This window comes from Schistocerca serialis, chromosome 4 (genome assembly GCF_023864345.2).
Source record: "Schistocerca serialis cubense isolate TAMUIC-IGC-003099 chromosome 4, iqSchSeri2.2, whole genome shotgun sequence".
In the NCBI taxonomy this organism is placed as follows: Eukaryota; Metazoa; Arthropoda; class Insecta; order Orthoptera; family Acrididae; genus Schistocerca; species Schistocerca serialis.
This window is the reverse complement of record NC_064641.1, coordinates 60503051-60575139: the sequence shown is the minus strand read 5'-3', so window position 1 is coordinate 60575139 and position 72089 is coordinate 60503051. Positions and strand designations below refer to the sequence as shown.

At 41.3% G+C, this 72089-nt stretch overlaps 1 long non-coding RNA gene across 1 annotated transcript; it reads left to right on the top strand.

Moving 5' to 3' along the window:
* Window positions 1-23418: 23418 nt before the first annotated feature.
* On the top strand, window positions 23419-40573 carry LOC126473726 (uncharacterized). Its single transcript, XR_007586520.1, has 2 exons — window positions 23419-23593; window positions 40205-40573. It is a non-coding gene; the product is annotated as an uncharacterized LOC126473726 (long non-coding RNA).
* Window positions 40574-72089: the final 31516 nt, after the last annotated feature.

The window sequence follows — 72089 nt, the reverse complement described above, 5'->3', positions numbered from 1 at the left end:
TGGGTGTGCGGGTGGGTGTGTGGGTGGGTATGTGGGTGGGTGTGTGGGTGGTTCTGTGGGTGGTAGTATGGGTGGGTGTGTGGGTAGGTGTGTGGGTGGGTGTTAGGGTAGGTGTGTGGGTGGGTGTGCAGGTGGGTGTGCAGGTGAGAGTGTGGGTGGGTGTGTGGGTGGGTTTGTGGGTGGGTGTGTGGATGGGTGTGTGGATGGGTGTGTGGAGGGGCATTACTTTGCTGAAATGTAAGCCCAGGATTGCTTGCCATGAAGGGCAAGAAATCGGGCGTAGAATATCGTTTACATGCTGTAATGTGCTGTTCCGATGGCGCGTATGACAGTCAAATTAATGTTAGCCCAGCCATCAGTCCTGGTTGTAGGGCGGTGTGCCGGGCGATAATCATGCTGGTACTCCACCAATGACTGAGCCGTCTCCACACACGTCTTCACTGGCCATTGGGATGAGTTCGTAGTGGTACTCGTCACTGAAGAAAATTATACTCCATTCAATGAGTTTAGAGTCCGAAGGTGTGTCGGGAGATCCCCCGGACAACGATGGGGTACCAACCTGATGGTCGCCTGTCGTGCAGCCCAACAACCACCAGCGATGATAGTCTGAGGTGTCATTTCATTTCATACCAGGACACCTTAAGTTATCGTCCGCGGCAGGGATATCCTTCGACGGCGTTCTGCACCGCGTTTTGTTGCTCTTCATGGTACGCGATCCTTCGGTTACATTTCAGCAAGATAATGCCCGCTCACACATGGCGAGAGTCTTTGTTCTTGCCAAATACTACCTTGGCCAGCAAGGTTGCCAGATATCTGCCCAGTTGGGAACGTTTGGAGCATTATCGACATGGCAGTCCAACCATCTTAAGATTTTGACGATCTAACGCAACAATTGGACAGAATTTGGTACGAAATCCCTCAGGAGGACTCCATCAGTATGTGCCAAACCGAATAATTGCTTGCACATGGAACAGAGGTTATTGACTTGCTCAATTTATGAAGCTCTTTTTCTTGAAGAAATCATCATTTTTTGTGAAATTGTAATCATTTATTTATGTGTACATGTACATGAGATCTACCAATTTCTGTCCCATTCCGATAATTCCTTCATAGCCCTTATGCGCGCTGTAGTCTGTCGGTTGTTTTTTCCTTTTTTATTCTTTTTTGTGTTACAATGTATAAAGTCTACTTCATGGTGAAATCAAATTGTTCCATTCCATATAACGTGTGTCCAGCTTTTATTGGTTACAGAGTCCCAGCTACTTACACAGATAAGTTTTCATTTCGCGTGCTGATGCTCCAGTTGCTCTCGGCTTCTATGTCGATGGTCACATTTTGTTTTGAAGTTCTAGTTATCAAGTTATGGTTCAAATGGCTCTGAGCGCTATGGGACTTAACATCTGTGGTCATCGGTCCCCTAGAAGTTAGAACTTCTTAAACCTAACTAACCTAAGGACATCACACACATCCATGCCCGAGGCAGGATTCGAACCTGCGACCGTAGCAGTCGCGCGGTTCCGGACTGAGCGCCTAGAACCGCTAGACCACCGCGGCCGGCTATCAAGTTATGCTTGAGTTTATATAGTTAAATTTCTTGATCAGTTCTTTTGTTCATTTGAACATACCGGTATGGTATCCGTCTACGTGTTTTTAATGGAAACTCTGCTACGGTTTGTAGAGAATACTGTAGCCGGTTTCCTAACTGTAGAATACGAGGTTCACGGTTACTCATGTTTTCTCTAAATTGTAATACACTGGTGCAGTGACCAGCAATCGTTAGAAAGTGCAAATGAGCAGGGAAAGTGCAAATGAACGAAGTGTGGATAAAGTAGAAGACAAAATTCAGTTGATACAGTGTAGTCCTTCAACAAACACACTCAGTATTTCTACATATATCGGTGTTTCATATACAAGAATAAGGTGGAAATTACGTATATACGACCTCAATCAATATAAAAGGTTACACGCCTTCGAAAACATGTAATGATACGTGCGTGCGGCTGGGGCCTGCTGTCTTATATACGGGTCGCCTGGTGCAAGGATTTTTAGTTGAAGCCACCTCCGCGGGCTAGGTAGTGATACTATAATGTGCTCACATGTAGTGTGATTCAACAGATCCCAGTTTTGTCTCTTTTCAAATGATGTAAGACATTAGTGCATCTGCAAAGAAGCATTTAATCCGCAATGTGCGAAGGTGTAGTTCAGAACGGAAGTGGTTCTGTAATGTGGTTGGTTTTCGTATCACGTGGACCAAGTCACTCATGTAACTAATAACACGAACCAGGATGTTTATTTCAACATTCTCCGTGACTAGATATAACCTTCTCTTTTACACCTTCATGCCGAGTATGTTGTGCATATTCTCAAGACGACAGCGGCCGAGTTCACAAGGTGGCACAAATACGTTCCTGATTTGGCGAACACTCAACCACCCTATCGCCGCTATAGTGGTCCACTAAACCATCAGTCTCAGTCCCGAGGAAAATTTCTACGATCATTTGGAACGAGAATAAAATGTAGCAATTAACATCTTCACACTTGGTAGCTGGCGCGACCTCATCAGCAATGAGTAACTTGAGCTGGGTATGGCACACATCAAGAAATTTGTGGACTCGCTTTCTCGCCGAACTGAAGGCATTGTCAAGGCTAGACGTAGTGTCAAACATTATTGGCGTGACGTTTCCTGCGGTGACCAAGTTTTGGTTTTCTGGCCTACAAAACCTTGGTGAGGAGCCCAATAGTTAGTCTGCCACTTGTGTGTTGGTAACTTATCCTGTACTATCGCGACTTACATAGTCGTAGCTTTTTCTTATTTTTGATGCGGCCCGCCGTGAATTCCTCTCCTGTGCCAAACTCTTCATATCAGAGAAGTACTTGCAACATACGGACTCAATTATTTGCTGGATTTATTCCAATCTCTCTCTTCCTCTACAGCTCCCTCCAACATCATGGAAGTAACTCCCTGATGTCTTAACAGATGTCCTACCACCGTCTCAATGTTTTTCATATATTCCTTTCCGAATCGATTCTCCGAAGAATCTCCTCATTCCTTACTTTACGAGCCCATTAAATTTTTAACGTTCTTCTGTAGCACCAATCTCAAACGCTTCGATTCACTTCTGTTCCAGTACTCCTGCAGTCCATGTTTCACTACCACACAATGCTGTGCTCTAAACGTACATTCTCGGAAATATCTTCCTCAAATTAAGACCCATGTTTAATAATAATAGACTTCTTTGGCCAGGAATGCCATTTTTGCGAGTTCTAGTCTACTTCTGATGTCCTCCTTGCTGCGTCTGTCACGGGTTACTTTGCTGCCTAGCTAACACAATTCCTTAACTTCATCCGCTCCGTGATCACCAATCCTGATTTTAAGTATCTCGCTATTTCCATTTATTTTATTTCTCATTATTTTCGTCTTTCTTCGATTAACTCTCTGTCCGTATTCTGTACTCATTCGACTGTTCATTCCATTCAGCAGATCCTATAATAATACTTCAGTTTTACTGAGAATAGCAATGTCATCAGTAAATCTTATCATTGATATCATTTCCCCTTGACTTTTAATCCCACTCTTGAACCTTTCTTTAGCCGGCCTCTGTGGCCGAGCGGTTCTAGGCGCTTCAGTTCGCCTTTGATCATTACTGATTCTTCTGCCTTTGGGAGCAGTTTCACAGCTACGGTCGCAGCTTCGAATCCTGCCTCGCGTATGGATGTGTGTGATGTCCTTAGGTTAGTTAGGTTTAAGTAGTTCTAAGTCTACAGGACTGATGACCTCAAAAGTCCCATAGTGCTTAGAGCCATTTGAACCTTTCTTTCATTTCCATCAATGTTTCTTCGATATATACTCATTAGAATGTTCGTTCCGTTCAGCAGATCCTGTAATACCTCTTCACTTTTACTGAGAATAGCAACGTCATCAGTTAATCTTATCACTGATATCCCTTCACCTTGAGTTTTAATCCCACTCTTGAACCCTTTATTTTACTTCCAACGTTGCTTCCTCGATATATTGATTGAACAGTAGGGGCAGGTGACTCCACCCCTGCCTTATACCCTTTATTGGTCTTCCACTCTTACTATTTCCTCGTGGTTCTTGTACATATTGTATATTACTCATGTCTCCCTACAGTATTATATATTTAGAACGTAAGAAGACTGTCATGCTCTGACTTCCATTGCAGATTGGAATCTCTCCAGTATTCCTCTCCTAATAGGGATCGATGTAAAGAAATTGTTTATAGAATGAAATCCGTAATCATAAAGTCTAAATTTCTCGCATTCCTTACTTTGAACTACCTCTACCGTGGCGGTCGGAGGTGCAATTAACTTTACTGGTGTGGTAGGGCACCTCTCGCTCAGAGTAATCCGATAGATGTCGCATGAAAGGTAAGCGATGTGTGTTGTGAGAGATCTACAAAAGAAACATAAACTTAAAAATCAAAATTATGTGGATGGTAAAACACAGTGAACTGAGCTCTTTAAACAGGAAACTAGGAATCAGAAATGAATATTCAGTTTTAGATTCAAAGCAACAACTATTTCTTATATCAACTATTGAAATTCACCTCCGCATCGACGGGACAAAAATCATGCGGTTTCTTTGCCTGCACACTTTTTTGTTCTTTTGCGAAAGAGACATTATTTCTGTTCCACAATCGCTCTCCACGCTGCTGTTATTCTCGAAGTGTCCAGTTCACATGTAATTTGACTGATACTTATTAATGAATCTTCTCCTGCACAATCCAGTACCATCTCCTCAAATTCTACAGTGCGGTCTCTGTTGTTTGAACGACTCCCTGTCTCACCCTGTTTCACCATACTTAAAACCCATTTCTGCGATGTCCAATTGAGAATAATTTTCCATCTTGGCTAACCAGTAACGAGCTGTAAAGAACTAACATGGTCGTGGACACATACAGACTATTGTGTGTTTTTTCTTTGTTTCAAGTTATCGTCACCAACAGCTGTTCACGGGTTCACAGGCATCGCTCATTAAGGGACTCGTAACGCCTGAAATATTAATTTCTGCCAATTTGTTCTTCATCCTTAAATACCCGTTTTGAATTTTTCACACACCGTGTTTATGACTGCCACTACGCCACAGCGCCCTTGCAGCAGGTGATCTCTGCCTTACAACACGCGGCCTTCTCGCTGGACAGTGCATGAGGGTCAACACATCTGAGTTTTATTATAGACAGACGTCTCAAGAATATAGAGGATAAATTACGTTCCAAGATAATGCACATTAATCATTGAATAGTGCACTCTCGAAAGGTTACCTGTAGATTGCTAACTGACACACTCGTCCTCCGCTGCAGCCGCTGTGTCACCGCCGACACTGGTAATTTATTCTGTTTTCCACGTCGCACATGTTCATTCTCCTTGTGCCTCCAGACATGCACCATGCATCTCTCCGCTCTGCGACAGCATTACTCAACACGAGCTTACGCAACTCTTCTTGGACGATACTAACAGTCTACTATAACATAATGACTGCTCTGTGATTGCGTCTCTTCTCTTGTAAACATAACCCATTGTTTATCAGACCCGTTTCATCGATTTGCAGTCATAGCTGCAGGGGAAGTGTAATAATAACCCACGCAGCTAATGCAAGCGCTCTGGGAGAGCTGACCTTGTTTACTACCTCAGGTCACAGACGCTTTGATGCTCATTGTTCCTCCAGCAGAACAAACCAGTGATTCTGACGAAACAGGAACTGCTCAGCGTGTTTCGATAATCTCTGCTAAACACAACGAACGTGTGCAGTTTCACACTGAATGTCTTCAATTATGTTACCTAACTTGCCACGAAAATAGAATCTGTCTATGAGTTCGCATTATTACTATTCACCAAAGTTTCCTTGGACTTCCGAAAATCGTGGATGCAGCTAATGTTTTCCTTCAGTAACTTGAATATTAAGAGCTGAGCAGCAGTAAAGATGATTTTTAATAGAAATTTGAACTGTCGTAAAGAAAAGGCAAGCCTTTCATATTGGTAAAGTGAATAATCTGACTGCAAGAATTTTGAGCAGTATAAACTGATTGAATAATGAACTTTGACATAAAACCTACGATAATTAGTTTTGCCAAACTGATCCCAGATCCCAGAACTAAAACTGATACACAACACAGAAAAATCTAACTGTCTCTGAATGACGTAAGTTGGCCCTGATTGAATTAAAAAGAACATCAAATTATTTAGTCATTACCTCTGTCTTGTGCGCCGCTAAGCTGAAGCTGCGAATTACTATATCTATTAGTGAGGTGCTATGAGTTCTCTGTTACTTGAAAATCGAAGTATTTGCGGAACACACCTGGTTCCTTTTCCACTTTTGAAAAAACCATTATCAATTAAAATTCTAAGAGAAAGGTAGGGGAATAATGGCGCTGCAATAATAAAAGAATGACTTCATAAGAATTACCTTCTAATTCCTCTTCACCCAAATACAAGATTCCATTACACTTCCTCCTTCTCAGATCAATTATTGTTACATAATAATGTTAATTAAACTCATCGATCAGTTGAGACTTTACATCTGAAAAATAACATTACAACTGCTTCCTCACTTTAACACAGCTAACCACTGTCTGCGACTGCGCCTACGCGCACCCAAAGATGATAACCTAAACTTTTGTAGTCCTGTCTTCCTCAGTTGTGTCTAATATTACGGTATATTGATAATTTTTACTTATGGACCGTCTGACAGCAACTGAATAAAACACAATTTTAGTGCCATACGCGTTTCGACTTTATTTTCTGCAAGGCAGTGGCAGGTTGCGTGGGCAATTTCTTACATATCACGCTCCTGTTGCATTTTTGGTGTTGTTCTTCTTCTTATGAACGCCAATTTGCGGTTTTTTCCACATTCCACAGCACTATGCACTGAACGCTTGTTTTAATGCAATGTTTTGGTTTCTGTTGCCGACTGTCAAAAAAAAAAAAAACAGAAACCAAAACATTGCATTAAAACAAGCGTTTAGTGCATAGTGCTGTGGAATGTGGAAAAAACCGCAAATTGGCGTTCATAAGAAGAAGAACAACACCAAAAATGCAACAGGAGCGTAATATGTAAGAAATTGTCAACACAACCTGCCACTGCTGATGCCTTGCGGAAAATAAAGGCGAAACGCGTATGGCACTAAAACTGTGTTTCATTCAGTTGCTGTCAGACGGTCCATAAGTAAAAATTATCAATATACCGTAATGATAACCTAACCCTGCGATACAGCTTACAACATCGTTGGTCGCTCACATGTAACAGCTCGAGAGCAAAGATATGACGTTATTGTTCAATCGATTAAACAGTAGTAAATATGGCAGCTAGTTATCAGTTTTCTGCAGATGGTATTGTCGTTCCTGTTAGTCTACATGACGTGTCGTAATTCAGTATACCTTATACATATCGCTTCTGCTCCTCAAACGTGAAACTAAACGTTGGTGTCATTCTAAATTTCGAAAAGTACGTGTTCATGTCGGATCAAGGAAAACAATTATGAACTGCGGGGCCGCGCGGGATAAGCCGAGCAGTCTAAGACTGTGGACTGTGCGGCTGGTCCCGGCGGAGGTTCGAGTCCTCCCTCGGGCATGGGTGTGTGTGTTTGTCCTTAGGTTGATTTAGGTTAAGTAGTGTGTAAGCTTAGGGACTGATGACCTTAGCAGTTAAATCCCGTAAGATTTCACACACATTTGAACATTTTTTTTTTTAATGAACTGCGAGGGGGCTCACCGTGAAAGATGGATACGTCGCGACACACCAGATAGTGTAACGAAAACTGTTCGAAAGAGGCATGCCGAGGTGATATGTTGGCATCGGCCCACAAGCTATACCAAACTATACAGCATCTACACTCCATAAGCCACGTTATGGTGTGTGGTGGAGGCGGCTTTGTGGATCACTACCACTTCCCCCTTTCCTATTCCAGTCACTAATGGTCCGTGGGATACTGAAAATGAAATGAAATGAAATGTCGTGTGACGGGGGCCTCCCGTCGGGTAGATCGCTCGTCGGGTGCAAGTCTTTCGATTTGACGCCACTTCGGCGACTTGCGCGTCGAGGGGGATGAAATGATGATGATTAGGACAACACAACACCTAGCCCCTGAGCGGAGAAAATCTCCGACCCAGCCGGGAATCGAACCCGGGCCCTTAGGATTGACAGTCTGTCGCGCTGACCACTCAGCTACCCGGGGCGGACCGTGGGATATTGATAAAACTCTTAATAAAATCAAATCTTTCTAATTTTATCTTTGTGGTCCTTTCGCCAGCTATATGTAGAAAGGAGCAGTCTAATGATTCACTCTTCTAATAACGTAAACCACATAGTAATGCAGAACGCCGTCTCTCTTGTAGCTTCTTCCACTTGAGCTGGCTGAGCATCTCCGACGCTTATGTCGTATCCTTTCGGGGGAGAAAAAGACCTTACTATTCAAAAAGTACCATGGGCGAAAAACCCGCTAAAGTATTGCATCACGTAATAAATTTTCTTTTCGTTATATCCGCGTAAGGACCGCTGAAGAAACAAAAACGTAAATGCCTCTCCAGGCGATATAATCAGTATAATCTTGTTTTCGCAGTTCCTAATGAAGCGTTACGAAGAAGGCGACTGTATATTCCTATAACTCTTACTGATTGCTGAGTCTTGAAACTCTGTAAGATCATGGTCATCTGAAGGGCTTTAGGTTTCCTGCCTCTCCCCTTAAGAAAGTACGCTTTGTGGTTTAATTGGACTGATCTGCCAGTTAATTCCATTCTCGCATTTGGTATTGGCCAGATGAAGTGCATATGACGATGTGAAATTATATACATTACTTAACATTGTAAATAATCAGAACCTTTGGCTTTGCGATAACACTCCCATTTAAATTAGTTTCAAGGCCATCCATTGTAGTTATATAATATACTATAAAATTATGTTGCTAAACCTAACAGTATACAAATTGTCTATTCTGTACCTCAAAAAATAAACTTCTGGCAGTGTGGCTAACGTAAAAAGTAGATGTAATTATAATGACGATATGCCAGTAAATTTTCTAGACTGATATCTGGGTTATCAAATTATTTGTCTATTAAAATTGGACATTGCTGTTACAATATCAGCTTTTATTTGATTTAAATGACTATTTGGGAAAACATAGTTGGTTTGTGTATTTGTGAATAAATAGTAATAAATTGGTGTAATTTATACTATTAAATTTTCTGTATATTAATACTGGACATTATTAGCGGACCAGACATCTTCCTTATGATATAGGCTTTTATTTTATGTAAATGGCTGTTTTCGGCAAAACGTAGTCATGTATTTTCCAACAGAACTGTAATAATTTACACTACTTAATTTTCCTACTCCATATTTTACTAATCAATCTAAATTGCCACATAATCAGGCGAGAACACAAGACAAATCGCCTATTGCTAATTTTTTCTGATATTATAGACTTTACTTTTAATACCTGTTACTAAACATTGAGCAAATATTTTAACCATCTCCTATGGCACTGTGTAGACTTCTTGTAACACAAGTACGTTGTGCTACCCCTGAATTTCGATCAAGTAGTTCCCAGTTTGCAGTGATTTGTGAGTCAGTTGCAGTCACGACAGTACTCATATAATTGGTATGAACATTCCATGACTAAATTGGTGACGTTAACTCTGTAGACAATACTGTCTGTCGTAAACATAAGTAAATAAAAGCACTGTATCACACAGACAACTTTCTTTCTTGCGGTCACACCTTTATTTAAATTCCTGTTTCACAGTATGTGCTTTTGCAACAGTGTAAATAACGACCTCCGGATATGAAGCTCAACGTACACTTGAGAAAGTCAACAGTAAACAAAATATCATTTTTGTAATGGGAAAATTAATGTGAAATGCAGTAAAAGAATCACATTTTTGAATTTATCTCGTAATAAAACACGTATACCTTGAGGATATATTTGGTACTTACTTCGATTTTGAAGCAAGCTTATGCACTCAGGTACCAGTTGTTGAATTGCATTGTATTGAACTGGCGACCTAGAAACGATGGAGAGGCTTACTCCCCGCTGTAGCCGTCAGTGGTTCACAACCCCACAACAGGCCACAGCAGTTCACCCACCCCACCGCCGCCCCACACAGAACCCAGGATTATTGTACAGTTCGGTCCCCAGTTGACCCCTCCGGGAACGTCTCACACCAGATGAGTATAGCCCCAATGTTTGCGTGGTAGAGTAATTATGGCGTACGCGTACGTGGAGACAGTGTTTGCGCAGCAATCGCCGACATAGTGTAACTGAGGCGGAATAAGGGGAACCAGCTCGCATTCACCGAGGCAGATGGAAAAACCATCTTAAAAACCATCCACATATTGGCCGGCACACCGGCTTCGACACTAATCCGCCGGGCGGATTCGTGTGGGGAACCGGCACGCCTTCCCGCCCGGAAAGCAGTGCGTTAGACCTCACGGCTAACCGGCAGGGCCAGGTACCAATTACTATAGAACAACTCTGTATCAGTTTTATGAGTTGTGCAGAGGATAGGAAGCTACAGGCTACGTGTCGCCTACCCTACAATGTTAGTAACTATGTAAATAATAAACAGATACATCACGTTGTACAAATAAATATTCGAAATATCTCGTATTAAACTGATAAAGTTGTACCAGAATACGTGTCACTTCCTACCCTTCGACTCAGTCGTTTCCAGACCCGGGTCCTCTGGTGAAACATCTGCTCCTCTCCATCACTTTGTAAAGTTTCTATCATCATTAAGAAAAGAGCCAGCATGAGTACTATCACAACTTGACGGCATACAATAACACATGTTTTATGTTACAGTGAAATTGCTTCCCATTTGTTTTCCTGCATCTAGGTTTAAGCGGTCAAACTGTGCTACAATGTTCCTATAATACACGTGTTTTCATATTAAGTCGGTAGTTCTAATGCATCGTCATAACTGATCAAATTCCATTGGGTCTTTTCCTGTATTCGCATGTTCTACATTTACTTACGTTAAGGTCAAATGCCTGCTTTCGCACGAAGCGTTAACTATTAAATACCGAACAATTTTCTAGTGACTTCAGTTATATGTACTCAAGACCATCATCTGCAAAAAGTTTTACCGTATAGGTCATTTGCAATTCCTTGACTATTAACGGCTTTAGCACCTATCTTTGAGGTAAACCGGATACTAATACCGCTTCTCGCTACGTTGTCCCCAACAAGAACGAGTTTCAGTGTTCTGTTTGATAGGATGCCTTCGTTTCTTGTCCATAACTGCAGAGTATTTTCATTACATTGATACACTATACGAGTGATAAATCATTTAGGTATTATAGTAGTCAGACTGATGTATATGAATTTGACAGGTGATTGATGCGTAGTATCTACTTGAGCGTGTTGTGACGTTGTGAGGTGTACTGGTGGTAATGTTACGATCTCGAACTCCAATCCCGGTTCGAGATAAGAGAAGTGCTAAAGCCGCATTCGAAGCCAGGTAAGTGATTTATCATTTGTACATCTTCAGACATCTTCCTTTACTGTTGCAATGCACTCGTACTGAATATTTTCTTTATTACTGTCACGAAGTTACTTAACAAACTGAGAACCATTACATCAAAAATTTAAAACTCCTATTTCTATAGTGGCAAGTGATTTATAATACTTACACTGTCTCTATGTTTTTCAAGAAGTAACGAGTTAACAGAGCGTTCGGCTCTGCTTATTTCTAATATTTTTTTGTGTTTGGTTCGGTGTCCACCAATGCACATCGTAAGTGAAGTGCCAAGTCCATTCAGCACTTGGCTTTTCTTTTCATTGCTACCATAGTCGAAGGCCTACTTTCATCCCTGTAATTTGTGGTTAACGTGACAGGTATTCTGAAGAGGTCTTGCAGCACTGATAACTACTACTCACCGACCTTTCGCTAAAATAATACAAGTTTTATAAAAACCTGTTTATGGTGTGCCGCCTTTTCTAGATTCAAGAAATTGTGCTTTCCTTGGAAGTACACTTCCTGAGAATATTCCTTCATTAGCAGAAGCTGGTCTCGGAACCCTGATATTAACTTGTCAGTTTTCCAAATCAGAGAAATAGATGCTATTGAAATTTGTCACTGATGACTAGTGATAAGTGCTACTACTGGATGGACAGCAAAAGAAGTAAACAGGAGTAAAAATCACCTTCATTGTTAGTGGCAAACTAAATAATTCTCAAAATAAAGCTTTTATTGTTCTTGAAACTGAACGTTTACAAAAGTTCGTATTATAGTTTGTACTCAAGACAATGAGACATGGCCTTTTAACACGAAGGCATTTCATAATTTGAGTGTGACTCAGCGACCAGCGGAAAGATGTACGTTGTAAATTACTGGAAGACACAGCAATGCAAATAAATGGTTTAGGGAACAGGTTAGAATGGGAGCTGTGAGTATGGAAGGGTTGAGAAAAAGTGCAGGTGGGCTGGACGGTAGTCGAGCAGATGTATGTAGATTGCCAAGGGAAGTTACAGAAGTAACATAATACTGGTTAGCAAACTAATGGAAAGTAGGCAAATCACAGTAATTAGGAGCAACAGGAATTCGTATCGCTGAAGGACACAGGGACTTAAAACATGCAGAGGAGGTTATTATCCAGTGGCGTACGTTAAATAACTAATCATGATTATCTATTGTATACTGAGTCTTCCGTAATAGTGATAATACAGATTATTTTAAAACGTAATTTAGGAGGTGGCTAATTCATCACTGAATCAATTTTATTTTTACTTTTCCGAAATGTTATTTTTATCCACTGGTTGGGAACCACTGAGTAAGAATGTGGGATATGTACGAAGCCAGTTCGCTCGATCGTCTGACTGTGATTGTCATCACGTTCCATGGAGAATGGAAAGAAGTACACCTCTCTGCATCAGAAACTCATTGCATCATCTTTTTTCAACGACTAAGCAGTCGTGGGGCGGCGGGTGGATTAATTGTTATAAAATGTTCCTATTATTTATTTATTTACTGCTGTTGTTTGCCGTTCTCAACACTGGCTCTCTAACTACAATATTGGCAACCAGAAAGTGATTAGCAAAACGTGAAGCCTGTAATTATAATTCCTAGTGCCCACTTCATCTGAGAAATACATTTATAGCTACAGCTTATAGCTCTGAGGAATTAGGAGATTGTCTGGGATTCATAATCAAAAACCATTTTCTCTAAAATGTTCACTATATTCTGAAAGTCACAAACCAAAAAGATTCCACACAAACCAACTACCAGAGCAGTTCAGAGTCTGAAGCGCTGATGCAACAATAACTGTTCAAATTAAATGTTTAAGTGAATGCTCGCCATAATTTGATGATAATGTTCATCAAACGCCACGCTAAATAATGGTAGAATGTCTGTCCCGCGGCGGCACGTGAAAATATGACATACACAAACTAAAGATAGATCATTAAAGTCATCCCAGAATTAACATTTCGCTCGAAAACGATTTCATGGTTACGCGTATCTCGAGTAACTTATTACGGCATCCGAGGCTGTTTATAGCAATGATACCGACGCGACGCGACACCCGGCACAGGTGGTGCGCTAATCAGCGTCTGGAGGGAACTGGGGCCTTCCTTCTCATGCAGCGTTCTTATATATAAAGCCGCGGTGCGGACGGCTAAGGGAACGTCTGATCAAATCCGCTCTCCCAACTAGCCGCTGGGCTAGTAATGCACCACTTTAAGTTATCGAATAAATCATTGCTTCCTTTGCTGATGGCCGATGAAGCTCTCAATTTAAATGTGCAATCAGCACACAGGTAAGTAATCATAATAAAAGTCTGACGTGGCTAAGTCAAATATTTTGGGCGAGAGAATTAATTTAATTACACTATATGGAGTAGATGAACTCTGAACTTGCTCTTTGGAGATACGCTGTCGCTATAGTTTTATAGTTATTCAGTTGAAACTTCTCACATCTTTATGATTATAGCGGATCTCCCTTCTACTTAAATTTAAACATCCTAGCCTTATTTATTCGCCTACTTAATCTATCTTTCTTCCTTAATTTCTAAGACAAAAACCAGAAAATCCTAATTTCAACTAAAATTTTAATTTGTGAGATCCAAAATACTGTTTCTACTAACTTATTATGAAAAAGGAATCTAAATATAAATTTTTACGTTTCTAGCTCTTTTCTGTTGCGCCAATGATTTTTACAGAAAAACGTCCAAATTTCGAAAATGGTTAAAGTTATTGAACTGATATTCAACACATATTGATTTAGTATTACTCCTGACATGCTAGAAACGTTTCAGGTTATTTACTTGATTTTTAAAGTATTGCGCAATATTTATGACGTCAGAGCTAGTTACAGCGGACTGGCTGGCACACAATGGAAAGACTGATGTGAATTTTTTACGGCGTGAGTAGGCTGCTTCCCTACACAGTGCAATAAGGGCCTTTATCTGCATTACTAAGCGACTAACACAGAACCCATTACCTGTTGCAAATTGCTTCTCTAACAGCTTCCAGGGGCAAGAAAAATTCGCTTTTCAATATTTCGCGTGTTTATTGACCTAATTTAAAAGTCTAAAATGTTGTCATAATATGCTCATTAAGAGCAATAACACTACAAGTATTACAGTTAGAAACCGTGTTTTTGTCTTGAGACAATGTGATTGACAGCGCACAAATACCCTGACTTCATTCAACTGATAACTGAGAATGAGATCACTTTGCAAATTCCAAGGAAGTTTATACACACTTTCAAGTCCTTGCGAAACTTTTCCTCACTGATACGTCACCCCTTTTACTAAACAAAAGTTTGAAAGAAAGCAGGTTATCACTTTCTGCACTTTCTCTGTTCACGCAGTAGAGCTTCAGCATCAGAACTGACGTTTTAACTTACTACTTCGGTCCCACAGTCTATTTGCAACACAGTTCGCATACAGAATCCTCATTTACCACTGAATGTACCAGCAAAATTACACTATGTGATCAAAAGTATCCGGACACCCCAAAAAACATACGCTTTTCATGTTAGGTGCATTGTGCTGCCCCCAGGTATTCCATATCAGCGACCTCAGTAGTCATTACACATCGTGAGAGAGCTGAATAGGGCGTTCCGCGGAACTCACGGACTTCGAATGTGGTCAGGTGATTGGGTGTCACTTGTCTCATACGTCTACCTGCCTGTGGAGTCCCTCTTTCCAGATAATAAGTTGAGAAGACGCCCATTTCACTTACCTCCAGCGAGGGCACTGCTCACTATTACACAAATTGTTACTATACCGAGAGAACTCACCTCCCTTTTCTGTTTCACCTGAGAGACAGGATCGAAGACACAGCAGAGGGTAACACACGGTGAGTGCCACATATCATATTGTAAGGTGATACATCAGCTCCATATCCATGAAAGTGATGATTATAAATTCTGTGTCAAAACTGATACAAAGAAGATTTTGGTAGAAGCTCATTAGAACTAGATCTACTGGATAAAGAACTTAAGTCTTCTGATGAAGAATTATACTGATTTCTAAAGATAAATGACTAGTTGCATATTTAATTTCAATTTTTTGAATGTAATAGTAGCTATTTTGTGCTTTAATTCAGTTACAAATAGGTGATAGTGCACAAGAAGCCTAAAACAAATGCAAAAAACCACTTTACGTTACAAATATAAACTACACTACTGGCCATTAAAATTGCTACACCACGAAGATGACGTGCTACAGACGCAAAATTTGACCGGAAGGAAGAAGATGCTGTGATATGCAGATGATTAGCTTTCCAGAGCATTCACACAAGGTTGGCGCCGGTGGCGACACCTACAACGTGCTGACATGAGGAAAGTTTCCAACCGATTTCTCATACACAAACAGCAGTTGACCGGCGTTGCCTGGTGAAACGTTGTTGTGATGCCTCGTGTAAGGAGGAGAAATGCAAACCATCACGTTTCCGACTTTGATAAAGGTCGGATTGTAGTCTATCGCGATTGCGGTTTATCGTATCGCGACATTGCTGCTCGCGTTGGTCGAGATCCAATTACTGTTAGCAGAATATGGAATCGATGGGTTCATGAGGGTTATACGGAACGCCATGCTGGATCCGAACGGCCTCGTATCACTACCAGTCGGGATGACAGGCATCTTATCCACATGGCTGTAACGGATCGTGCAGCCACGTCTCGATCCCTGAGTCAACAGATGGGGACATTTGCAAGACAACAACTATCTGGACGAACAGTTCGACCACGTTTGCAGCAACATGGACTATCAGCTCGGAGACCACGGCTGCGGTTACCCTTGACGCTGCATCACAGACAGGAGCACCTGCGATGGTGTACTCAACGACGAACCTGGCACGAATGGCAAAACGTCATTTTTTCTGATGAATCCAGGTTCTGTTTACAGCATCATGATGGTCGCATCCGAGTTTGGCGACATCGCGGTGAACACACATTGGAAGCCTGTATTCGTCATCGCCATACTGGCGTATCACCCGGCGTGATGGTATGCGATGTCACTGGTTACCCGTCTCGGTCACCTCTTGTTCGCATTGACGGCACTTTGAACAGTGGACGTTACATTTCAGATGTGTTACGACCCGTGGCTCTGCCCTTCATTCGATCCCTGCGAAATCCTACATTTCACGAGGATAATGCACGGCCGCATGTTGCAGGTCCTGTACGGGCCTTTCTGGATGCAGAAAATGTTCGACTGCTGCCCTGGCCAGCACATTCTCCAGACCTTTCACCAAATGAGAACGTCTGGTCAATGGTGGCCGAGCAACTGGCTCGTCACAATACGCCAGTCACTACTCTTGATGAACTGTGTATCGTGTTGAAGCTGCATGTTCAGCTGTACCTGTGTACGCCATCCAAGCTCTGTTTGACTCAATGCTCCGGCGTATCAAGGACGTTATTACGGCCAGAGGTGGTTGTTCTGGGTACTGATTTCTCAGGTTCTATGCACCCAAATTGCGTGAAAATGTAATCACATGTCAGTTCTAGTATAATATATTTGTCCAATGGATACCCGTTTATCATCTGCATTTCTTCTTAGTGTAGCAATTTTAATGTCCAGTAATGTATTTACATACTTCAAACATTTTACTGACTGAGAATCTGTGACCAATAACTGAAATTTACTACAATCATTGCACAATAATATATATCTCATTGAACTAGCAACAAAAGCAACATAATATCAAGTTAAATGATTATTTTGTCATAGATGTAAAATTATCTATCGAGTTATTGAAATAAAATGATCTTTAATCTAAATGTAGTCTTTTGTCTTCATCCTTCAAAAGACAGAAAATCCTTAAGTAGCCAATCATTACACAGTGCAGCCTAAATGAAGTAAAGACTGACACCATTTCTAAATTTCAGGACAAACCATGGAAGCAGCTGTAATCTTGCAATTTCCTGTCATATGAGTCTGATGTCCAAAAATACTTTGTCATGGACATTTCAGACAAACGTTCACCAAATAGGGATCCGATAGGTTACATTTAACAACAAAGTTTATCAACAAGAAGATAGTCTTGCAACTGGTAGCATTTTGATTGGAATTCTTGTAGATATTTACTTCATTTCAGACTGTTTATCAAGTCGATAAAGGAATTAGTTTTTTAATCTTACCTTTTCTAATTTAAATAAATATTTAATTTAGATTTATCATGAACCAACCACAAGTACTGTTGTTATAAATAACATCTCTTGTCTCCCAATCCAACCAAAAATTGCAGTCTTCAGGTCTTTACTTAACTGTATGCATGAAATCCACTCAGTCCTCTTGATAATAGAATGAAATTAACATTATCAAAGAAACAGCACAGGAAAATGAGTAAACCCACATATAACTTATAAACTTCACAACAAAATTAAAAAGAAATAATGCAACCCTGCTAAATATAGGCTCACATGAACAAACAAACACATTTGCTTGCATTTCTCTTACAGAAAAAAGTTCATAACAGGTTGCTAACTTTTCTGTAACACTAGTATCTAAATCCACTTCAGCATTAACAATTAGTCAAATTCACAGCATAAATAGTCAATGTCACCAGAAATCAGGTACTTTCAAGCTCTGAAGGGGCACAGTTCTACACAGGTAATACAAAAAGGAGCTTCACTACACGATAGCAGGAACGCTCGTGTGCCTTTCAGCTAAAAAAAAATTGTAAATTCGTTTTTGTAACACATTCGTAGGACTATGGGCACTCAGCAACAGACAATAAAGACAACTTTCAAACAGATCCTACGAACTGATAACAAATGAAAGAAAATGAATCTCCTTGAAGGACTAGCAGGTAGACATAGTAGACAGTTAATTTTTATAAATCTTCCATGAAGTTTTTAGAAACAAACTAACTTATTATCCTCTCACAACCACAGATCATAACAATCTTCTATAATAACTTATTATTATATAACCTAATTGATTTCTACTTATAAATCCTCTGGAATTTCACTTACTTGGTAATGACTACTTTGCACTCACTGTCCCATTTATGTACAAATTTCTAATTTGCTTTATGTAATAGTCCCCGTTGAAAAATAATTTGTAATCGTGTCTGTTCACAACTACCAGTAATAAGAGGACATATGATGAAACAAAAAAATCACATATTACCGGTTGGAAGTGACTATGTTATGGATAATAATTTTACAGTACTATGGTGCATATTATAATCTGACTATGTTACATGTAATAATTCGGTTTGTTGATAGGTTTATTTGGAGGAGGGGAGCAAAAATAGCGAGGTCATTGGTACCATCAGATTAGGGAAGTCAGCCATGCCCTTTCAAAGGAACCATCCTGGCGTTTTCCTGAAGCGATTTAAGGAAATCACGGAAAACCTAAATCAGTTTGGCACGGTGCGGGTTTGAACAGTCATCCTCCTGAATGAGTGTCCAGTGTGCTAACACTGTGCTACCTCGCTTGGTGTGTCATAATTTGATGGTGACTGTGTTCTATAATTCGACTGTGTTTTTCTACAATCATCTTCTATGCCTCCATGTGTGTACCTGTCTGTGGCTTTTAGTTATAATAACTTAGACCATAATTTTTGTATTTGAATATAAACACATTAGATGCTCTGATTTCATGTTTTGCCCACAGTTTATCACACCTGAAGTGGAATTAGTGTGTGAATGTACGAATATGGTGCTTGAAACTACCATTTTTGAATCAAATATTCGACTACCCCTTGAATATCCCATTTACGTCGAAATACATTAATATATTCAACTCTAGTCATCCTGCTGTTTTCAATGTGTCCTTAGTCAACATCATATAACTTTCCTTTTATTCTAAACACTCAACTCCAGCATGAATCCCTAAAGACGAAACCATGTAATCACTTGAACTGGGCATAAGACCAAAATTGTTCGTCTTTTAAATAAACGACTTTCATTTCTGACTGGTAGTGCCCATTAAAGCTACAGTCACGAAGGTCGAAAGCATTCATCACCAATAACATTAACTTAATGAATCGTCATATTCATTAACTGGGATCACATAACAACTTCATTTCTCCTTTCTTTGTCATTTTTTTCCTTTCTTCTGTCCACACAATTATTGATTTTCTTTGTCATTTTTTTCCTTTCTTCTGTTCACACAATTACTGATTTCTCTCTTTTTTCTGCCTTGCTAGTCTTCTCAATTAAGTACTCCTTTCTTAACAAAAATTAATTTCTGTTAGTTCCAAATCTTTCTGATTCTTTTCTTACTTTTGTAATGAATGCAATTATCGGTTTATTTTACTGAAACTAAAGAGATATTTGTTTCGTTAATGTTCTCATTCATTTGGTAGAAATTTCCTTTTAACATTTACTTCCACTTTGCTATTACTTCTGCTTTTTCTTTATATTTTGCTAGTTTTCCTCATTACTTCTCATTTATTAACCATCTGTACTTCATTGTTCAGCATTTACATTCATATAAACACACTGGTCTAACCACTATTTTAGTTCTGTATTTCTATGGGTCCATCTCTTGTTGTTGATAACTATATTTAAATCACATATATACTTATCCAGCGATCACAGGCCCTGCAGACCAAGCGCTGGTGCCACAAACTGCCTCCATTACTCTGTTTTCTGCTCGGTTCCTTTAGGTATCTTCAGTCCCCAGGGCTGCCAGGTCCTACACCAGGCTGTCCGTCCAGCGCTGGCTTGGTGGATCTATGGGGTACCTGGTGTTTGGTTTCCCCCTCAAGTACCTTGTTCACCTGTCTTTGTTCTGGCACATGGGGTACAATGCCTTCACACTGGATTCTTTTGCTCTTCAGTTTCTATAGGATTGTTGGTTGTTGCAACAAGCAGTAGATTTCCTCACTCGTCCTCCGCCTGCCTCGTTCTTTATCTAAGATCGGTCTCTACATTCCATCATTATTCTGCTTTCAAATATTAATAGTCTTTCTGATGTGTCGACAGAAGTGCCGACACAGTGTTATTTTGAGGGGGCCGATAGGCACGCTAAGTAACGCAGACGGGCGTGAAGTCTGGAACAGGATAACTATTGAATGGTAGCAAGAAAAGTACGTAGCTGGAATATACTTAACTTTAATGACTCCTTGTGATACATCTCTCTTGACTATACAAATGCGACTCGTAAGATACATGCACTGTTACAATTGGCGCCTTGCTGGGTCGTAGCCATGGACTTAGCAGAAGGCTATTCTAACTGACTCTCGGCAAATGAGAGGAAGGCTTCGTCCGTATTGTCGCTAGCAATGTCGTCCGTACAACTGGGGCGAGTGCTCTATCGTATCTCGAGACATGCCTTGTGGTGGCGCTAGGTCTGCGATCACACAGTGGCGACACGCGGGTCCGACATGTACTAAATGGACCGCGGCCGATTTAAGCTACCACCTAGCAAGTGTGGTGTCTGGCGGTGACACCACACTTTCCTTTTCTCTTTAGTCAAGCTCCTGGTTTTTGAGCCGAAGATGACTGCTAGACATATCACTTTGTCATATATTCTCATCTTAGTGTGCGCTGATACTGATTTTCAGCTGAGCGCCTCTCCGAAGAAGCACAGATGGATAATAATTTCAGTAGTCTCGCAATGCAGATAATGCAGTACTACGAAGTGAATTAAACCATTAATTGAATGAAACAAGTACGCACAGAAGGTTGGGCTAAAGTTGAATCAAGACAAAACAGAATTCATGCAATTAAGAAGAAAACGAAATAGGAAGAATTGCTTGTGATATATGGCATAAGGTTCAAGAGACTTCAACAGTCCATATACACTCTAAGACAAAAAAAAAAGTCACTCACCTCGAAGGAATTATCCAGGTGGGACGGAAATCGGTAGATATGACGTAGATGTACAGACAAACGAACGACTAGAATTTCAGAAAAATTGGACGATTTTTTTTTTTTTTTTCAAGGGAAAGAGCTTCACAAATCGAGGAGGCCAGTAACGTATTGGTCCACCTCTGGCCCTTATGCAGGCAATTGTTCGACTTCACATTGATTGATATACTTACGGGACGCCCTTTTGAGGGATATTGTGCCAAATTGTGTCACAATTTCGCTTTAGATAGTCAAAATCCCTAGCTGGGTGGAGGACCCTGCCCATAATGCTCCAAACGTTCTTAATTGGAGAGAGATCCGGTAACATTGCTGGCTTCAAGGTATGATTTGGCAAGCACGAAGACTTGCAGCAGAAAGCCTCAGTGTGTGTGGGCTGGTATTATCTTGCTGAAATGTAAGTCCAGGATGGCTTGCCATGAAGGGCAAGAAAAAGGAGAGTCGTTGACGTACCTGTATGCTGTAAGGGCACCGCAGATGACGCCTAATGGAATCACACTGGGAAATGAAATGAGAATCTTAGACCATCGGTCCTGGTTGTCGGTCCTTATGGCGGGTGACAGTCGGATGTCGGAGGGTCTCCAGATACGCCTTTGATTCTCAGTGGGACTCAATTTGAAGCAGCCCTCATCCTTGAAGACAATTCTACTCCATTAAATTAGATTTCAGGCCAAAGACGTGTCTGGAAAAGTCCAGGATGGCAAGCCTACCTGGGCTTACATTTCACCCACCAGACGAAGAGAATTTCTGGTCCTTGTCTTCGTGCTTGCCAAATCCAACCTTGGCCAGCAAGGCCGCCGGATCTCTCCCAAACTGAGAACGTTTGGAGCGTTAGGTGCACAGCTCTCCAACCATCTCGGTATTTTGACGATCTAACGCTCCAGTTGGAGAGCATTTGGCACGATACCCCTTAGGAGAACATCTAACAACTCTACCAATCAGTGCCAAGCCAAATAGTACTTCCATAACATCCAAAGAGGGGACAAGCGCGTTATTGACGTGCCTAATTTGTGAAGTGCTTTCTCTTGAATAAATCACCCCAATCTATCTGAAATTGTAATCATTTGTTTATCTGTGCATGTACATCATATCTACCGATTTCCGTCCCATTCGGATAATTCCTTCGTGCTGTGTCCTTAGGATCTTTGTTTACCGGTGGCAACAGCATAGTAATGCACAAAAAAATTGTTCAAATGGCTCTAAGCACTATGGGACTTAACAGGTGAGGTCATCAGTCCCCTACACTTAGAACTACTTAAACCTAACTAACCTAAGGACATCACACACATCCATGCCCGAGGCAGGATTCGAACCTGCAACCGTAGCAGCAGCGCTGTTCCAGCCTGAAGCGCCTAGAACTGCTCGGCCACCGTGGCTGGCTAGAAATGGACATTAAGGAGGGAATAGAAGTGGGAATTAAATGCATGACAGATCAGATGCTCTTTGCAGCATAGTAACGCTTGCATCTATTTCATGTTTTTCTAGAGTTTTGCTGCATTTTTTCCGATATTTTTAAATATTCTAACTCGTTCTGTTTTAGCAAAAGCGTTACTATATTTGTTTCTTTTTATGTTTGTCACTAATTTATTTTTCAGTTGAAATCCTGAGAGCTTTTCTATTGGCTATTCTTTCCAGCTTCTTTCAGACTTTCTGAGACTATCGAGAATTGTCTGCAAAAGGCAGGCAGTTTAATTTCATTCGATTTCTTTCCTAGAACTCTTAGTTCCTTTTTGCGGATTTAAGCTCCAAATTCCACATCCTTACAACGTTTTACAAGACACAGGTATGCAATAAAAATGATAAGTCGTCCATTAGGCTTACACCAACTTTCGTTTCAAGAGACTGAGAGATTTCTCCCATAAATTTCACTTTAGATATGGTAGGTGTTTGGATTACGCGAATTTTGTTACTTTTTCCTTTACGCCAAATTCTGTAACGATAAGCTACAGAAGGCGACTGCTGCTTGCGTGGAGCGCTACGCGGCCGTTCATTGCTGAGGCTCCAGAAGCATCCTAAGCAGCGTCACCCCGGCCATTACTGTTGTGAAGGCCGCTGCCAGGATCACGCGCTGCACTCTGCATGCGGGCAGGGCGCTCCGCCGAGGCCTTGACTCTGGTGCCAGCGGTGTTTCCAGAGACGCTGGTGCTGGGGCGACACGTGGACGGCCGTTACGCTCTGCTGGACCTCCCTCACAGCGAAACCACCTTGCCCCTGCCTATAAAACCACGCACTGGACGCGGGTACAGCGTACAGACTCCCAGGTCTCATCAAGACGCTGCGTCACTCCCGTCAGGACATCATGAAGGCTATCGTGAGTATAGCAGCTGCCTTTTGGGGACACAAGAGCTGTTTTGGCCGCAACGAGCACAAACGTAAAGCTGTCGTCACACGGACCGTGCGTTCGAGCTTCAACATCGAGCGTGGCGTGGTTGTGGAACCATAGCGTGGAAAAGGCGTGCTGGGGGCTTTTCCAGAAGGTGTAGAGCAGCATCAAGCTTGACATATCTTCTGAACGTGCCTTTCAGATTAGACCAAACGGATGGAACAATGTCACCCGTGTCGCGTGCTCACTATCTCTGGTCAGTGCAGAGACGGAGACGCCATATTGGCTTTTACTTGAAGCCTATGGTGGATTTTGTATTGTAACTTATGTCCTATATGTCCTGTATTATAACTTACCTCCTATGGATACATTCCGTTTGAGAACACAAGCAAGTTAAGGATCCCTCGAAAACCCGTCGTATATTAGTACCATCTGTTGTAATTAAATGATGAGAAGCGTTATATCTCTGGATAAAGCATTTGTGAATTGTAACTTGCGTATTATGAAACTATGCCGTTTCAAGGCAAATACACGTTGAAGATCCACCAAAAAAAAACATTGTTCTTGGTACAATTTGTTATAATTTCAGTCAGTGACATATCTAGGACTGAAGCGTATAGGAGCTAGTAAGACAAACTTATATATTACTGTATTTCAATGTAATGGAATGAGTATAGGTGTGGAGTTGGAAACTCATTTGTGATGTGTAGCTCGTTCACGTCTCACTATGTCCAATTTTTTTACTCACCTTCGCGTTTTCTAATGGGTTCTGAGATGTTGATTTTATAGAAGTATAATCGATAATATTAGACATTACGTAAATGTAAATGTGCACGCTCTCAGGATTGAGTTTCTGAGATTGCCTTTATCTATTAGAGAGTTTTACTAAAAAGTGAGAATGCTGAAATAATTATTCAGTGGAACACTACTGTAAATTTGTATCATGCTATGACTAATGAAAGCTTATGTTTTCACTAAGTGGACATGAAAGTTTCCTTTTCGCCATATAACATGTCCATGGAAATTGAAGTTTTTATTTATGTGTAGTACAGACAGAACAACGTGACTAGTAAATTGACGAGGGAGGATATGTGAATTTTAATAGAGCTTAAGAAGAAATTTTACGTCAGTTTATTTCGTAAGCATTCGTGATCTGCGAGCTGCATGTGGCTGAGTCCTGACAACTGCTGCTGAAGAACACTGCGACCGCGAATACCACGTTGAGTCACACGCACCATGTGCATAAAGCCAGTCATTTTTGAGTGCTCTGCAGCACGGTTGAGATCAAGTGGGAGCCTTTCATATTAAGATACTACGGCTCGTGTGATGACGGCTTAATGCAAGTCGATACCGCGGCTTTTGCCAAGGTGTTGGTGGCGTTTCCGAACCTACTGCAACCTGTATTGCAGTTAATCTGAGCCACCTAACTCAACCTTTTCAGCTAAACTTCGTGATAAAGTGTAGATTTTCCTGAATGATTTTTGTAGATTTTCCTGCTGTGCTCAGCGTTGCGCAGCGTTTATTGACCCAGAACAAGGATGGCTCACGCATACAAACGAATGCAAAGCTATAGGAGCGGGCCTGGTCCTATCAGGCTAGAAAAAATCATGATGAGAATGTTTTCCACTGAAGTCCTTACTCACAAACCACTTTCACCACGGCACACGAGTAAACAGTCCGATGCAGCGTACAAAACCCAGTCCGTCGCAACATTCCAGGTTCCTAATAGCACTCTAGTCGAAGTTACGGAGGTTTCTGATCCAATCGTGAACTGACTGTTCCGTTTTTTTTTTTTTTTTTTTTTTTTTTTTTTTTTTTTTTTTTTTTTTTTTCCCCTCATGTGTAGCGGTCTATGTAGGAAATGAGACCTGAGAGAGTCCTGGACTTCAGGCTATTACCAGACGAGCTTCTCACAATCAAGGGAAATCTCCTGAAAGCCTTGGTCAGAACAGGGAGACAGGAATTATCATTTAGTTCTGAGACGTCATGTCCCAGACCAAAAATATGAAATTTTAGTTTATGTGAAAAGGCATTTGCCGCGCGGGATTAGCCGAGCAGTCTGTGGCGCAGCAGTCATGGACTGTGCGGCTGGTCCCGGCGGAGGTTCGAGTCCTCCCTCGGGCATGGCTGTGAGTGTTTGTCCTTGGGATAATTTAGGTTAAGTAGTGTGTAAGCTTAGGGACTGATGACCTTAGCAGTTAAGTCCCATAAGATTTCACACACTTTTTTTTTCTGAAAAGGCATTTGTTTACGCATGCACTGAATTAAGTCAATGACTTGCTCGACACCGACAGGATACCTATATTTTCCGCCTATTCCGCGCGGGATTCCGCTTATATCGTCTGGCCATTAACACGGGATCTGCCCACATGATACGAGTGGTACGCCGTCCGTAGGCGCGATCTTCGTAGTGACGGTAAGGGTTCCACTGTATTACTTACTTCTGGCTGAACGTCACCTTCAGGACGTCGTGTGGACTTCCGTCATCCTTCTCACTGTTATTTCCGTGGGATACAAGATTCGTGTAATAGTTTTTAATCTGTTAAAAAGTGTCAATGAAACTAGAGCTTAGCTGTCTCATCGGTAGACCAAGAAGGTCACGAATTAAGGGATCGAACTTCATCGGCTAAAAGTATTTTGCTAGCAACACTTAAACATCGACTTTCATACGAAGAAGAAACACTTGCGACTGTACTCCCTAACTCACGTTGCTCGCCACAAACAAGCATGTAATTCTTTATGGCTTAGCAAATTTCCCACTAATTTATATCTTATTCTAGTAATCTTTCTCTATACACAAAGGGTGGTCATAAAATTTTAATTATCACATAAAAAAAATAAATATACGATATGAATTTTATGTTTTGTTTGTTTACAGGAATATGTTTGTAATCATGGAACATAATGAAACCTCCACGCCACAAGGGTGTACCTACATGAACCAAAACGAAATGGGCGCCTTTTTCTCTTTCTTCTTCTTCTTCAAGTGACATGTTATGGTACAGAGGCTAGGAGGTTTCATGGTGTACCACAACTATAGACATGCACCACGAAGCACAATTTCATTAAATGACTCTATTTTTTCGAGATGGTAAATAAAATTTGTATGACTACCGCTCGTGTTCACTTCCGCATCTGTATTTTTCCTTGTGAGACCAAAGTGACTGTTAAGAGGGACGGGACATTGTGGTTTCTGCCTGCAGTGTAAGGAAAATATCGTGACAATTTAAATGCTACACCTTGGACTCCATCTGGGATTTCCTGTTTATTGCGTGTAGTGGCCTTAACCATTATGCTGTTTGAGCACTCACCCAGGCCTGACTCACGCTTGATTTTTGCGAGTACTTCTACCAAAGATCCTGTCATGAGGTATGTGGGAACTGCAACAGTGAGCCTCAAGGCGTGTTGATTTAGCCTAACGTTAAAGCGACCGCTCACGATAAGCAGTAAACCGGGGTTCCAAGCCCGGCCCGACACAAATTTTCAGTTCGTACGCCATATTCATTGCATGGCAAAAGCAGCATATCTGAATGGTATACGGTAATATCAATTTGTGTTACTGCATCTTCATGAAGGCCATCCGTATCGATCCATTTATTTCATTTCAGTGCTTGGGCAACTCGAGAATCAACACGGATCAGGGACAGTACCCCCATCAGTCGTCTTACCTGGAAGTGCACACAGTTTTCACAGAGGGTGGTTTACGCGGAAGCGGTGTCCTGATTCAGGTCGTTGTAGTTCCCGCGCTGCTAAAATACTGGGACCCGTTAGAGCGAATGTGAGCAGACGTATGGCTGGATGCACGGTTAGAACGTTCAGCATTTAAAAATCTGGACTCTGGCTCGTGATTAACGTGTAGTCTCGTTTAAGACGTCGCATGCTAAATAAGAGTATGGAATCAGATAGGGCCTGGAAACTCCCTAAATGTGGTTTCTAGGCTGGGGCATCGACAGTGGCAGATCTAAAGCCGTGACGAATGAGTTGCCCGCTAGCCATACTGCACGTATTTCCGATAGAATAGGCAAGCTAACATGCTGCTATTGAAAGCAGTGGTATCATTATTTGATAATGCCTGCTCATTTTTTGCCATAAATGGCATGGACATGAGAAGCGAGATCTCCTACTTATTCTAGTGGTGCTGCAAACTATTTTCAGCTACGCCGATCAACAATACGGATTCACAGACTGTGGCCACACCGCAGTGCGACTTTAACTGTAGGTCTGGTTTAAGAAGGGTACCCCTGAAAGTGATAGAAAATGCGCCAGTGAAGCCGTTCACTTTGGCCACTGCAGCCAGACACGGCGTGTCATGCGTGCCAAGAGCCCAGCCGGCAGCTGAGGGCGTCGAACCGTCAATGCTAATACGTCCAGAGTCGTGGCGGCCTTCCAGCGCCGAGCCAGAGTTGTAGAAACATTTGTATGGCCCGTGATCTGGCGACGATATACGGCCGTGATGGTCATCTCGTACAGTGCTCACGTCTTCTGGTCCAGTAGCTACGTCCGACCCTCCTTTATCAGATTGGTCTACACACGCCTCACTGCCACTTCAGAATGACACCTACGAAATGTCAGGACATGACAAAACGGATGTCCGAACACCATTTGACGCTCCGTGGCACGTAAGCACCTTCCTCTCACGTTTCCACTTCGTTTCAAGGCTGTGCATTTGGTGACTTTTGACGTTACACGTAAAACAATCTTCTCATAATTTTAATCACAGGTTGTTAGTATACTGTTCTAATCATCCTCCGAACGAAGGCAAAATGAGTGTAAGGAGAGCAATGCTAGATGAGTTGAAGTAACTCGAAATTCGGATATTGCCGACCGACCTGAGGAATCCTAATATTTTCGTTTTGCGTCTAGTCAGTAGCTGGATCAAAATCGTCCATACAACCGCTGGGTAATCATTCTATCACTGCACGAAAAATGACGGAGAAAAAGCCGAAATAATTAATTCTGTTTTCCAGAACCATTTTCAGAGAAGATCGTAATACTGTTCCTGCTTTCAATCATCATACCAAAACCGAAATACCACATGTCGAGATAAGTGATCGTGAAACAAAAAGTCAATTAACACTTCTAAATGGAAGGAGGAAAACCAGACCTATTGCGATTCTATATTAAATATGCGAATATACTTGCTCCCTTCAAGCAACAGTTCATCGTAGGCCGTAAAAACAACAGGCTGTTGTAAGCGGTTGCTTGTATGGCAAATGAAGATTGACTGAGCCCAAGTACCCGTATCATAGCCCACCGTCCGCAGCTCGTGGTCGTGCGGTAGCGTTCTCGCTTCGCGCGCCCGGGTTCCCGGGTTCGATTCCCGGCGGGGTCAAGGATTTTCTCTGCCTCGTGATGACTGGGTGTTGTGTGATGTCCTTAGGTTAGTTAGGTTTAAGTAGTTCTAAGTTCTAGGGGACTGGTGACCACAGATGTTAAGTCCCATAGTTCTCAGAGCCATTTGAACCATTTTGAACCATAGCCCGCCCGGCTAGCCGCGCGGTCTAACGCGCTGCTTCCCGAGCAGGAAGGCGTGCCGGTCCCGTCCATGAATCCGCCCGGCGGATTAGTGTCGAAGTCCGGTGTGCCGGCCAGTCTGTGGATGGTTTTTAAGACGGTTTTCCATCTCCATCGGCGAATGCGGGCTGGTTTCCCTTATTCCGCCTCAGTTACACTACGTCGGCGCTTGCTGCGCAAACACTGTCTCCACGTACGCGTACACCATCAATACTCTACCACAAAAACATTTGGGGTTACACTCGTCTGGTATGAGACGTTCCCGAGAGGGGGGCGAACCGCACTATCACCCTGGGTCCGGTGTGAGGCGGTGGTGGCGTGGGTGGACTGCTGTGATTTGATGGCTAAGGCACGACCATATCATGATATCACGGCTACAAACGACAAGGCAACCGACTACACGACAGCCAGATAGCATTTAACTACTAGGAGCAGACGATTAAAAGCTCGTGAATTTACAACTACATGACGTGACTAGAAGCCTGAGAAGACTTTACTCATTGCAATACTGTTCACCGCATTAGAAACCCCGTAATGAATTAATTGCCACTTTTCTGTGGAATGTCGACTGATATGAAACTTCCTGGCAGACTAAAACCGTGTAACGTGCCGGTACTCACAACCCGGGACCTTTGCTTTCGCGGATAAGTGCTCTACTTACTAAGCTATCCTATCACGAATCAGTACTCGTCCTCACAGCTTCTGTTCCATTAATAACATATCTCCTACCTTCCAAACAGTAAACCTATGAAGGTGGGTTGTGAGCTGTGCTTGGATAGTTCAATCAATAGAACAATTTTCGCGAAAGGAAATGGTCCGGCAAACAGTTTTAATTACCAGAGAGTTTCACTCCATAAGAATTGTACATGTAGGAAAACAGTAGTGGTATACTGGAGAAGCTGCAAATTATTGGAGCTTAGGTCTAAGACTCGCACTTAACCGCCAACATAAGTACATGTAACGTATCGTACATAAATAACATAAAGGACCCATCATTCGTCTGTTACACAACTGACTGTAAATCACTTGCAAATGTAACAACCATTAAAAGGTGAAGAATCAATCGTACGGTTTGACAAGGGAACGATCACGCAAAAACAGGTTGTCGGAAAAGCAGATAGTCATTGTAAAAATGCTAAGGAAAAGTGAGTCACCCACAAGATACTTTAGCGAGCTCTGATTCGTCGGATTATTGAGTGTTACTTGTCTGGTATAGTTGATGGAGAATATCATAGGAGCCCCTGCACTTCTCGCCAGCTCGTTTAGTGGGCGCAGGAGCGTCACGGAAATGCTCATCAAACCATAGTGGCAGACGTTACAAGAGAGGTGTTGTGTATCAGTGGGTGTGTTATTGTCAAAATTCTCACAGTTTATATTCCAAGAACAGTCTTCCAACATACCACTTTCTCCGAAATTCTTTTCTTGAAAACAGTGGATTTGCGTTTAGTTGGCCAATGGTTGAAATCTCCATTTGGCCGTGGAAATTTACGCTTTTTCGATTTTTCCCTAAATCGCTTAAAGAAAATGCTTGATTGGTTCCCACAACGATTTTTTTCTTTTATCATCCTTCTAGCAGCTGAGCCAGTGGTCCAGCTCTAATGACCTATTTATTTCCATCCATTTAACGGCTCGCAAAATGACGATAATTGAATAGTCACATGTATCCAGAATGAGATTTTCACTTTGCAGCGGAGTGTGCGCTGATATGAAACTTCCTGGCAGATTAAAACTGTGTGCTCGAGCTAGACTCGAACTCGGGACCTTTGCCTTTTGCGGGCAAGTGCTCTACCAACTGAGCTGCCCAAGCACGACTCCCGCCCCGTCCTCACAGCTTTACTTCTGCCAGTACCTCGTCTCCTACCTTCCAGACTTTACAGAAGCTCGCCTGCGAACCTTGCAGAACTAGCACTCCTGAAAGAAAGGAGAGCTTCTGTAAAGTCTGGATGGTAGGAAACGAGGTACTAGCAGAAGTAAAGCTGTGATGACAGGGCGGGAGTCGTGCTTGGGTAGCTCAGTTGGTAGAGCACTTGCCCCTAGTTCGAGTCTCGGTCCGGCACACAGTTTTAATCTGGCAGGAAGTTTCAGTCATACGTATGCTTACCTACAGCTGTACCGCCGAGACGCGTTATTACCGAATGGGAGAGGGAACGGAAGTAGTGATAGTGATGCCAGAAGTACCGTCCGCTACAAACTAAAAGATTCTGAATTTAGGCCATTCTCTCTGACTGTCACAATGATATTAATCTTACTATCATTTGAACTCTAGCATGTTCAGACATACGCATCTGCCGTAGCGATACGCCGTTACTTTCCGATACGATAGTTCACGGTAACACTGCGGTGCCGCCGGAAGTCAGACACAACCAGAGGACAGAGTCGCGCACCGGCAGACGTCATTGCGACGTGACGGGGAGCACGCCGGCCCCACAGAAGCGCAGCGCATCGAGTAGCGTGTCCCGAGCTGCTGGCAGCCACAGCACTGCGCTCTGGAACTCCTGTGCAGCCGTCTAAAAATTGAGCCCAGAGCAGTTTGGTCTCCCACTGATCCACCAACACACCGCTCGGTATTTGATCGATAAGAAACGCCTGGAATGTGGCAGAAACAAGGAGGACGCGTCGATGGGTCGTATCTCCAGTAGCCCGCTCTGTCTCCTGGGTAGAGAATGAAAGCTAATTTTAAGAGATTTGTGTAGGGTCAGACTTACACAGAGGACAGTGGATCTCAAGTTTTGTTAATTGCCATCAACTTACAGCTCGCAAAACTTAAGCTTGTAGCAACCGTTCAAAGCGGCAACCGTCGATCGTCAATGGTAAATGATCGTCTGTGGCTGCAGTGGGAGAATGTTCTGCCTGTCACTATCCACCTGTCAGACAGGAAGTTACACTCACCTGCTAATCTCCTGTCCTGGGGCCGTGGAGGTGTCGGGATCCCACTCTTTGCAGATGTTTCGTAGTCTATTTAATAGTTTAGTTAATGAAAAAGAGACAGTTGGAAAGATACAGGTCAATTATTACCAGTGAATGTGAATAACTGGATATATTGCAAAGAAATCTGACACAGTCCTGTCACAGAGCTTTGTAGCGTGTACTGTCAGATTTGACATGCAGATGTGAGATCTAGTTATTGTTTTTTAAATTGACGTAAAAATTAGCTCCAGCTAATAATATAGATTCTAAAATCCACAGTTCCCTTGCATACACTTATTGTTTAGTCGTATATTTGCGGATCCACAGCTTCGTATGTGTGTTCGAGGTCGTGGTTTCCTTTTAGCTTTATAAGTAACAAACACTACGAATTATTTTTTCTACTGTTTTGTGTTCATAAACAACATGAGGTCGTTGAACGGAACGACTAAAGTGTGGTGACGCCACTTTCACCCTAGGTAAAATCTATGCAGCGGCGTCTTGAAATCACAGACACACCTGCCGTCTGCTAAACGTTTGTCATGACCCTCACCGCAACAACCGCCCAATCAAGTAAGTGCTACTGCAAAATTCCCCCTCATTTCAGCAGACGCTGAAACATTCATTCTCGTGGCTAATGGCGTCATTCCCATAGCGATAGAAAAGCCCTACGCCATAATTACGACGTGTATTACTGTATAAATTTATGTTACATTAACGTCTAATAATACAAACAGTTCAGTGCATCCAAGTGACACTGGAAATCCCTCATAAATTGCCGATTCTGGTCGCATGTAATGTGTTTCCAACGAAACTTCCTGGCAGATTAAAACTGTCTGGCGGACAGAGACTCGAGCTCTGGACCTCTGCATTTTGCGGGCATGTGCTCCACCAACTTAGCTACCAAATCACTACCCACTGTCCCTCGTGAGAGAGCATATCTTCCTTACGTATTCAAGGTGGTAAATTTCTTCCACGTACGATGATGTTTGCTGCTACACTTTTCTCTGCACATTCATTGGTCTGCCTCGAGGATATATGTGACTGCACCAGACATTTACTGCGTTGGGTACCTGTTGACAGAGATAGTTTACAAACATGGTTCTCACATGCCTTTCTCTTCGCATCTAACACATACGGTCATTAGTTTCGACCGTTTTTCGGAATCCAAGCTCAGCTGTACGTCGGCTATATCTGGCCGGATAAGTCATTTCAAATATCGAGGGAAGGGGGAATAGGAGAATGCTTGGTGTTCCGGCCTAACACGAAGATGAAGAACACTAGAGCAGAGAAGGCTGTGAGACGACGTCAGACAATAGCACGCTGGTGAGGACCGCACCACGACAGAAGCGGCCTCTGCAACAACGGAATATAAGCGCCACTCCTGCCAGCTTCGGCCGCACATTAGAAACCACGCCTTAGAAGAGCGCACTATGATAGCCGTTATTAGTGATCTACAAACTGAGTGACAAACTTGCCTGGACATCGTAGACAGTGAAGAACACTGACTGCTTGCATGTCGCCCATCGCTTGCGACAACTCTTTGTAAATCCAAAGTTAAGTATTGTCAATCTTCTTTATTCTAATGGAAACTATCAATACGATTTGCTTGAATTCTTCCATAGCTATCCGAGAAAGCAGCATCCTTTAGGCATCCCATAAGAGACGTGTGGTCAGGACTCCACACTTGGTAAAACCCTTGCGATGGTCGAGGCACATTCTGGTTGAGGACGTCTTTACGTTATCCATTAACTGCGAAAAAAGACGTAAATGATATATACCTCACCTGTCTCTACACACTAAGACTCCCACAGACGGCAAAGCGATATCATTGTCTGCAATTTAATAATAAGTACAGGGTAATAGCAAATGATTGAAGCGATTTCACAGCTCTACAATAACTTTATTATTTGAGATATTTTCACAATGCTTTGCACACACATACAAAAACTCAAAAAGTTTTTTTAGGCATTCACAAATGTTCGATATGTGCCCCTTTAGTGATTCGGCAGACATCAAGCCGATAATCAAGTTGCTCCCACACTCGGCGCAGCATGTCCCCATGAATGAGTTCGAAAGCATCGTTGATGCGAGCTCGCAGTTCTGGCACGTTTCTTGATAGAGGAGGTTTAAACACTGAATCTTTCACATAACCCCACAGAAAGAAATCGCATGGGGTTAAGTCGGGAGAGCGTGGAGGCCATGACATGAATTGCTGGTCATGATCTCCACCACGACCGATCCATCGGTTTTCCAATCTCCTGTTTAAGAAATGCCGAACATCATGATGGAAGTGCGGTGGAGCACCATCCTGTTGAAAGATGAAGTCGGCGCTGTCGGTCTCCAGTTGTGGCATGAGCCAATTTTCCAGCGTGTCCAGATACACGTGCCCTGTAACGTTTTTTTCGCAGTAGAAAAAGGGGCTGTAAACTTTAAACCGTGAGATTGCACAAAACACGTTAACGTTTGGTGAACTGCGAGTTTCCTGCACGAATGCGTGAGGATTCTCTACCACCCAGATTCGCACATTGAGTCTGTTCACTTCACCATTAAGGAAAAATGTTGCTTCATCACTGAAAACAAGTTTCGCACTGAACGCATCCTCTTCCATGAGCTGTTGCAACCGCGCCGAAAATTCAAAGCGTTTGACTTTGTCATCAGGTGTCAGGGCTTGTAGCAATTGTAAACGGTAAGGCTTCTGCTCTAGCCTTTTCCGTAAGATTTTCCAAACCGTCGGCTGTGGTACGTTTAGCTCCCTGCTTGCTTTATTCGTCGACTTCCGCGGGCTACGCGTGAAACTTGCCCTCACACGTTCAACCGCTTCTTCGCTCACTGCAGGCCGACCCGTTGATTTCCCCTTACAGAGGCATCCAGAAGCTTTAAACTGCGCATACCATCGCCGAATGGAGTTAGCAGTTGGTGGATCTTTGTTGAACTTCGTCCTGAAGTGTCGTTGCACTGTTATGACTGACTGATATGAGTGCATTTCAAGCACGACATATTTCTCGGCTCCTGTCGCCATTTTGTCTCACTGCGCTCTCGAGCGCTCTGGCGGCAGACACCTGAAGTGCGGCTTCAGCCGAACAAAACTTTATGAGTTTTTCTACGTATCTGTAGTGTGTCGTGACCATATGTCAATGAATGGAGCTACAGTGAATTTGTGAAATCGCTTCAATCATTTGTAATATCCCTGTGTATGAAATTATATGAGAACCTCTTTTTGCATCTGATCCAACATGCTCCAGAAATAGTGTCTAAGAATTCTTAAACAAATCAATATCTCATTTTTTTATATTTTATCCCGTTCGATACACTGAAGGTACTGGCGTAAGTAAATATAGTGGCCGCATAAAACTTATCTAATTCTGGTCTCGTTATGGCAAGGAAAAAAATTCTCAGACTAAAACAGTGAAGACGCTGAGTTAATGGTGGTGGTGGTGGTTAGTGTTTAACGTCCCGTCGACAATGAGGTCATTAGAGACGGAGTGCAAGCTCGGGTTAGGGAAGGATTGGGAAGGAAATCGGCCGTACCCTTTCAAAGGAACCATCTCGACATTTGCCTGAAACGATTTAGGGAAATCACGGAAAACCTAAATCAGGATGGCCGGAGACGGGATTGAACCGTCGTCCTCCCGAATGCGAGTCCAGTGTGCTAACCACTGCGCCACCTCGCTCGGTGCTGAGTTAATGAAATTTTACTTTTCTTACGTTGGAACATGGTGCATGTTGATGTAAGTAGGATGTCAATTAGATCTGTACGGTTTTCTAGCCATGACCTCATAAAATTATCTGTTCTGGAAGGTTTTCCGTCTATAGAAATTCTCTCGCAGTTTGGTATGGGTTTGTAAGCGTTTTCCTCCTTCATTTAAAACACGAAATAAAATAACGTGGCCGGCCGTTGTGGCCGAGCGGTTCTAGGCGCTTCAGGCTGGAACCGCGAGACCGCTATAGTCGCAGGTTCGAATCCTGTCTCGGGCATGGATGTGTGTGTTGTCCTTAGGTTGGTTAGGTTTAAGTAGTTTTAAGTTCTAGGGGACTGATGACCACAGATGTTAAGTCCCATAGTGCTCAGAGCCATTTGAACCATTGTTTTGAAAATAACGTGAAGGAAATGAACACTGGAATACAAATGTGTCCGTACTTCTGTTAACGGTCATTCACGTGAAGAGCGTCGGCAGCCGTGAAAAGAACAATAGCACGTTGGTCCCGTTTGGACCCATTTGATTGTAACGTCGCCGTAGTTCACGTTTCCGCATTTACCTCTGGAACTTTGGAAAGACACGAATGCCACACTAATTCCGTGCCTATATGCCAGTGATTCTTTACTCGCATCGGATTAGCGTTACGTTGAAATATGCTGCCCTCAAACGGAAACTTTTTGATTGCCCCTTATACATATTCAGAAACATGAAATAAAAAAAATTAAAAGACAAGCCAGTACACCTTTACGTAAAAATGGATTGGCAGGAAGCAATCGGCCGGATTGATTACGAGTTTTAGATATATGTAGCGAGTTCAGCACATTTATCCCGTCGGACCACGAGTTAGTCCCACGCATAAAAATGCTTGTAAAACACACGCAAATTATACTATCTTGTCATTAGAGACGGGGTAGAACTTGGCTAGGGTAGTGTATTTTTCAAAGAAATCGTCCTGGTTATAATAAAACAAGTATCGCATCCGTAGAGGGATATTAACCAAGCCATTTAGAGACGCAATCCACTTAGTGAACAAAGGTTAGACGAAGTGTATAGATCTGAAGTGCGACCACGTAGGGAGTAAACACAAGGAGTGACAGGCCGAAACTTTGCTCTTTATACTAGCATCAATGTATATCCAAGGCCAAGATCTCCAGTTAATATCTTGACCTTGTTCTCATTTCGACAGTCTTTCAGTCGGTTTGATGCTGTTCTCGATCTATCCCTGTTGTGTTCAGATATTTTCATCTCTACATAAGGCCTATATCCGCTACCATCTGTTTGTCATATTCTAATAATTTTGTGCATGTGATGATCTACAGATAGTAAGCATTTCAAGTAAGTCATAATTAAAAATAACCAAGAGCTACTGACTTTTTACCACCATTTTGAATCAAGCGATCATCATTTGGTGGTGTAAAATTATTTAATCAGCCTCGGTAATATCTTCATTACTGTAAAGCTAAAATGTACAATATAAACTATTCCTGTATCGCTAAAACTGGTGTAGACAGCAAAATGCATTTAGTTGCAGTAGCTCAAAAAGAATGATATCATACCGGCTATGTCAGCACCTGTTGATGATCGGCTGATCGAAACTAGAAGTGAATGAAGGTTTATGGCATCAAAAGCCAACGCTTCCTGGATGTGGCAGCCGTTGCCGCACTAACATTCCGCGGCTCTTGTTAAAGGACTCCCAGAGACAAATTTCCTCTCCTAATATTTTTAATGTACACTACTGGCCATTCAAGTTGCTACACCAAGAAGAAATGCAGATGTTAAACGGGTATTCGTTGGACAAATATGCAAGAACTGACATGTGATAACATTTTCAAGAAATTTGGGTGCGTAGAACCTGAGAAATCAGTACCCAGAACAACCACCTCTGGCCGTAATAACGGCCTTGATACGCCTGGGCATTGAGTCAAACAGAGCTTGGATAGAGTGTACAAGTACAGCTGCCCATTCAGCTTCAACACGATACCACAGTTCATCAAGAGTAGTGACTGGCGTATTGTGACGAGCCAGTTGCTCGGCCACCATTGACCAGACGTTTTCAATTGGTGAGAGATCTGAAGAATGTGCTGGCCAGGGCAGCAGCCGAACATTTTCTGTATGCAGAAAGGCCCGTAGAGGGACCTGCAACATGCGGTCGTGCATTATCCTGCTGAAATGTAGGGTTTCGCAAGGATCGAATGAAGGGTAGAGCCACGGGTCGTAACGCATCTGAAATGTAACGTCACTGTTCAAAGTGCCGTTAATGCGAACAAGAGGTGACCGAGACGTGTAACCAATGGCACCCCATACCATCACGCCGGGTAATACGCCAGTATGGCGATGACGGATACACGCTTCCAGTGTGCGTTCATCGCGATGTCGCCAAACACGGATGCGACCATTATGATGCTGTAAACAGAACCTGGATTCATCCGAAAAAATGACGTTTTGCCATTCGTGCACCGAGGTTCGTCGTTGAGTACACCATCTGTGATGCAGCGTCAAGGGTAACCGCAGCTATGGTCTCCGAGCTGATAGTCCATGCTGCTGCAAACGTCGTCGAACTGTTCGTGCAGATGGTTTTTGTCTTGCAAACGTCCCCATCTGTTGACTCAGGGATGGAGACGTGGCTGCACGATCCGTTACAGCCATGTGGATAAGATGCCTGTCATCTCGACTGCTAGTGATACGAGGCCGTTTGGGTCCAGCACGGCGTTCCGTATTACCCTCCTGAACCCACAGATTCCATATTCTCCTAACAGTAGTCATTGGATCTCGACCAACGCGATAGGCTGCAATTCGACCTTTATCAGAGTTTGAAACTAGATGGTACGCATTTCTCCTCCTCACACGAGGCATCACAACAACGTTTCACCAGGCAAAGCCGATGAACTGCTGTCTACGTATGAGAAATCGATTGGAAACTTTCCTCATGTCAGCACGTTGTAGGTGTCGCCACCGGCGCCAACCTTGTGTGAATGCTCTGAAAAGCTAATCAATTGCGTATCACAGCATCTTCTTCCTGTCGGTTAAATTTCGCGTCTGTAGCACGTCATCTTCGTGGTGTAGCGAGTTTAATGGCCAGTAATGTATCTTCACCTCATACACTGCCGGTAGAAAATAATAGTACACCTGGAAAGATGACGTCGATTTTGATCCGATGACAGCATAAAACACCTGGGGGGTAGCAGGTATACTGATAATGGTTTCAACGTCGTCCGGCAATTGGCGCTATGGAATAGCTACTACAGCCCAAGCTGTGTCTGCCCGTTAGTGGGGAATGTTCACAGCCAAAAGGCTCAGAGTGGCGAAGACATGTGAAGCAAACAGTTAGTCTTGAAACTGAAACGCACTCGTACTTCCTACAACCAACTGAGCGAGTTTCAGATGGTGCAAATTGTGGATTTCCGAATGGCGGAAATGTCCTCTCGGGCAACTGCTACACAGGTTGGACGTGTTGCGTCAGCTGTGAGAGGTCACGCAGCACAGATAGGCGCCAATATCGTCCTACTGTAAGCTCAGCAGCGGCATATTGCAGAGTTAACACAACGCAGATAAGAGGTGAGCCCAGACGTGTCAAGTCGAACTGTTGCGAATCGGATGTTAGCTGTGGGACTTGGGGTATGGACACATCATCGACGTGCACGGCTCGACTGGTGCCCTCAGAGGATCACTTGAAAGATGCAATGACGAGCCGTGGTCTTCAGCGATGGAAACAGATTCTGCCTGCACGCAGTTGATAGCCGTTGGCGCGTACGAAGCAGGACTGGTAAGTGCTACCTCGCAGAGGGTATTCCTCCAAGACACACTGGTCCAACCGCAGGCCTTATGCTCTGGGGTGCGATAAACTACAACTCTCGTTCACGTTTGATCTTTCTGGAGGGAACAACATCCAGCTCTCGGTACGTGTAGGTTGTTGTTAGATCCATTCTTTCGCTGTTCTTGCAACAGGAAGGTGGTGAGTTGGTCGAACAGTATGGTGCTCCCCCGCACTCTGTGCTGTGCGAGACGTGCAGGAACTTCCCTGGCGAGCACTATCTCCAAACGTGTCTCCAACACAGCACGTGAGGGATATGATGAGAGGAGAAGCGACTCGTGGACTCGTCAACCGATAACTCTTACAGAACTACGTGAGGAGGTTGAGCAGGCGTGGCATAACATATCCCAGGACACTATTCGCCATCTGTACGGTCGACTGGATACCAGAGTCAGCACCAGCATTGCTGCCCTTGGAGACTACACCACGTGCTAATATGAATGTTTCAGCGTGGCTCGACACCTGGTATCTCAGAATCGCTTGCGCTTTTGATCTGCAAATTTAATAATTTCATGAACTACATATGCACTGTTGCAACAATAAATCGTAAGTGTACTAATTTTTTTTTTCCGGCAGTACATTGTATCTGTATTTTCACGTATTCTACAAGTGCAAGGTACCCCCTTCCCACAGTGAGACGTTGGTTTGTGACGCGGTCCTTGCCCGCAGGTGTTACCGCTGCTGCTGCTGCTGGGCGTGTTGGCGCTGTCGGCGGCGGGCCCCGCCCCCCTGGCTCGCCCCCAGCCGCTTCCGCTGCCCCTGAGGCAGGCGGCGCCCGCTGCCGCCCCCGAGCCGGCCGGCCGCGAGTCGCTGACGCCCAGCGAGCAGTTCTACTACGGCTACTACTACCCCGCCTACTCCTACTACCTGCTCGGCTAGGCTAGGCCGCTACTACGGCTACTACTACCCCGCCTACTCCTACTACCTGCTCGGCTAGGCTAGGCCGCCTGCTGACAGCACCGGACAGCCACCACCAGGCGAACGACCCTGTAACGCCAACGTTGTTTTATCGTACCAATAAAGTATTGTGAATCGGCAGATCTTTTTCTCATATCCATAACCTGATCCCACTGTACAACAGCCCTCGAATAAAGACGCTGCATAACTTTTCTACAAACATATTTCCTTTTCCACTTACAAGGAGACCACAAGTCAATTGAATTTTTTTACCTTTTTTTCTATTTGTGGTACATGTAGTTAAGAACTCAAATATCAATTTCCCACAGCAATTCGATGCAACTTTCAAAAATTCTCGAGAAATTCAAAATCTACGTCAAAGTTTTCCGAGTGTCTATAGTTCCCTAAAAAAAAAAAAGTCAATGTTTGGACAGCCAACGTAGCACTGCGGTAGAATGCTCATCTGACATTTGGAGACCTACAATGATTCGCAGGCGATGGAAACTTTTAAACATATGTGTACGTTCTGCGAGAGAGTCTATGAAGCACCAAATACATAAACAGGAAAAAAAGCAGTAGCGCTCGACGGTGGTGATTCCTGGCTTGAGTCTTGTTTCTGCCATTATTTTCTTTCGTTTTTTCCCGTTCAGTTTGAATACTTACGACATTTAAATACTAAATTCATCAAATAAACAGGGTGAGTCACGTAAAACTTGCATCGCAGATATTGCAGTTTTCACAGAATGGATTGGTAGACAGAGTCTCGTAGTGTTAGCCAATAAACAGGATGCAATAATACTTACAAAGTGTATTTTTGTGCAGAAATACACTTTTTTTAAATGGATTAATGCCTACTGTCACTAACAAACTAAACGTTGGGAAATCAGGATGTTGTTTTTTGTAGGATGTTATCACGTGTCGTTTATGAGATATCGTATTTTGAAACGTTCCCACACCAACGCTTATGGCAGCACACACTAAAGAACATCACAAGTGCAACCACTAGTTATGTGGATTCTGACCAGAAACGAGACAACTGTCCATCACAAGTTGTGTCAAAATTACCACCGGCAGCGGCAATATACGCTTCCAGTATGGTACGGAATGAGTGCTCTAACGTGCTAGCACTTCAGCGAAGATGCCCGAGCAGACTGCAGTAATACGTCGTTGCACGTCATCGCGTGTAGTTGTTATGTCCCGTAGACAGCGTCTCTTAGCTTTTCCACAGAAAAAAGTGTACAGGCGTCAAATCTGGGGAACGAGCTGGCAAAGGTGCTGGCCGACTGTCTCCTGTCCAACGATTTAGAAACAATGTGTGAAGGCATGATGTAGTACTTCGTGCGCTGCAGGCTGGACAGCCATCACGTTGGTACCACAGGTTCCTCCTAGTATGCAGGCCATCCGGGGAAGATGGTCTGTTAGGAGGATGCGATACTTGTGCGCGTTCAGTGTTCCGTCTAAAGGCCGGTTCCCACTAGAGCGCGGCAGCGCGGCGTGCGGCAACGGCGGCGGCAAGCGTTTTCCGCTTTGACGCGGCGGCTCGCGGAATTGGCGTTCCCATCTGGAAGCGGCAGACGCTAGCGGTAGCCAATGACGGACAGGCACTGAGGTACGGGGCGGGACCCACTGAAACGCCCGGTGCGTTTGATTAACTATATCTTACACCTACAAGAAGGAAAGACGAAGTTGGGTGAAGACATACCAAATTTTAATTTTCTGTAGAATGTACTCTTTCACATATTTCATTATTCATGTTTTCTCATTTCACCATAAACACATTGAAACAATCAATGTACGACAAAAGAGATTATTCAGATAGTTAAGCGAGACAAAAATTTAAAATTTGATACGGTAGCAGGTACAGGAAAACAGTAAGAACACAAAGGGATGAAAGTGGAAGCCACCTGGTAGAATTTCGCACAGAGCATAATGTAATCATCGCCGGCACCTTGCTTAACACTCATGAAAGAATAATACATATTTGGAACAAAGTTTTCGAAACCAGATTTTAAATTATAAGACATTTTCCCTGTGCAGACGCAAACCTACAATACTTTATTGGTTACGATCTGCAGTTTACAACCAAAAATACAGTAAACGATAGCAAATTAAGGAAATGGAACTTGAATAAGTCAAGAACCACAGTTATTCGATAATCTTATTTACCGTAATGCAACGACTGACTGAAACAGAGGAAGGAATCCGCTAGAATACGAATGGATATCTTTGAGAGAAGAAGTGGTGAATGCAGCAGAGTATGTTAACGGAAAGAAGGTACAGTAGAAATCGTTAGATAAAACGTGATATATTAAATTTGACAAGAGGGAAAATTATAAAAATGCAGCAAATAAAGTAGACCATGGGAAACAGAAATGTCTAAACATGACGTCGACAGAAAGTCCAAAATTGCAACGCGATTTTGCACTTGGAAAACATAGGGGAATGAAAATGAGAAAGAACAAAGAAAACTTTCCTCAAAGGAGAAGCAACTGTCAAGAACTCATTTGGCAAGCCAGAACTAAGCAAATAAGAGAAGGCTAGAAAGTGGAAGGAATATGTAGGTAGGAGAGTGGGAGGGGTTGTGCAAACTAACATAAGCACAATGTTAGATTCCTGCGAAATGTCTGAACACGCAAAGAAATACTGATCCTACCACTTAGATAAGCAGACACACTGAAGAACTGCGAAACTGTGTTTATAGCATTTGCATGTTTAGAGAAAGGTTTTGACAATCTAAATGAAAACATTCTTTGAAGCTCTGGAGATGTCAGCGATAAAACACAGGGCCACAAGATTATCTACAACTTGTACAGAAACCAAACTGCATTTCTAAGACTTCAATGACTTGAAAGGGAAGCAGAAATTGAGAAGGTAGAAGTAGAGATGACATAAAATGAAGACTGTCAATAGCAAGAAAGCGTTCTGAAAAAGAAAATTTGTTCACATCGAATATAAATTATAATGGTTGGATACTATTTTACAAAGGTATTTGTGTGGACTGCAGCCTTGTATGTAAGTGAAACGTGGACGATGAACAGTTCTGTCACGAAGACAATGGACGCTTCAAAACGTGGTGATCAATAAGAATGCTGAAGATTAGATATGAGGATCGTGTAACTAATGAAGAGGTACGGAATTAAGGAGGAAAAGGAAATTACGGCACAACTTTGACTACAACAGGGGTAAGTTGACAGGACATATTATGAGGCGTCAAAGAGTGAGGACAAAGGGGTTGGGTGATAGTATTCTGATAATAATCATGTGTTGAAATGCTATTCTACTATTTTACCTATTAATGTAAGCAGTGAATTTACTCTTCCATGCACTCCTCCACAAAACATTTAAACCCAAACTGAAATCAGCTGAACACCAAATCTTTCAACCACTGTCTGACAACTACTGGATTCACTTTCAACTATCTATAACTATCACTGACTAGCCACACGCACATACAGATATAAGGAGAACAAAAATAAACAAACATTAGTTTTCAGCATATAATTCTGCAGGATGGCAACATGTACATAAACAAACCAGACAGGAAGGGACATGAGGTGAACACACTGTAGTTACGACTTCAAATCAGAGTTTTCGGTAAAACGTCTACTGCTAGTGACAGAAAAAAACAGAGCGAACATGAAAATGTGCTTATGTTCCATAATCTAAGTTTTAGTTCAACCTCCAGCATGTGACCAGGTGAAGGGAAACGTATATGTCCGCCTGTCCGCCAAAAACTCGGTTCACTGTAAGTAATCAGTCATTCACGCAAAAAAAGATGTGAACTGTTTTATAATCTGCAAGTATCACATATCAAAACAAAACTGAATCATTCTAGATTCCACCGAAGGTGCCTTAAAGTAAAAGGCGAAACGCGTCTTCAATCAGTGAAGTACACTGGATAAAGAAAAAAAAGTTTCTTACTTACCAAAGGGAATAATCAATAGCTGTAGATATTTAGTAAATTACATCTTATGACATACCAGCAAATTAGTTTCGGTTTAACTTCTCATTCCACATGCTATTAAATGCTGTTTAAGAAAATTCATCTATCCCTTCTGAAAAACTGTAGTTACTTTCATATCTCGGTAGATAAACAGATTTAGGATATTTATCATGCGACGAAATACATGACTTTTCACAATTTATCGTTTGCAAAAAAACACGTTTCGATTTCTCGAACCGTTTACGAAATTTGCGGTTGATACAACCCCATGGTTTACGACGAGCAGGACGAAGTACCGGTCGCGTCGCGAGCGACCCGAGCCAGCACCCCCTATAGAGGAAAGCCTGCGCGCCCGCTCAGTGACGTCACGCACGTAGTCTGGTGCCGGTGCTCGCAGTCCGTTTGGCCACAGCAGTAGACTGTTACGGGAACCGCACGAGGAAAAGTCGTAAAGAAATCTGACATACCTCTCTCATGAATTACAAGATTTCCTTTCTCAAATGACCCAGTTCTTTTGTCTGTAACTTATTTCTGCATACCTTTTAGCCCCGACGTAAAAAGTGGCTGTAATAACTTTCATTATCTGAGGCATCAAAACTCCCAAATGAATGGACCCATTTCATTGTAGTTTATTTTAAAGTTGCTTTAATGGGGATTGTCACGACATGTTTGATGGCAGTCTGGTTAGCCGTTCAAAGATCGTCAGCTACACAAAGTGCAAGTGTTTGCCACCAGTGTGCTCTTTTCCAATACCATTCCTAAACTGTAAGTGCTGTAGTATAAATTGTAAATCTCGAAAAGGCCAATCTAAACGTCTGCAACGGTAAACATTTATCTTTTATGGGTGACCACCAGTTCCTGTGTAAGACGATTTTTAATGACAAAAATTTTGATTGAAAGCCACCCGCGAAAGATTCTCGTATGCTCTCGCGGACTTTCTTTTAGGGTTTTTGTTCTGGTTTTTAAGTTAAATATTGCATCACTTTGACGCAGGTCTAATAATGTGGACGGCACTTTGCAAAGTAGCACACTGGCAGCTAACATTTTACGGACACTGTTATTGCCGCTGTTTATTCCTTATGTAGCAAAATCCATTTTAAAACCTGATTGGATGATATACTTGTGAATTAAAAAAAGAAACACGAAAATTGGGCAAATAGTGTTCGAATTATAACACCCCCTATAGAGAGGCACTGGTAATAAGCAATTGTATGAGTCGTTTCAAAAACTAACACTGCCCTGAAAGACATGTTCTACATATGTTTTAGTCCACCATTTCAGCAACCTTGTATTCATGCTTTTTTTTAAAAATTTAAAGAAATTTCTCCTGTTAATATTTTTTAAGTGAAATGCAGTTCTAATGAATGATATGATATCTCTTCTCAGTTTGTGCACCTTTCCCTAAGAAACTTTCTTTCCATTAAGAAAATCTCACTGACCTGAGATGAGTATGTAATGGTATTGCCATAAAGTTTTGGTATGCCAATACAAATTTCAATGAATTCTCTTTTCTCAGTAAGTTAACTAAATTTCCATTATGTATTGAAATTACATGAGGTCTCAAAATACAGATTACCAGGTTAGAATTTCGCTGCTCTAAACTGAATACCTTTGAAGAAAGAATGTTTCTGTACTAAGAAATATATACTTTGAAACAAACTGTTTGCATGAATGGCACATAAATAAATTTCAACTACGAAATAAACTTTCATTTCATCTGTTGAGAAGTTTTATGATGTGATGTGACCTGTGATGAAATAATTGTGAAAAATGAACACTTACCTTCATCTGGCATCACATTTGGGCTGCACTCACCAGTGGCTTAGATACTTCATCCTTCCATAAGTTTGGGGAAAGGGGGTGGGGGTGGTGGTTCAGCTCTATTTAGTTGCAATACTTTAACAGATCATCATTCCAAAATATATATACTGGTAATTGTTTAGAAATGGAAAACAAGTTTCATCTACTGACCATGCTGATATGAAAGAATGCAAATTAAGTAAAAAAATTCTGTGTATGAATGAATTCATTTATTTCTTTTGTTCATCTTCCATACACTCTTGTCAATAATCACTAACACATGGAATGAGAAAAATTTTAAATTATAGTGGTTCACAATAGAAAATTATAGATGTACAGCATGAATACTATGTAGGGACAAAATAATTAAGACTTATGGACATAAAGGCCAAACATGAACAACAACCAGATTCTTGAGACTTAAGTTTCATAATTTTAGGAATAATAATGATAAATTTTGAACAACATTAATTATTAAATTGCTATTTTATAATCTCCAGGGTAGTAATGGAAGGTCTTGAAGTAAGTGGGACACTAAAAGAATGCAAATAAAACACTGCACCATAAAGTTTTGAGTAGGAAGAATGCATATGAAAGCACTGTAGTAGAAAAATGGCGATGCATATAGACATTATATTAGGTCACCCTGTAAATTGCAAGTAATTACCAACTGTAAGTGTATGTTATGTGGCAAAAATGTGTCAAGTGGTGTTGGAATATGATCTGGTTACATTAATTAGATTAGGTGAGTGAAAAGCAATTGTGACAGGCTTAAGCTTTTTAATATTCTTTTATAAACAAATATATTCAAAAAGCCAACAGAAGGGCATACCTGAGAGTCCACCTCAGATATTTTTCTCCTCAGCAAAGATGAGCTAACAAGAAGGCACTTTATGGCACAGAGCAAGCATCTATTTAAAGAGCTCAGTAATTAGTCAACCTGAGGATTAGTGGCACTCAATAGTGCTTGTAACAGAAGTGAGAGCTGTTCCACAATTACATTACTATTAGATGAGGAGACCTGCCAATCATTATACACAAAGAAGGCCATGAAAGTACTGCAAAGCCCTCCCCTACCAGCTTGTCCATTTGTATTGGTAGTAAAATATATGCAAACATGATCTACATAAGAAAATGTTGAGAGAACAACAGTTATAACAGCTGCAGAGAAAGTAGTAAACTCAGAAAAAGAGAGGCAATTGTCACAGCATGGACATCTGCACTCATAACAGTGACAGTAGTAGAAGACAGAGGAACACCACAAACACTACGTGAAATCGAAGTTTGTCTACCTAAAGAATGCATAAATACTATAGTAGCTTTTTCAACAGTAACAATTAATGAATCATTACAAATTGGCAGATTTCTCACATGTATCACAAGCTAAAGTAATAACTTCAGTATAGAAAGAAAACTGTTGCAGAGAATGTAGAGAACTATAGAGCAATTTTGCTTTTGTCTTCCATTTATCACCAAAACAAACTAACCTTGTTTGCAAAAAAAGTGGAGTCTGCTATAGCACAGTTTGTGTAAGTTTTTCTCAAAATAATAAAGGAAGGTGATCAAAATGGCATTGTCTTGTCTTTGTCAAAGGCATGTGCCATGTTGGGCCACATAACTTTATTACACAAATTAGAAATACTTTGAATAAGGCATACAGCAAAGAAGTGGTTTAAGTCATACTCGGAAAAGCAAGCGAATTGATTTTTAGGTTTCACATACTATAAAAAGATTACTATTGGTCCTCTCTGCCTGCCACACCCCCTCCCCCTCACCACCCAACTTCAACTGAGAAAGAATTAGTGTAAGATTCTTTATATTAATGATTAATTTCTTTGATAAAAATTTCACGTTAGGCTATTAGTGTTGATAGCTGTTAGCAGCTGTATATTAAAATATTTATACAAACTCTCAGCCATAAGTTGCAATTTGGTAAGTTTGACTAGTTTCAGATTAACCTGACTAGTTCAGCTTATAAGAGGCATTTGTTGATGTGGCAATATTACTGATGACAGGTTTTGTATTAATGATTTAAAAAGAATCTAAGATAAAGATTTCAAAATTATGTTGTAAGAGTTTGCAGTTTTCGCTGAGTGTTTTTTGAAATTTTTTTTCCATTAACCTTTTTACAGTAGTTGTTTAAAAATATATTGACACCAACCCAAACAACACTTTTCATTATTGCCTGGGATGAATGTCCATTGCAGCATACCCCATCAAATAATAAAAAGTCATTTTCGTGAAGAGTAGCAAGTGCTACTGCACAGGCAATAGCACATTGATTCGTACAGGCAAGAAAATCTCTTTCGTGTTCTTTGAGAAGTTTGCTGATGACAATATAAGTGTAGAGAATCATATTTAAAATAGTGTCTGGTGGGTATTTTAGTCCTCCATGATCAAGTCTCTGTATCAAACTAAAATGTTCGTTTATTGGCAGCTCCTTTTCAATCACAATTTCATTAAGGCAACTCTCACATTTCAGCTTCTTAATCACTGCATGAGCACAGTAGCCTGCAATGAAAGTTAAAGACGTTGCAATATCTTTCACTGAAAGAACATCGTCTTGAGTTACACTGACTTCTATGTCTAATGTGTCTGTTTCTTCAACTTCAGAAAACATAAAATTTTTTATGGCCCCTACTGTGATATTGCCATAGAAAGGAGAACATAAAACTAAAGGCATTACACTTTGAATTCGAAACTTCTTTTCTACTTCATAGACTTGTGTCACTGAAACATTGTATTGGGAACCTGCAAGCTGTCTATACTTTCCAAAACGCCGCTCAAGCACATCTGTTTGTAACTTGGCTGTCAGTAAATAGCTCTTCAGTACAGTATCAAGCGATCTCTACAACGGCATATGTTGTATGCTGAATAGCAAAAAATGTTTCTTTTGTGAGAAACCCACTTGACAAACCCTTTGCTTTCCACACATCAAGCCAGTCTAGAAAATCTAGCAAAAATTGCATAGAAACGCTATCAGTTGTCAACGGATCCATATAAGGATTCTCTTTTTGTGTTTCCCTTTAAACACTGATTTCACATTCATGACATCAAACCATTTTGTTATTATTCGAATGTACTCTGCTGTTGATGGTGCATGTCTCAAAGCAAATTTATCACTAGCTACCTCAAGGCCCTGAGACACATGTTGATTGAATATCTGCAGCACTAGTTTCATGCTCTGTTTTTCTAATGATGTAGGGCAAAGTGATTTGAGAGACAATGTGTGACAATATTTTACTAAAGAACTGGAATCTATGTCATAAATCTGTTTCAGTGTTTTAAAAGAAGCTACAGAAAACTTATTTTCTTCCACTTCTTTTCTAACTGGAAACTGAGGATAAAACATATCTTTACCATCATTTTTTTGGTTCAGCCACACATTTCTTATGCATTTAACAATGTGTATGGCATCAATTAAAAAGAAAAGTGGGCGATTAGGATCAGATGGATGTTTAAAAACTATATTAACAGCTTTATCCAGAGAAAACATTGACATGGTTTTGCTATTGATTTTGTTGTTGTCAGTTACCACACAAAAAACCCTATAGCCTATTAGTTCAAGGCCATTTATTATGGCCAGTAGCACATCGTATAATGCATTAGATGAAATGGTTTTCACCGGTAAAATATGAACAACATCCCTGTACAAAGACTTGACACTCTGCAACATAAATACAAATGCTGAATTTGCAGCACATTCCGAGTTATATGACATGCCCAAAACACTACCTCCTTATATTCCAAATAAGAATTTAGATGAATTTCATCTACACTCAAAACAACATTGACATCATCGCTGTTCAAGTATTGAAATTTCTGTCTTGCATAGGACAGGAAATTACTTCACCCAAGCCTTTCGTGAGATGGATTCACATTAAATTTGCTGCAGATCCTATGCAGAGTGCTTGGATGTGGCATTTTCATTAATGAGCTGCTAAGTAAAAAATTGTAAGAATGAGATGAAATTGAAAATAGCAAACAACACAGTATCATAAATGTAAAACTAAACCTATGATTAAATTTCTTTACATTTATGAGACTAACTTGTTCATATATAAAGTCTATCATCTCCTTTTCACTCTCCTGTAAACTGTCTTTCAGCACTCCTAGACTGTCTTTCACTATCTCTACAATACTATCTATAGAAGTTTCTGAGTGCCTACAATCTGTGTCTGAAAACTCCTGCAGTACACTGACAATTTCATGGATATTGGTTACAATTACAGGAAAAGATCTTTTTCCTAATGTCTTAATTTGTACATCTTTCTTAAACAATGAAACATTTAAATTACTATCTATAACGACAGAATGTGTGATTAATGGTGCTGGATTTCTTATTATCTTTAAAAAACAAACAAAATCACTGTGTTTTTCGATCACACTCCACTCGTTGGGCAAATCCACTTCCTTCGTACGCAGCATCAACTCTTCTAAAGAACTGAAGCTGAAAGTGTTTTCATAGTCCTTCTGTGATGCTAAACTATATTGTAACGCTGCAGCTAACTGCTCATTTTCCAGCCTTTGCTTTTTCTCCTCTGGCCCTTCACGTCTACTTTCTTCCTTTGAGAGGTAGGAAGGACAGTTTGGGAGTAGTGACGGAACTGCATCTGGTCTCAAATGTGGTTTGAGAAGGGGGGCTCTTAATAACTGACCAGTCCTTTCATCCACAATTTGTGTTTCCCAAATAACATCATCCTTGTGGAAGTGAACATGACATACCTGTAATTAAAAATGAATAAAGAATGAAAAAGGTGCTTACAACTGTATGTGATGACAATATTAATAGTGTGAAAACAATTTATGAATATAAAGTTAGTTTCTAGTTCTAAAATACAAACAGACTCCCAACTAAAATGCAGAAGAATACTCAAGTGATAAATGTGGCCATGGCATAGTAACTCTATAAAACAATAACACTACAATATCAAAACACATGCAGTTACATGTCATGGCAACAAGCTCTTAAAGAGATGGTGAAATGAAGAAAGTACTTGCCCCATCAAAAATTACAAACATTGACTAATGTTTGTAGCATAATTCAATAACAGTGACAATTTTTTTTATAATTTAGCCTTGAAGCTCATATATCCACAAGAGGGGTGGGAGTTTTGCTTAATGTCTTGCTCTATTCCCCCACCCCCCACCCCACACACACACCTCGGACACAAGAAAGCATGATGACACCAAACTCACACAGGTGTAATCCATAGAAGCAACTGTGACACAGTAACAGAATAATACAAAGTAATTGTCACACTGTGTAACCTTTAGAACTATGAAATACTTAAAGGTAGTGCTTTTTATCAGATAGACACTGTTTTGCTTTTGTATTTCAGCTGCTATTTCCTAATCAATATATCAGTTCATAACTTACATAAAAACTGACAGTATGATGAACTAATACATTGCCACTTATGTGCTACCTATTAGGCTGAACATGAGCACACAATTGCTTTCAAGTACTTTAGCTGTGTATCTATAAGACAGCTGTGTAGGCCACTGGCATGTATCTGAAATTCCAGACCCAGAAAGTAAGAATTTGTAAAATCCACAAGTATTTTTGATATGTTTTCACACTTTCTCCCTTTGCATTTTGTGATGGCCTGTTAATCCATTCATGTACTCATTCATTTTTCCTGTCTATGGTTCACTGTTAAGTCTAAAGCCTACTATATTCCCTAATAGTAACATTCCTTGCAATGACTTCAAATTCCCACCAATAATTGATCAAAAACAAGCGACTGAGACACTGTTTTTACTTCATTTTCAATTTCTGGGTACACCACATTACTTGTTTTTGAACAGGCAACTTCCTAAAGACTTTTACAGCAAAAAGAAACACTAAATACAGAAGCAGAATACATCGAAAGTCGCCTGTATCTTAAGTGCACGTAGTTAATTATAAACCGACTTTTATTCCTAACAACAGGCAGCATAAACAGTAAGTATAAAGATATACTGAGATATTTAACTACGTAAGTATGACTGTGCTTAGGCTATACTGGTTGAACTTGCAGAATACAGAATTCATATAACCTATACCAGCTAAACTGTAGAATTGCCAGGGCAAGGAAACGAAACGCTATTTTCTTCGGCACTTATTCAGTTAAGATCTGATATATTAGTCAAAATGTCGCTGACCTTCCTTACTGCATAAGTGCCTATTCTTTGTTAGCATACTAAACCTCTTTTAAGAAATAAACAAAACAAATACTTACTCTTGAACTTGAAGAAGGAGTGACGTTGTCTCTGCGAATACTTGACAACCATTTCTTCCTCGTTGCTTCATCCTCCGGAAATTTAAACACGGTTACTTTTGGTCCACCGTCGTAATTTCCTCTACAATTCGGCACACAAAAACGATACGGCATTTTGCAGGCAACGAAATTTTCACAGGCAAGAAAAACCGATCACCAGTTTAGTGCACACAAACTAAACAACCAAATCACGTACACTAACGCAGGAACACCATTCACTATAATAGTAAACTGACGCGAAACTCGCCGAACGACTATTCACAAGCACTGTTCCGTGAAACTGTTGAAGAAGGGACTATGTGTGTAGCCATCTTGTGACGTCACGCACTACGTAGACAGGCTTTCTTTTACAGGGGGTGCTGCCCAAGCGCGGTCACTGCACAGCCCGTCCGCCGACATATTACCCAATATCTCGAGAACGGTGATAGCTATCGATCTGCTCTCAGCTTTAAAAACAATTTCGATATGTTGACTAAATTTCATACGCAATAATGTATTACCTAAAATGAACTGTACGCAAAGTCCACGCAATGCGTTTTTACCTCTGCACACACATTAAAATTTCGTGTAAAGATTTACGTAAATGCGATACAGCAAGTAACCACAACGAATAACGAAAATAAATTCGGTCCTTTATCGAGAGAAGATATCAGGCTGTAACATACTCAAGAATCAAATTTTTCTGTCGGATAGTTTCCTTGGAATCGGATGATAAGTATTTCATTGCTGCCGCCGCGTCCGCGCCAGCGGTTCGGCGAAAGTTCGTGTGGCCAGGGGTTCCGTTCCTGACGTCACGCTCAGCGCGTTCTGTGATTGGCGGCGCGCACCTGGAGCGCGGCACGCGGCAGCGGAAGCGGTTCGACATGGTCAAACCGCGACGCAGAGCCCGCCGCGGCGTGCCGCTGACGCCGTTTCCATGGCAACCACGCCGCTGACGCGCGGTTTTGACGCGCGGCAGCCCTAGTGGGAACCGGCCTTAAGACGAGCCTATGTGCTGATAGCTATTCTACACCACACGTTCACACTCCATGGACTCTGACGTTACACCTGACGAAGCCAACTTGGATTTTTGACAGACTAACAGCTCATGATTCGGCGGTTTACCCGGCAATCATTGGCAAATGTAGCTCCTTCACTAACGAGATACATGATACACACAAGTATCTTGTCTCAATGCCCATATACAGAAGTTAACACGATTTTCATAATCGTTTCCATGCAGATCCTTACGGGGAGAGGTGTCATAGGGATGGAACCTATGTCGATCGAGAATGCGTAGGACAGTTGCCTGACCCATGCCACTTCCTTGTGCGACTGCGTGGGAACTAACGCGTGGATCAACTGCAACAGCAGCAACGACGTTAATTTCCCCCTCTTCTGCCGTCACTTGCTACGTTGTCTAGGTCTTACTCTACCAGTTTCACGTAAGTGGTTGAAGACGTTGATACATAACTGCCGTAGTGGGTGACGTCTATTGGGATATCTTGCCGCAAACACTGTACAAGAACGAACTGCATTCTTGCTACACTCTCCACACACGATGAGCATGTCGGCTTTTTCCATATTGGTAAATCCCACCGTCCACTCACAACCTGTTGCTTGGACTGTTCAAGGCGCCTCAGTCCGGAACCGCGCTGCTGTTATGGTCGCAGGTTCCAATCCTGCCTCGGGCATGGATGTGTGTGATATCCTTAGGTTAGTTAGGTTTAAGGAATTCTAAGTCTAGGGGACTGATGACGACAGATGTTCAGTCCCATAGTGCTTGGAGCCATTTGCGCTTGGACTGTCACTCTCAAACTGACTAGTAAGTCGCAATGCACTCAAGGAGCACACAACCACACTTTAAGCAAGCATAACAGCATCGTACCTATCAACAGCGTGGTGGCGCAAATAAGTGTCAGTATGGAAACCTTTCAAACTACGATATCTCTTGTAAACGGCCCCTCATTACAACCCTGCAACTAACACCACTGACATACTAATTTATCCTACTTTTAATTCGTTAATGTCAATATGCATTGGTCCATTTAAAAAAGGTTAAGTTTGCACAAAAAATACACTTTTTAAGCATTGTTACAATCTTCTTATTGGCTGACAATACGAGCCCCTGATCAATCCATTCTGTGAAAACCACACGCCAGCATTATTTTTTCCGCATTATTTAAGGTGCAAGTTCTACATGATTCACCTGTATGTTAATTAACATACATGGAATTGTCATTTTTATTAAAATTCATGTATTTCTATTACTAGTTACATATGGCGCTAAAATAATAAATATAAACTCTTAATTACTGCTTATTTGTCAGTGATTGTTAATAAAAATGTTTAAATTTTAAAAAAAAATCTGTGTTTATCCATTTTACACTTCACTGAAATGTTGAGTGGAATATGTACTTTTGTTTTAAAATCTGCCACAGCCAGGTATCGAACCCAGGCCAGCAACACAGTGCCGCACAACCTGTCGAAAAATGACCTTTCTTTAGGATATAAAATATGCTCATAAAAATTTCAGATTCGATTTTCTCCAGAGTTTTTGAGAGCTCCATCGGACCATTTTGGTGGATTGACAGTTGAGTGCTGACCTTCACGTAATATAAATACACGGTGCTCAATCCTTGACGACACCGCTTTCGCTGCGTGTGGTCGGCAGGCGAGGCCGACTACTGTGTCCGCAAGTGCAGCTGACAGGAGGTCCACAGTAAATACAGCACGCATTGTCACTTAAGTTACTTCTAACATTCGTTACGTAAACACTTAAAAAGAAAAGTAAATTACTCACGCATATTAGGAACGAGATGGCGGAACTGCGTCCCTTCGTTGTTCAAGCATTTGTGACCCTTGCATATGAAATTGCTCACTACACTCTGCAGCGATTTGAGAAATGGCAGCAACTTCTTGACGATTGTTAATTTTAACGTTATCTAAAGTAATGCATTACCTCTCCCCCCCCCCCCCCCAAACTGCCTCCAGAGATATAAATCACAGAGGTTTAAATCGGGAGAACGAGGGAGTCATATTTTGTTAGTGATAACTCTGTTTTGAAACATGTCATCAATTTCCTGTAATGAGAAGTCGGGTGCATGAGCCGCCACATAGTCGTGCTGTAGAGTCACGAAAGCATGTTCTCTCTCAGTTAATTGGTAAAAAAAGTGCGATAATTGTTTACGACATACCTCTCAGTGTTAATTATTTCCTGGAAAAAAATAGGATTCATCACTCTCTCATGGCTAATAGTGCATTTCCAATTTTTTGACCATGCAGGGTTGCCTTGAGTATTACGTTAGGCTTTTCAGAACTCCATTAACGGTTATTTTGTGACTTAACGTATCCACTTAGGTGGCACAATGAATAGCCCGAAAAGAAAGCTACATTCCTGGATTACGGTCTGTGTCTGAACTATGCACCCTCTTCAGAATCCATTCATAAATCCGCAAATCTTTTTGCAGTATCATCTGGTTTAAGTTAATACAATGCAGTTGTTTTATAGGGTTGCAACTTTGGTAACTTCGTGGCCGTTTGAACAGACCCTTAAGAAATACCCATTTATGAAATAAACATCAAAATTATTTTGCGGCAGACCTTTCTAGAGCTTGTCCAATGTTATCCAGAATTTCTTCTTTTAGTGCTGTACATACAGTCAAGAACACTTACTGTCTAACAAATTTATCTACCAGTCTAAGATGCGTACAGTGATTAGGAGCTTGAATGTCAGGAAATTCCTCTCGAAATAATCACCTTACTTCATGTGCTGATTTTGTACACATAGATGAATCAGAGATGAGTTTTCTTGTATTTCCCCATTCCACATGAAATATTTTCACTCAATACACTGTATTATGTCATCTAACAAACATGTCCTACCTGTCCATGATTTCTACACAAACAAAGGCCTTGCATCGGAGGGGAAATTTACTCCCCACTAGCGACGATGCGACAGGGGAAAAAATCCATGCCAGGCAGTTGTGTTAAGGATTGATCATCCTGTATAGAGAAACTAGCCTTTTCCCCGCAACTTTACCTGCGTATGCATTCAACACATATAGTGAACACACCTCCTCTTTCCCCATTCTGTCTCCACCTCTTCTTTCCTCTACCTCATTCTCTATGTCTTCCTCCTCCCCCTCTTTGACTATATCCTACCCATCCTCTCCGTTTCTACCTCCCCCATTTCCTTTTCCACATGCCCACTACCTCTTTTCACTTTCTACCTGCCTTGTGCATCTCTACCTTCTCCTCTATCAACCTCAATACGTCCTCAGTCATGCTTATCAGCGTGTGTAGTTTCACCAATACACTTCGATAATGTCGGTCAATACTGTTCCCACAACACACCTATCATTCAGGGTGGCCTACATGTCACGACTCAGAAAACCGTTTCTTTCTCTTGACATGCTGGCTGCCCTGCAAAGCAGGTTGATTTGTCAGGCTGATACTGGTCCTGCTCAACATTCCTGTCATCCAGGGTAGCCTATATTCCAAGGGCTACAGAAAAGTCGGTTTTGTCTAGATCTCTGCTTCTATTGGAGCTGGCAGGTTATAAACCCCACAGTGTTGACACTCATGAGGCCTACTGTTACTACACCAAATTTGGTTGAAATCCATCTAACGGTCTGAAAGGAGATCCTGGCCATACACACACACACACACACACACACACACACACACACACACACACACACACACACACACACACACACATATATATATATATATATATATATATATATATATATATATATATATATATATATATACTCTGCTTTATGTAAATAAAAGTTTACAATAAGCTGATAAGATAAGCAAGTCAATAAACAAAGTTTGTGTTACAGTATGTCTCTTTTCAGGGCTACAATGAAAAAGCATCTCAAGAAGATCAAAATCTTTATTCAGTTTTTATGCACTTCACAGTCTTGGACTTTTGCACTATCGTTATCAAACACTTCTTTTTCTAATAGGCTAGGAACCTGCACTGTACTGTAGTCTCCAAAATAAACGATTATTATTGGTTTTCACATCTTAAACTTACTGAAAACAGTTAAATAATATTTTTCACCAAATGCGTGACGTTTTATTTATAAAGCATTTTCTGTGGTCATTTTGGAAAAGTGGATATGTATCTCTATACACTTTGCCATTTAGAGATGAAAAATAGTATTTCTTCATGAAAGTGGCATATGGTTCACTCACTGTGATTTTGCCTCTTATTCACATATTGTGCAGACCATTTCTTTTCCCTTCTTTGTTAGAGGAGGTTAAAATCGAAATAAAATTGGTAGCACGTTCACATTCGGTAATTTTTCTCATTTTTTGAACCTATCTTTATTCGTCAAATTTATAAAGAAATATTCTTTCTAATCTCTAAATACCAAAGTATATAGACTTATTGTACATCCATATTCCCAAAATTGCCACAGAAGATGCATTATAAATAAAAGCGAAACGCGTCTGATGTCCATAAAGATAGAAACTAGTCATAACTGATTATAGTGGCTGCTATGGAAGATGGTCATACAAACAAACCTATGTAAACGAATACACATCTTCTCAGAAAATATCAAGATCTTTCCCTCTCACCGTCGTCTGACACTTTCTTCACTGGCGACAGTATCACTCATGTTCTGTATTGAATTTGCGATTGAGTTAGTCTCCCTTCTAATTGTTATCTATCGCAGATCTCTCGATCAAAAAACCATGCCCATTTTTTGGAAGGAATCATAGTTCACACCAGTCTACAAGAAGGATAGTAGAAGTGATCCATAAAACTACTGTCCAATACCTGTGACATAGATTTGTTATAGGATCTTAGAACTTATTCTGAGCTCAAATATAATGAGGTGTCTCGAACAGAATGACATCCTACATGCCCCCACGCATGAACTTCGAAAGCGTCTATCATGTGAAACACAGCTTGCACTTTTCTCACATGACATACTAAAAGCTTTGGAGCAAGGCAGTTAGGTAGATGCAGTATTTCTTGATTTCCGAAAAGCATATGACTCAGTACACGTACGCTTATTGTCTAAAGTACGATCTCATTGTCTATCAAGTGAAACGTATGACTGAATTGAGGAAGTTTTGGTAGGGAGGACACAGCATGTTATCTTGGATGGAGAGTGATCGCCAGAAGTAGAAATAACTTCCTCTCTGCCGCAGAGAAGAGTATTGGGATCCTTGCTGTTCATTTTGGATATTAATTACCTTGCAGACAATGTTAATAATAACCACATACTATTTGCAGATGATGCAGTTATTTATAATGATGCATTGTTTGAAAGAAGCTGCATAAACATTCAGTCATATCTTGATAAGAATTCAAAGTGGTGCAAAGATTGGCAACTTGCTCTAAGTGTTTAAAAATGTATAATTGTGCAATTCACTAAACGAAAAAAACGTATTATCCTATGACTAGAATATCAATGACACACTGTTGGAATTGGTCAATTCATACAAATACCAGGGTGTAACACTTTTAAGGGATATGAAAAGGAATGGTGACAAAGGCTTAGTCGTGAGTAAACAGGTGGTAGACTTCGGTTTATTGGTAGAATACTGGAGAAGTGCAATCCGTCTACAAAGGAGATTGCTGACAAAACACTCGTGTAACCGGCTCTAGAATATTGCTCAAGTGTGTGGGACTCGTACCAAGTAGGACTAATAGGGGATATTCAACGTATACGAGAACTGTCACGTGTTTGTTTGATCCATGGGAGAGTGTCTCAGAGATACTAAAGAAAGTTAACTAGCAGACGCTTGAAGGTAGGCGTATCCCGTGAAAGTCTGCTGACAAAGTTTCAATAACCGGCTTTAAATGATGACTCTAGGAATATATCAAAAGCTCTTATGTATCGCTCATATAGGGATCGAGAGGATAAGATTAGAATAATTACTGCACGCACAGAGACATTCAAAAAATCATTTTCCCGCCCTCCATACAAAAATGGAACAGATGGAAACCCCAATAATCGGCACAATGGTACATACTCTTTATCATATACTTCACGGTTGTTTTGCAGAGTATTGATGTACTTGTATTTCACTGTTGCCGAAGACGACTAACGAGATATGATATTCCGGTTTATGATGGTAAAACACGCGAAAAATATATGCATCTTTATTCAAATCAAACACTTTACAACTCAGTCTTGATTTTCATAATATCAATATAGCGCATACAATTTTTCCGTAGACGGAAAAAAGAATTATTTCGTAAATTCTTACAAGATGAAGAGTAAAAATAGTAGGGTAGATAAAAAATCCTTTTCCTCCTGTTACTCCTTTTTTCAACTGGAAACGTTGTCTTTTGATGTTACGGATACTGAGACATGAGTTTGTAGGAAGACTAATGCAGAAAGAATTGTAGCGGTGGAATGAGGCTTAAGAGAGTGGTCAAAAGTTTGACACAGACGAAGCATGCAGTAATAGTATGAGAAGACAATGTAGATGAAAATTTGAATATTGGCTAAAACAGATTATACAGAATGATACGTATTCTGGGTATGTAGACGCGGAAGAAATTAGCTAGGACGGCGGGATCAAATAGGTCGTAAGATACGTATATAACAGTTTTTCTTCATTTTTGCATTATCGAAATTGAAGATAAGTGCTATCATTAGAAATAGATTCATATCTTGGAATCGGAAATCACATACTAAACTAACATGAAGAACAAGTGTAAGAGTGTTACAACTGACAGCTGTCTGTACAACCAATGCCTCTATAATGACATTGTACCATCTGATATTACTGTAGATGACCTTCAACAATAACTTTAAAGAACGAGTTTGAAATTAGACGTGAAAATCAATTAAATTGAAATAACGTATAATTAACAAATCGAGAAGGAAAAGATCCAAATTATCAATGAGTTCAGAAACAGTTCTAAACGTGCTGTTTTATTAAAATCAAGTACCGGAAAGAAAAATGTGCAAATTAACAATGCAGTGAGAAATCAGTTGATGACATCGTGTATTTACGGAAGCTGAAGACATTAAGTGGGTGAGCTGGAAAAGAAATTAGTGTAAGAGTAAAACTAGACCGAAAGGCTTTTGGTAAAACAAATGGAGTTTTGAACTTTACATTAGAAACCAGTGGATTGGGAAACGGTCTGGAGGGCAGGACGTAGTTACGACTATATATCCGCATGCAGACCCAGCGAATTCACATAAAGAACGAGAGCACCTTTGGTCTCTGTGGTGTCTTCCTCGGTTCTGCGCCTCCACTGCTCTGTGTTAAGGTAAGCTGTCGCTACGCTATATTCAACTTTAGTAGTTCACTTTATTTGCAAAAGATCGATAGAGTAAACTGGCTACGGTCAGCGCATGATCTTAGAATAGTGCATGTTTCTTTAGAGTGAGCTTCCTAGTAATGCACCCGATGATCTCTGCGTCTGTCTAAATCGTAACGTGGTAAGTTAGTTTATTGTTGTAAGTTTATACTTGCAACAGTGACCGTCTGCACTTATTTGAAACTGCAACGTCGAACTCATTCTGTTATGTTCTGCGTCAATCATACCATTTAGGAGTTAATTTGAAGTGATAATAGGCTCGTGTGTAGGTGCTAACTGTGACGATCTCCTTGCTGTGGTACCAGCCATAATGTAAAAGAAACAACTGTCAGTGGATTACATGCAAAATAGGGATCGTGTATTCTGTTAAATGTAGTCGTCTGGGATACATTGAGAAGAGCATTTTTGGGAATGTCCCTGGGTGTATTAGATGTTCTCACTCTCGCCATATGAGGGTACATCCAACGTTATTCAACGTGATCGTTTTGGTGGTCCAAGTCTATGCTTTGGGAAGGCATAGTGCTGCATGGGCCTGCTCACACGTTTTTGTGACGCTGTACGCATTTCAGGGACGCATTCACCTCTGACTGATTTTTAATGGATAATAATGGGCGATCGCATCGAAGAACGTAGTTGCAGGATCTCTGGGAACTAGAGGATAATCGGCGAATGGACTGAACTGCCCACTTGCCCACTCACCTGACTTAAACCCCCTTGACCACGTATGGGATACAACGGGGAGACATATTGTAGCACGTACACATAGGAACTCATTACCAACCTTGTGGCCAGGAAAGAGGCAAAGCATGCATTGCCTTTGGTGGTGATCACACACCCTATAAAAACTATTTGTAATGTCCAGGGGAACATCGTAGATCGCGTGGCTATATTGGATTAAATGTCTTTCATTAGAATCGTCATTTCTGCTCGTCTTATTTTTTATATGTCTTTCAGTTGGCTTCGGTGCTATATTGCAGCAGTTCTTTCAATATATGGTCCTAGATTCATTTAGCGATGTTATCTGACAGTGACATTTCATACGAAAGTCACTTTAGTCTTGAAGTTTTGTACACCAATGTATTAAGAGAAACTATAAAATTAAAAAAAAAAAACATTAAAATGCAATGGCCACTCGAAAATTGCAGAGGGACACGCACAAGAGTGGGGAAATGTACAACAATGTAGTAACAATAGGTGTTAATATAGGTATAGTCAGTCGACGAATCACGGGCTCCTCTGAGACAGCCAGTAAGATGCAGGGTAGTCCATTGATCGTGACCGGACCAAATATCTCACGAAATAAGCGTCAAACGAAAAAACTACAAAGAACGAAATTTGTCTAGCTTGAGGGGGGAAACCAGATGTCGCTATGGTTGGCCCGCTAGATGGCGCTGTCATAGGCCAAACGAATATCATCTGTGTTTCTTTAAATAGGAACCCCCATTTTTATTACATATTCGGGTAGTACGTAAAATAATATGAATGTTTTAGTTGGATCACTTTTTTCGCTTTGTGATAGATGGCGCTGTAATATCACAAACATATGGCTCACAATTTTAGACGAACAGTTGGTAACAGGTAGTTAAAATACAGAACGTAGGTACGTTTGAACATTTTATTTCGGTTGTTCCAATGTGATACATGTACCTTTGTGAACTTATCATTTCTGAGAACGGATGCTGTTACAGCGTGATTACCTGTAAATACCACATTAATGCAATAAATGCTCAAAATGATGTCCGTCAACGAGTAGTTCGCCTTCCGTAATGATCGCACATGCATTGACAATGCGCTGACGCATGTTGTTAGGCTTTGTCGGTGGATCACGATAGAAAATATCTTTCGACTTTCCCCACAGAAAGAAATCCAGGGACGGCAGTTCCGGTGAACGTGCGGGCCATGGTATTGGTGCTTCGACGACCAATCCACCTGTCATGAAATATGCTATTCAATACCGCTTCAACAGCATGCGAGCTATGTGCCGGACATCCATCATGTTGGAAGTACATCGCCATTCTGCCATGCAGTGAAACATCTTGTAGTAACATCGGTAGAACATTACGTAGAAAATCAACATACACTGCACCATTTAGACTGCCATCGATAAAATGGGGGCCAATTATCCTTCCTGCCATAATGCCGCACCATATATTAACCCGCCAAGGCCGCTGATGTTCCACTTGTCTCAGCCATCCCGGATTTTCCGTAGCCCAATAGTGCATATTATGCCGGTCTACGTTACCGCTGTTGGTGAATGACGCTTCGTCGCTAAATGGAACGCGTGCAAAAAATCTGTCATCGTCCCGTAGTTTCTCTTATGCCCAGTGACAAAACTGTACACGACGTTCAAAGTCGTCGCCATACAATTCCTGGTGCATAGAAACATGGTACGGGTGCAATCGACGTGATGTAGCGTTGTCAACACCGACGTTTTTGAGATTCCCGATTCTCACGCAATTTGTCTGCTACTGATGTGCGGATTAGCCGTGACAGCAGATAAAACACCTACTTGGGCATCATCATTTGTTGCAGGTCGTGGTTCACGTTTCATATGTGGCTCAACACTTCCTGTTTCCTTAAATAACGTAACTATCCGGAGAACACTTGTAGTATACCGAGCAGCATACATAGCACACGCCCGTTGGGCATTTTGATCACAATAGCTATACATCAACACGATATCAACCTTTTCCGCAATTGGTAAACGGTCCATTTTAGCACAGGTCATGTATCACGAACCAAATACCGTCCGCACTGGCGGAATGTTACGTGATACCACCTACTTATACTTTTGTGACTATTACATCTATCACAAAGCGAAAAACGTGGTCCAACTGAAACATTCATATTTCTTTGCGTACTACACGAATATGTAATAACAAATGGGGGTTCCTATTTAAAATACGCATTTTATATCCGTTTGACCTATGCCAGCGCCATCTGGCGGGCCAACCATAGTGCCATCTGGTTTCCCCCTTCCAGCTAAGCGAGTTTCGTTCTTTGTAGTTTTTTCGTTTGATGCTTATGTCGTGAGATATTTGGCCCAGTCACCATCAATGGACCACCCCGTACATAGTAATCTGAGCAGGAAGCTATTCTCTTGAAACTTTAATTAAATTCCTTTTCTTTTACATCGACATCTACATCTACATTTATACTCCGCAAGCCACCGAACGGTGTGTGGCGGAGGGCACTTTATGTGTCACTGTCGTTACCTCCCTTTTCTGTTCCAGTCGCGTATGGTTCGCGGGAAGAACGACTGCCGGACAGCCTCCGTGCGCGCTCGAATCTCTCTAATTTTGCATTCATGATCTCCTCGGGAGGTATAAGTAGGGGGAAGCAATATATTCGATACCTCATCCAGAAACGCACCTTCTCGAAACCTGGACAGCAAGCTACACCGCGATGCAGAGCGCCTCTCTTGCAGATTCTGCCACTTAAGTTTGCTAAACATCTCCGTAACGCTATCACGCTTACCAAATAACCCTGTGACGAAACGCGCCGCTCTTCTTTGGATCTTCTCTATCTCCTCCGTCAACCCGATCTGGTACGGATCCCACACTGAAGAGCAATACTCAAGATCGAACTAGTGTTTTGTAAGCCACCTCCTTTGTTGATGGACTACCTTTTCTAAGGACTCTCCCAATGAATCGCAACCTGGTACCCGCTTTACCAACAATTAATTTTATATGAACATTCCACTTCAAATCGTTCCGCACTCATACTCCCAGATATTTTACAGAAGTAACTGCTAACAGTGTTTGTTCCGCTATCATATAATCATACAATAAAGGATCCTTCTTTCTATGTATTCGCAATACATTACATTTGTTTATGTTAAGGGTCAGTTGCCACTCCCTGCAACAAGTGCCTGTCCGCTGCAGATCTTCCTGCATTTCGCTACAATTTTCTAATGCTGCAACTTGTCTGTATACTACAGCATCATCCGCGAAAAGCCGCATGGAACTTCCGACATTATCTACTAGGTCATTTATATATATTGTGAAAAGCAATGGTCCCATAATACTCCCCTGTGGCACGCCAGAGGTTACTTTAACGTCTGTAGACGTCTCTCGATTGAGAACAACATGCTGTGTTCTGTTTGCTAAAAACTCTTCAATCCAGCCACATAGCTGGTCTGATATTCCGTAGGCTCTTTCTTTGTGTTGTTTATTTAGATATTCAATATTTTGTTTTATTTCTGCATTATATACTGACAACATCTGCTGTTAGCATACTTCATCACTACACAGGGTGCTCTTAATTTCCCCTTGCAGACATCTAGGCCTCGTAGAGGGGACTGAGTAGTTAGTATTTCGAACTGGAACCCATGTCCGGAACCGCACCGTTTCCGCGCTACAATCATTTGAAAACATATTGGTAACTCGACCACTTTTACAAGTAATTTGCTAGTCGTGACCCAATACATCACTTGTTTTACAATTCCACTCACTGAGAACGAAAATAAGGAGGAAAGTTAATCAGTTTTTAAAACACTGATGCTTGCAGTTAAACTTAAACGTTTTTGTCCTTTTTGAAGGAGGGTCAGCATTCTGATCCACTAGAAGCAATGTTCGATGTGTCTCAACACAACTCACACCATTACTGAGCCACCGCCAACTTGCATAGTGCTTTGTAGACAGCTTAGGGCCATGGCTTCGTGAGGTCTGCGCCACGCTCGAACCCTACCATCAGCTCTTACCAACTGATATCTGGACTCATCTGACCAGGCCACGGTTTTCCAGCCGTCTAGGTTCCAACCGATATGATCTCGAGCCCAGGGAAGGCGGTGCAGGCTGTGTGTTGCTGTTAGCAAAGCCAATCGCATCCGTCGTCTGCTGCTACAGCCCATTAACGCCAAATTTCGCCACAGTATCCTAACGGATACATTTGTCGTACGTCTCACATTGATTTCTGTGATTATGACATGCAGTGCTGTTTGTCTATTAGCATTGATAACTCTAAGCAAAAGCTGCTGCTCTCGGTCGTTAAATGAAGGCCGTCGGCCACTGCGTTGTCCATGGTGAAAGGTTATTCCTGAACTCTGATATTCTCGGCACACTCTTGGCAATGTGGATCTCGGAATATTAATCCCCTAACAATTTCCGAAGTGTAATGTCCCATACGTCCATCTCCAACTACCATTCTGCGTTCAAAGTCTGTTAATTCTCGTCGTGCGGCCATAGTCACGTCTGAAACCATTTTCACATCAATCACCAAAGTAAAAATTACAGATTCTTCAATACACTGTCCTTTTATACCTTGTGTACGTCATACTGACGCCACCTATATATGTGCACATCGCTAACCCACGATTTTTGTCAGCTCAATTTATGGTTACGTGCTGGTTATCGACGGTTGGAACTGCGGTACTGAAGAAATTTTCATCGCCAATATTTTGGCGGCAAAGTGACTACAACTGGCTGGGTACGTTAGCTGATCATCAGACTTTGCACCAGTCCCCTGGGTTAAATTACAAATTTCGCCGCAGTGTCCTACTTAGTAATGGGATCCATCCGTAGGATCTCTTTGTTGCAGTTCGAAAAGAATAGGAAACGTGTCGACACTCAGTTTGTCCCCCTTCCTTCTATCTCTCTCTCCTCCTCCTCTCTATCTCTTTCTTTCTTTCTTTCTCAACCCCCCCCCCCCCTCTGCCTCTCTCTCTCTGTTTCTCTCTCTCTCCCACCGGCTCTCTAACCTTCTGTGTTTCTCTTACCATCAACAACATGTACACTGCACAAAACGGTCTACACCACTCATCAGCGGCATCGTAACATGTACAGGTTCTACTCAACGCCCAAACTTCGCGAAGGAAACGTATCAACGTGTGAAAAGAAAGACAAGTTCTCCAGTTAGGTTATTGAACCTAACGTTTTTGGTCTCCTAGCTACCAACACCATACATCTTTATTTGACCAGCAGTACTTGTGTACTTTAGTAGGTGTCTCATCTGCCGTAATGGTACGTTAGAGTTTAAAATTCCCATCGACACACTCGTTGAAGAGTGGCATTCACCTCTTCAAAAGAACTGTTCCATAATTTCCTTGAAATTACTCCAGGAAACCAGAGTAAATAGATGGAGATTTGAAATCTGTTTCCCTCAATAAAACGCTCGAATTTAGCGAGGAGAAATATCAGAATGCCGAAAAAAAGAAAACATATTCAATTAGGCAGCTGACCACAGCACCATAACTTACGATAATTACGTCTGTGGACAGTTAGTAAAAAAATACAAATAAAACTTCAAACGAAACAGAATCAAACTAGGTAAAAGGAAGATAAACATGAGAACATCATCTTTTATTTTCCATCTATATAACAAATATTTTTGATATTACGTCGAACTCCGTCTAAATCCAGTACAGTCTTCAGTGTTCTGTGGCGTAGAAATTGAAGGGTTCCTCTTCTACCGGACGTAGTCCTGAAAATGATTCAATGGAACTAAAAGCTGTCATAACATTACGATTATATGCGATCTAGGCGGATAACAAAAGTTTTTGTACACAACTGCATACAGATTTCCTTCAAAAACAGACAATAAGTCAATTTTTGGATAATTAGAAATGGTTCCGTCGTACTTTAGCCATACTCTTAACTTATCGCACTACTTGTAGTATATCTCTTTACTCTCTGTCGAAGGAGCAACGAATGGAGCATTGAAATTCAAGAACAGTACTTTCTTGTTGTCCTACCGTTGTTACCGATGAACGACGACCTTGATCGTTATTAGTTTGGTAGGCACTAACCAGGATCACAGCGACGTAATGCTCTAAGACTGTGGTTATGGAACCATTGGACCTAAGCGGATGTATTGCGTAAACTATTGACCATTCAATTCGTATTACGATTTGTTAGCGTTCCTGTGTCAGCATTGGTAATGTATTACATAAATTTTACAGTTGCCTGATGGTCCTTTCAAAGTATGACATTTCCACTTTCACTCAGCGCATCAGTGGCCTTCTTACATGGCAGGATAGGCAAACCCGCGAAACACAACCCGTTCGGCAGATTTTCCGTCCAGTTGGAAACGTCTGTATTGGCTTGAAAGTAGACATCTTAGCCTTCGTATTTCATAAGCAAAACAAAATTAGCTATGTTTTTTGAAAATACATGCAAATTTTCACTAACTGCCAGCATATGACTAATCTACTGCAAAAAATTCCAATAAATGGCACAGAAACTGGACGGTAGCAAATGGTTTCTGGAAACGATTTAATGCACTAAGGAGAGGATATAATGAACTAGTAGTTCTATTCTAAAAAGTTTCCTATAAGTGTAATATATTGAGGAAAACCCAGATAATGATACTGCAAAATGACATATTTTGTTTCAAATTTTGGGTCCCAGGGTTAATTTTAAAAATACTTAATGCCGAAATTTATTTCTCGTATACAATTTTTAGTCTGGTCGTACGTCCAGTGACGTAGTACTCATGATTCAAACAGTTTTTAGTAATTAACTGATACTGACATGCATTATAGTTTCGATGTGGACCTGATAACAGATTAACCTCTCTTCTTTTCTCTCTTCATAGCGACTCTAGATAAAGCATTTTTCTCTCTGTCTAGTATTTTCAATCCACAATTGTTCTTCCTCCTCTGATGACATGCACGGCGATTCCGTGATGATGTTACAAATTTTCGGGGATGACGGATAAGAATAAATGTATGAATTTGAGGTAGCGAACCATGGTCTGGAAACGACCGAGCCGAGTGTTATAAGCAAAAATCACCCTGAACCTCTGACACCGGACTACATGTACCGGCACTGTTGTTTCTAAGTCTGTACGTTAGACTACTTCATTGGTGGTAATATGAACCAAAATAGGAAAAAAAGTCTAGTAAACATAGGATCTAAAACGTATACCTTAATAACTATGAACACTTGTTCAGAAGAATAGATAACATTATCCATTATGAACAGGTTCTCTTAGTTCTTATTTTAGAGCCCATGTTCACTAAACATTTTTTTCTTCTTTGGGCCATACTGCCATCTCTTAAAGCTGCCTACCGTACAATCTTAGCAACAACCGCACGTATGTACCACTGTCAGAGGTATCGCAACCATATTCGCTTATAAATTTCAACTAGGTCATTTCTGGATCCGTGTTCCTTACCTCAAACTGATACATTTATCTTTCTCCATCATCCCTGAAAGTCTGTAGCATCGTCACTAACTCAGCCTGCATTAGTAACCGCTGCTCACCGTCGCTTACTGAATCAACATTCGTAATTTCATAATACTATCCATAATCACAAATACAACTATGCATCCCCCAAAAATCAAAACTTTTTACACAAAATATTATGATCGAGATAAAACTGATGTAATTAAATACTTTCCAATTACGCAGTAGGAATCATTCTACAATCTTGCTTTGCAGCAAACATCACAACAGTTCTATAATTTCAGGACCTTGCAGTATATGAACAATGAGTGCTCTACCATATTAAGATGTTCGATGCTTTCTCGATGCCTGTAGTGAGAACTGAACCCAAGAGTTTTATTTCTTATTTTGATCTAAACGTGTACCTTACAACATTTCAAATCCATATTGTGTTGTGTAAGTAGCTGAAATTTAATCTCCGTTAAGATCTGCTGTTAATGGAATTAAACTCTGTTTCAGACTTTAATTAAATGATCTTCATTCTTCTTTGCCATTATCGATTTCGAAGCTTCCAGCCTCGTCATCAGATAGACATATATGTATATAGGGTGGTCAGAAACAGTCTGAAAAGCTTGTAAGGGTGTTGAAGGGTAGGTTGTGGTTAGAAATAATTGTTACAAAAAATTAAATGCGTTGAGCCGTTTAAGATATTAGTTTGCATTGATGTTAGTTAATCAGGCCGTTGTGTGCGCAAATTCAGGCGGCGCGTCAGGGACGGTGTCGCTAGACATGTTCGTTTAAATTCCTAAAACTGAGAGCAATGCAAAATGATTCAAATGTCTCTGAGCACTAAGGGACTTAACATCTGAGGTCATCAGTCCTCAGAACTTAGAACTACTTAAACCTAACTAACCTAAGGACATCACACACATCCATGCCCGAGGCAGGATTCGAACCTGCGACCGTAGCGTTCCCGCGGTTCCAGACTGAAGCGGCTAGACCCGCTCGGCCACACCGGCCGGTAGCAGTACAAAAATCAGGTATGGAGTGTAATGAGTATCGAACCGGAACCAAAGGCTGAGCAGTCCTTTGGTGCAACCCACCGTGTCTGAATGGGTTTTGGAACTCAAAATATTTGATTTTATATCTACCAAGCCTTCCAGTACATCTATCCAGAATGGATACTACTTTACAAATTTATTGTCAAGGGATTAGTATTTATGCATCACAGATATTTATTTTAAGACTCTCAGAAAGACGCATTAAACGGCGTCATCGCATTAAAACGATACGTTACATTTATTCTTTGTTTGTATTTCTGATTTTAGTTTTGAATCTGATTGCTTGAGGTAAGCATTTTCTGCGTCATAATAATAAATCGGGAAATATATTTTGTTGTTCACTGATTCTTCTATCGTTTTTCAGGTTTTTGTGCAATTAACTGCTTATGAGAGAAAGACTTTCTGTATAAATTTTTTACTTGCTATTTGTACATTCTGATTTGAGATGATAAAAAGACCTGTTCCTGAATAATACCTAAAATAAAGAACGTTAAAATGCGGCCGGCGTCTTCAGTTGGTTCAACTTTCTGAACAGTACTTCCATTATAGCTGTAATTGTAATATTTATAATTCCTTTTTGTAACATATAGATGATTTTCATTTCTGCCAATATGACTGCCTAAACTGCAGTGTACAACAAATTTAAAGGGCCACTTCATTGAAAAACTGTCATTTTCTCCCGTTGCAAAGCCGAACTTCTAAATTTGCTCGAAGGAGTCCATAGCCTTTTTCTGTAACGGTGCAAAAGCGTGATGCACCAATGCCGGTGTTCACGTGTCACTCCATGAGAAAGTTGTCGCACCTCCCCTTACCCACATCTTATTCCCTCTCTTGACGCCTTAGTGACGAGGACCAGAACCGCGACATGCAGCGTTAAAATCACACAGTTTCCTTGTGAGTGACTCTCACAATATTTTGGACATAACGCATAACGCTGCTCAAAATCAACACGAAAAAGTCTCATAAAGTGTCACAAAGGGCTTCAATGAAACTGCCCTTTCCTTAGAGCGTTTGTTTTCACACATTTTGCGTCTGAAAACCACATTTGGCAGTGGGATGCGCAAAAGAACGAATTTCTTGCAAACTTTGACACAACTGACAACAACCCTCCCGCTCCTCCCTCTCCCTGCCAGACGATGCAGCCCTTCTCTGAGGACATCATTTTTCTCAGATCCACTGAGCGTGATTTCACCTCTTCGCAATTTAAAACAATTCAACGAAATCTGAACGTTATCCAAAGCATAAATGTTTGTTTCTGCTTTTCCATCCCTCCTTTTTAGCGCCTTAGCGTGGCACGTTACAGGGGGTGGGGAGAGGGGACATTGATATGCAAGTGAATAAAATGGCAAAGGATATCTCTAAACAACCCCCCAGCCCAGTTCGACAACACTCTCGGTGCCACCTGCTCGCCTTTTTTGGACAGTTTAAGGGGACTTGTACGTGAGTAACTGTCAAAAAATCGATTTTTTGTTTTTAAAAATCCTTTGTAGTTTTCTGAACGAGAAAAAGTTTACTACCACCAAAATGGATCGCAGAAAGTACCTAAATTAGAGGGCTATAAAAGTGACTGCATGCAGCACGACGTCCCTGTGGTACACAGTTAGCTGTGTTAAAAATAAAGTTTTGCTTTCATTTGTTTCGTTTTTACGACTTTTTAATCCCTTAACTTGGCTAACGTGCGAAAGCTTTACAGTTACTTATCTTTTTTTTTTTTTGTACAGAGAGTTTAGTCATTGTTTCCTGTTGTTTTGGCGCGAATATTTTGTTTACAGTGAAGTGATTTTGTGCGTGAGTTTCTTATTGTGTGCATGAGTGCAATGGGAATAATCAAGAATTTCGGTGTGACAGAACGTAAATTTTATGGAAACAGGTTCACCAAATGGATTAACTCTGTTAATACTGAAATACAATGTGATGTAACACTTTAATCAGCTTCAAGTACTCCAAGTGCTTCCAAGCTAAAACTGAAATTTTTGGACGACGAGCTTGACAGCCTTCATGCTGATAATATAGAGACGCCAACTATTGAGTCAGGTTGTGTTATTGTAGAATTCTCTGCTCTATCTGAGCTATGCACTGTAAAGAATGTGGCAATAGTGGTGTGGAGGAATGTGGCAATAGTGGTGCGAAGGTACTTGAGGAGATACGTGCTAGAAGAGGTTGTGCATCAAAATTAAGAATTGTTTGTAATTTTTGT